This window comes from Pempheris klunzingeri, chromosome 8 (assembly GCF_042242105.1).
Source record: "Pempheris klunzingeri isolate RE-2024b chromosome 8, fPemKlu1.hap1, whole genome shotgun sequence".
NCBI classification, from domain to species: domain Eukaryota; kingdom Metazoa; phylum Chordata; class Actinopteri; order Acropomatiformes; family Pempheridae; genus Pempheris; species Pempheris klunzingeri.
The window spans coordinates 7539829-7611917 of NC_092019.1; the positions used below are offsets into that span (position 1 = coordinate 7539829).

At 40.5% G+C, this 72089-nt stretch overlaps 1 protein-coding gene across 1 annotated transcript; it reads right to left on the reverse strand.

Moving 5' to 3' along the window:
* Positions 1-27524: 27524 nt before the first annotated feature.
* On the reverse strand, positions 27525-41633 carry sall3a (spalt-like transcription factor 3a). The gene is made up of 4 exons (XM_070835422.1): positions 41542-41633; positions 29774-32929; positions 29021-29358; positions 27525-28440 (listed from the first exon to the last, which is right to left on the reverse strand). The coding sequence occupies exons 1-4, from the start codon at positions 41621-41623 to the stop codon at positions 28009-28011; spliced, it is 4008 nt and encodes a 1335-aa protein (XP_070691523.1). The 5' UTR covers positions 41624-41633; the 3' UTR covers positions 27525-28008.
* Between the last annotated feature and the right edge of the window lie 30456 nt (positions 41634-72089).

A 72089-nucleotide genomic window follows, 5' to 3' on the forward strand; every position in this document is an offset into this window, starting at 1 on the left:
CAGATCAACCAGTGCTCTTATGTTGAAATAATGCTACCCAAGTTTTCAGTGTCCATTCTGTGTGGCAATTTAATTAAGTACAGCTAGATTTAGTCATACATACTATGTGAGCACAACGTAAACTAAGATAAGATAATAAAGCTCTTAAAATAGCATTTTGACACAGGGCCTCAAGATTAACTAATATGCAGGAACTGGATTAGTCGACACTGTTAATACTGTATATATTAGATAAGTGTAAATTCTCTGTATAGCTTGAGTTTTGTATTATTGGTAAGTCAAAAGAACTGGGAGCATTACGCATAGAAACACTGGGAGCAGGGCGGTTTGGTTTTGGACAGGTAACAGTGGGACAGGTAACAGTACGGCGTTTCACTCAGCTGAGGTTTTATTTTTTGTTTTTTTTGACCGAGGTAGAAGAAGAGTTGGAGTTTCTGGTACAACATCATCTACTTCCAAGGTGCATAGAGAAGTGAAAAAGGTCTAAAGAGGTAAAAACTCCAGCAACACTTGTGGTATATAGAACAACTTTACTGTCAGACCAACGCAGTTCAGCTTGTGGCCTTCGTTTAAACAGGGTAAGTGTGAAACAACATATGAAAGCCAGTTAATCATATATATCCACACACTAATCAGCCATTGGGATACCCACAGAGATGGGCTGGGTATATGGTCATCAGGCCAATTACATCCCCCGACTGGCAGTGTCCAATAAAGGAAATCAATGAGACCATTTTTAATCGTCATATATATTATTCATGCTATTCATGGACCAAATGTGGTGTGATGGTCACCAGTGACTTCTATTAGGCATTTCTTCTCTTGTATACCTACCCCTTTTAACTTTTCTTGATGTAATTCAGGGCCCCTGGGGGTCTAGAGTCCCAGGTCTGTTTTACAGGTTGGTAGTCCAAGCTTTCTGATCAACCTCTATAATTAGTATTGCTCTTTAGTTGCATGATATGTCCTTTGCCCTTAACTTTATGTGGTATTGCCCTGGTGAGTCATACAGTAACTAGTGAGATTAAAAAGGATATCACACTAATCTTGCAATGTGAGAATGTCAGTGAAAAATAATGCATGCATGCAGCCACAGGCACATTTGATTCCTTTTGTTAACAGAGATGTGAGTTACGCAAATGATGTAGTGGAGAATGAATCAGTACAGGAAATGCTCTCTTGCTAAGCCCTGCGTGTGGCCAAGAGAGACGGCCATAAACAAAGCTCCTCTTTGTGACTCCGCTTCACTCTCTAGTGCTCTCTCTTTCCCTCTCTCGTGCTCTCCCTGTCCCTCTCTCTCTCTCTCTCTCTCTCTTTCTCACTCTCTCTAGTGCTATCTTTCCTCTCTCTCATGTAGTACCCAAATGTTGGTCTGATTCTAAGTCCCTCACTCATCTTAAAAGTCTCACCAGACTACAATTAAATTTAATTAAAATCACTTTTCACACATTTCCCAAGTCCAGGGTCATCAAGCAGTTACACTGAGGGGGAATATGTGGGACATTTGAGGGAACAAAGAGAAAATAAATACCGTCTGCATCAGAATTATGTAAATAATAAATACACCACGGAGCACGAACTCCAAACCTCTGAGTAACTGCAAACACCAAAATAGTCTTAGGGAGCTCTGATCTTGGGAGCAGATGTTCAGGAAGTTACTCTTTTAGTCTTTTGGAGGTCCACAGATGACTGTGAAGATGAATACTTTTTGGAAGGTTGCCATGCATACAGTAAGCTTGTGATTACTGTATGAAAAGACATCTAAAGTCATTTAAGGGTAAGATGAGCTAATGTACTGTGCAACTGTCTGGAAAAAGCTGACACAAACCTCTAAAATAACAGGGAAAATTAAATGTGGATCAGATTTCCATTAGTTGTTTAATCCAGTTGACAGCAACTCATTAAATAACTGAAAGCAACACATGGACATTTTTTAATGTTCACAACTTTGTGGTTTCAGCTTAGGAGCGAAGCAGCAAATACACTAAATCTCACATAAAACAGTTGGCAGTAAAATATTTGAGACATCATTGAGACACAAAAAAGAAGTTCCTGAAGTTAAATATCCAGCATTCGTGTGGTGTAAGTGTGCACTAAAATCAGAGGCAGGAAGAAGACAAAGGGATCACATCGCCTTGATCCTCTTCCCACCGCCTTGGCCTAATGCATTCTCCCTCTCACTCACTGTAATTGCAATGCAATGATGTCAGCATGACAGGTGAGACTGAACGCGAGACAGCGTTGAATAAGCTGCCGCCACAGTATCAAGAGCACAAAAACGTATCTGAGACACTCTATGGGGTGTCAATTTAATCATGCTTAAACCAGGTATCACCTTCCTCCATGATTCCACCATTGACAAAGAATCCTGCATACTGCGTTGCACTGAGCAGAGCTACGGCCTCCTGCTTGATAAGGTATCTGTGACTGACACGCACATACACACACAGCACTTCCCAGCAAGCATTTGATGGATGGTGACATGGAGGATGTGGCCAAGCTCTACATCACCCCCAACCAGCGAACCAGCAATAAAAACTCTCTTTTTGGATCCTGTTTTAAACTGACATGAGAAAGGATCCAGATTTAATTAAACAATAATAGTGAAAGAATGAAATACACAATGTAAAGTAACTGCTGCGACACACAGAAGTAATCTTGGATGAGCTTTGTGCTCCACCCACTCTACCTGAAAAGTCAAACTGAGTCATAGCATTGGCACCCCCACCCCGTGCACACCCTCTCCCACCCATCCCTGGCCCCCAGCCCCCATAGACAGTCTGCGGGCAAACAAGAAATAATTCATACGGCTTCCCACACAGGAGTGGGTGTCCTGTATCAGCCTGTGCGCTCCGCTGCCTGTCTGTTATCACCTGCAATTGAGGTAATCCACAGGACTATTATACTGCAGCTTATTGTACAGGAGAATATAGCTGCCTGCTGCACCAGCACCAGCGCCTCCTCCTCCTCAGCACCCCCCACCTCCTCACTCCGCCACAGCCCAGTCATACCTCTGGAAAGATGACGCCTGCCAGAGCAACAAACTCTCAGCACGAATACAGTAAATATGTGTATAAGCTGTATAACACAGCTGTATGTAGCTGAACAAAGAGTTTTGCTATATTGTCACACAATGTGATTGTGTGACCCAGAAAATAGTTCTCTTGGAGTATTAAGTCATAAAGGACGGTTATGAAAGAATACTGACATCTTTCGCTCAGGCAAAAGTACCACGCAATAAAAAAAGTCCATTCCGACTATATTTAGTATATAAGTCGCATAAAACATAGAAAAACTGAAGAAAAATACAAGCAACTGTACTTAGATACTGTACTTGAGCGAATCCACTCAGAGGCTTTCCACCACTGTTAAAATGATCATTAACATCTACTATATATGTACTGTATGTACACATACAGTATGTACGTAATTTTGACCAAATTCAAGCATATTGTCTTGACAAAGGTTCACACCAAACTGTTGATGTTGTGTTTGAAAACAAAAATTGTTCAAATCTAAATTTGTGGTTCATTTTGTTCCCTTTATTCTGGCTTTTATTGTTGCTATAAAATAATACATGCATACATGTAGACAGTTCTTGTGGGGGAAGAAGTATTGCGATTGAGACTTTTTGATTTAAGTGTAATTTAATAATCTGTCTTGCTTGTGACTCCTTACCTAATACACAGACATCTGACTGTGACCCTTTATAACAGGCTGCATGTCTAACCAGCATTTTAATTTTGCTGCTACCTTACATAGTGTTGGGTGGTTTATGACATATGTCAGTCATATGTTATAAGATGATAGTGTGTCTGAAATATTAAACTTAATATGGTTTATATTAAACCATCTAACAATAGTCAAATAAGCAATGTGGTGGAGTAAAAAGTACAATATGTGCTATATACATATAATGTAATCGTATGAAATACGTACAGTACAAGCATCTCAAACTTTTTTCTTCTCTACTTGAATTAATGTGCTAAGTTACCATATTCAGCTGCATGGTCAGTTGGATTCAGTTAAATCAGTTAAATATATCAGTCAGTTAAGTATGTTTAGTTATATTTATGGACAATTTCTACATTTGTAATTGCCTGAGCAATGAGGCAAAGACTGGCCAGTTTTCAATAGATTTTCTTCTGAGGTCATGATGTTTCCTGCACAACCAATCTACTTTGAATCAAACAAGTCTTTACTGTATATCCACTTTTTACTTGAAAATGATACAATATGGTCAGTTTCAGAAAAACAGTAAATTTCCTCTGAGCCTGGAGAGGAAAACAAATGCACATGCTCCTACTCTACAATAAAACAGCATTTGGTGGGTTTAATAATTCAACATACAAAGTTGCAAACTCACACAAAAAATCCATGCTCCCACAGCCTCTCATGTTGCCACGAGGCCAGAGAGTGCATTGTACAGGGAATTGTCAACATTCCCATGATGAGCCTGCAGGCCCTGTTGTCCAAGGAGGTGTCGAGATGAGGTGGGGACCAAAATTGATTGTAAATGCTGAATTATTCAACCGAGCCCTCCGCCATTTGAGTGACTTTCTTCGGTTACGTTGAGAAGAGCTTTCATAGCAAAACAGGAGAAGATTATCTTCCACAGGACCCCGTGGAGGCCCTGAACGCCTCTCATTAACGAGACAAAGCATCTACAGCCCAGACACACAGATACAGACACATTGACACAAATTTACACACACACACACGCACAGAGAGAGAGAGAGAGAGAGAGAGCGAGAGAGAGAGAGAAATTCTGACACACACACATGCAGACATGCATGCCAAAAGTGCAGCTGACATCGATATCTCATAGCTGTACACATACACTGGCCAACTTCCAAAGCATGCAGACTCACTGCACTGCTTTTCTTGTCTTTTTTCTTTTTTTTAAGAAAGGGAGTTAGGGGTAAATGAGCATGAAACTGCTAAATTATCCAATTTTTTGAGTTGTTTTTGAGCATTATGAATCTCTCAACACTAATCCCCTGAAATACATAAAAAACTCATCAAAGTGTTGCTACTTTGATATGCTCCATTCATTCAAGTGTAACTGAGAAGCCTCTCGCTCACTTGAACAGCAGATACATTTTCAAAGAACAAAAAAGAAAAAAAAAAAGAAAGGAAAAAAGCGAGTGAGAGATGCCAGCTAATCCTTGGCCTTAAGCTGTTAAAATATCCTCGACAAATGTCCTTGTGATGTCTGTACTTACATATTTACAAGATTCCTGGAGCGCTCTCTGCATCTTTATTGACAAAAAGACGTAAAAATGATATCATGAACCCAACCTGTGAGTTCAAGGGCAACATTTGTTCTTCTTATTTAAATATGATTTCAATCTGTTCTCAATCACAGCACGTGCTTCATTACAAATAAAAAGAGCAGGGGCTTCATAAAAAGTAATTAAATGTAAATGCTTCTGCTTTACAGTGTTGTGGACCTGTTAATACAATTCAGCCTGACTCCAATTACAGAAAATCCCAATGACCTCATAGACCTTAATAAATCTATCTGATCACATTAAACAGGGAGCAAGTGAGGCGTTCAGGAGGGCTGTAATGTACTCAGGATGAACAAAATGAGAAGGCTCGGGATGCCAGAGATATGACTGCAGAACGGCAGGAAACTCTAGCTTGGCATTGCAGGCCCTTTGGCCCTGGCTATCATTAAATGACTCGCTGAAATTTTAATTCTCTGATCACATTAAGTGCTTCGGGAAGGCAACAAACTCTGCAGCACAGATCTTGGCGGTGTCACCTCTTTGTGAAGAGGGATATAAAGGCCTCGCGGTATAAGGATGCTCGCTCTTTTCTCAGTGCTGGTGTCTTCTGAAGGCTTAGGTTACACCTTTGCATAAGATGACGGGTGTGTGTGACAGCTCATTTCACCACCCGGACATCCTCACTGTCCCGCACAACTCGTAGCAGCATGAAATCAAACAGGTGACAGGTCACCACAGGGAGATGCACATACAAGTGTACTATTCTACTTCTGAGGACCGTCATTCATTTTCTTCTCTAACTTAGACCGGCATGCCAAATGCTTATCCTAATTTAATATAATTCTTAAATTAACACTAAACCCAAATATTTTACTTTAAGTCTTTTCAGACATCTATTCAGTTTCCTCAAGATAAGGTGGTTTAACTATTTATGAATTATGTTTAAAGTTATGTGGGAAAAGAAACAGAAAAAGTGTTTTTTAATGATTTAATTATTATCATTGAAAAACACTTTTTCTGTTGTTGAATTTGTCTATTTTAGCAGTTGTTGAGACATGCCTGGCAGGGTTAGACAAGGCAACCTTGGACTTGCTACAAGTCCTATTTTTTTCACTTTTACGACAATAAAAAAAAATTCATCGTCCACTTTTATGCACTGTATACTGTAGAAGCACCAAGCACACCTGAGACAGATATACAACAGACACACATGATTTTGGAGTCACCTTTCTCATTACATAGTAGGTGATGTGATCAATAGACAAACTACATACTATAAAGTTTCACTAATGACAACTTTTATTTTTACATGTAATTAATTAAGTGTAAAATGTGAAACAGAAAAATATCCTAAGTGTCCTTCTTTAATCCTTTTATTAGACAACATGTGATCCTACCAAACATAACTATTCAAGAACATACACACACATTTACTTAGAACGTATGAAAATAAAAATGATTTAACACCAAGAACATGTAAAATAGCAAGAATCACAGTTGGAGGCAGTCATAGATGTATTTTAAGAGCAACAAATTTAGAGCCTTTTGTCAACACATTTGTGTTAAAGCAATTATTTGCAACTGATCAAGCAACATATTTCATACAAGAAATAAAATGCCTCTTTTTATTCACACTAATTTGCAATACATTGAATTACTAGTCCAGGTCATGCAGATACACGGCCCTTTTAACATCTACTCCGACCTCATCAGTAATTACAGGTCATGCATTATGGAAATTGGTTCTGTGTGTGTTTGACAGGGTCAGATTTCTGTCAATATTGCTGATGTTTCATCATTCAAGGTCTTGCTGTAGTTCTCTATATGCGTATCATGAGAGGAAGCCAAACTCACTGCTGTGAAGTAGTTTGATAAAAAACGAAGGTAAACTCCTCATTGTCCCCATATTCTGCTGACAACAAATGATGCTTGGCAACGGCTGCCAAATCAAACATAAACAAAGGAGAGGCCTCTTCACCCTCTGGCAACCTGATGAAAGCGAAACCCAGTGAGGTCTGAAGTTTTGGATACTTAGTTTGTAGGAAGAGTTTTTCTGGGCCTAATTGATACTAGTTTTATCCTGTTTCAACCCTCTGGGAAGCCAGAGGTGATGTTTTTATAAGAGGATCATGTAAATAAAGGCTACGCAAGGAGAGGACCCCTACCAGCAGAGCATCATGGGAAGGGGCGACAGACAGAGCCCACACAAGTCGCTGATCATGACACCAAAAGGTTAAACATGGACATCATGCTTGTGCTAGATTCCCCTCTGACCCTCTCACTACAGTTTGATTAGAAAAAGTATGCTTTGGAAATGTGCTGGTTCCTTAACACAGTGACCCTAAACCCTGGCATCTCTTTTGAAGGAAATGAAATGATCTGGAACACTGCTTATGAGTCAGTGACATCAAGAAATAATGTTTCTTTCATTAAAAAAGAGATGGTGTGATGAATTAGTAGTGGGGGGCATTACTGCAAAAGCTGCAGCACCACAAATGTATTGAAATTGCTGAACAACTACTGGACAAAATATCGAATTCAACGCCTGGTACTGTCTATCACCAGCTTGATGCTTCTTTTACTGTGTATGGTGTACAAGTGCACACTTTATCTTCTTTCTGCAGGACTTAACTCTCATACAGGACAACAAGAACCTTATTATACTATTATATTACATTATTATAACCAGTCTTATTATTTATCTTCTAAAGGACATTAAGGACTTTGTGTCTAGTGCTAATTAGCTCTTGCTAACAGACCATTAGCTCTTGCTAATTAGCACTAAACACAAAGACCAGCTGAGGCTAACAGCTCGATGATGGCAGCTAAGTGAAGACATCACCAAAGTTATTATAATTCATCCTGAAGGTGACATGAATGAGTGCACTAATGTATTCATGAAAAACAGTTATTGAGACGTCAAAAGCGGTACCTCATGATGGTAAAGTGAGGGGATCACCAGAGTCACTAGTAGACTTCATCCTCTGGGGACTGTACAAAAATTGTTACCATTCATGGAGCCATGCTGTTGTACAAAAAAGATGCATGATCCAAGAATTGGTTACCATGATAAATCATACACTAACTGTGTGGTTAATATGCAATGAAAAATATTTTCAAAGTTAGAAGACAATTTCAAAGTTCACTTATTTGTACCTACATTAGGGTGCACAGACTGAAACAGTTCTTTTGGTTGTTTTTGTAAAAGGTGACAGAAATCTGAAGCTAAAGCTTGCAGTGCTTTTGACCTCTCAGTGGTATTATCTGATTACACTGCTGGCAGCCAAACAATACTACACCACAGAGGAGCCAGGACAGGAGCTAGACATACTGTACACGCATTCACTAAGCTCAGCTGCTGAATACCTTTCTTCTCAGTGAAATGCAGCATGTGCAGTGGAACACACAAACTGAGAACGTCTGTCCTGTGTGGAAATAGGCATGAAAATATTAGATGAAAAAAAAGACAAACATTTACAAGTGGAAGCATTTTTCGGTGATGGTAGAACATACTGACTTTTATCGGGAGGGTTATTTTATTTGTTTCCATATATTCATACTTTAATGAGATACATTACATAAAATATCAAAATAGTTAAATCAGTAGTTTTTATGTGCCTATGATATAAAGTAGCTGTAGCCTATACAGTTTGGAACATTACTGATCAGCTCTGTAGGTGTTTTCAGTCTATGTATGTTCAATTTAAACAAACTTAAACATTCATTCTTCCACAGTTTACAAAACTGCAACCAAGTCACTGAAAGGTTTCTTTATATATTTCACTTTGTACTCAAAACCAAATTCAAACGGTTACTGGTAGATTGTGGCTGGAATGTTTGGTAAATGTCATTCATCATTAGTTGGCAGCTGGTAGTTTAATTTTCTAATGTGCATTTTGTTATTTTGTTTTTATTGTTTTACCAACTCATTATCATATTATTATTGTTATAACTATGTTCAATCATCATATGATACTGGCAGGAGGGTTTTGGAGTTTTTACCCAAGTTAAAGAGAGGATCTTGCGTTGGCACATAACTCCAATAACTTTCATACAATCCCTTAATTGTGCCTGTTCATAACTAAAACTAGTGGCCTTCAAATTGTTTAATTAACTCACTGGCTATAAGATATATGAAGATGTTTTAAGCAAACAGAGCTGAAATTATTGCTTTTCTTAAAAGATAGTTATTTGTGTCCTATGGTATTTTTAATGTAGAAAATCAGCTGAAGGTTTAACCACAATATGCTTTCCCTCCACATCCCCTGTCATAACTGTAATGAAGAGATGGCTTCCCCCTATGGAAAAAAAAAAGTGGTTTCTGTCTTTTTGCATTTGGAGAATGAGCTAATCGTCACAAAGCTGGCAGCTGAATAGAGCCAGTGAGTTTAATCTGACCACAATGACATGTTTGATTGGTCAGAGCTGGGGTGGGTGGGTGCGGGTGGTTGGTGTGTGGGGAGGGTAGCCCTCTCTTGTGGCAGTGGAGAACAAACATAAATCTTCTTCAACAATCTATTTTCCATCATACTTATTCACAGGGGACATCTCGAAGTGGTCTTTACCCTTTCTGTCAATGGCTGCCCTCATCCATCAATTTCATAGAGAATTATACCCCAGATCGATGTAGTTCACGACCGCTGAGCATTTGTCGAGGGGTGGTGGAGGTGGAGGAGACGCGGCGGAGGGGCTGGATGGTTTGGATGCACGCGTCCCTGCTTGTACTCAAAGGTCTGATCTGAGCTATTTTTGGTTGGCCACCCGCTCATGCCCAGATAATTCACACCATGTAGTGCAAACAAAACAGTGGTTTTCCTCACCATTAACCCCCCTTTTTATCTTGCAGTTGTGAATGAGAAGCGAGAGGTCAAGCAAACACGGGACAACTCACAAATTAATGGAAATGATTGAATGAATGAATAACTAAATGGAGCCATTCTCACAAAATGTTTCAATTTTACTCTGATCCCATGTGTTCAGGAATTAATCTATTTCTAATTAGATTTAAACACTTTGGTTGCCATTATTCCACTATGAGCAAATTAAAACAAAGTGTGAAATGGATCACTGAAATTATGCACACTCACTGCAGCCCATCACCATCAGCAGGCAGAGGCCACATCAGACAAGGCTTTTAGTTTGGCAAATGGTTTATTTGTTCTTAAGATAAAAAAAAAAAAAAACATCAGAAAACACATACACGTCGGAGTCTTTGAGTGCATACCATAGCTCTGCACTCCTAAACTTCAGTCATGTCCTCGTTATCTGCTGTTGTCAAAGGCAATTATTCAAAAAAAGAAGTTCAATTTAAAGAGAAGGGCACACTAATAATGGATGTAAGGGACAAGGCCCTGTCTAGCCATTATGGAATATGTAGCAATACCATTACACACCCTTTGACAAAGATATTCAGGCTGAATAATGAAGCTATGAAGAGCTCTAGCACAATGCATAATTGCTCCCTCTGAAACATTGATGAATTAAATTAGGGGGTGGTGGGATCAAATTCATAAATCAAATTACAGTACCTCTGCCTCTGCATGCTTAAACCGTTGAGGACTCTTTAGAAGTCACTTTTAAATTGCAGGGGGGCTAAAGTAAATGAAGTAGGCATAATTATGTGTATCTTCTCACTCCAGCATTGTCTTCAATGAATTTTTTACAAAGGCGACCATTAGCTACAAACTAATACCAGTTAAGCCTCAGCAAAACTGAATTATTAAATCTGTCAGCCAATATCCTATTACAGCCTACTTATGAATAGTTGATTTTATTTTGTATAATTGACAAGGCTTATCGTACAGTGAGGCTTTCCGTGGCAGCTTGGGTTTTGAGATGCAGCGATATGTATAGGCGTGTGGTACAAAAGGCCGGCTCACGTCAGGTTCATTTCATGCGGTTGGTTGGTTTCCTTACAGGTGGGATCTTATGACCTGTCATAACCGCCTTATGCAGTGGTGGCATATCAGGCAGCAGGAGTGTATAACGTGTTCCTGCTGACAAAGCAGAGTGCACCATTTTCCCATGATCTGCATACATCGGAGGGAAAACTAAAGACACTGCATATGTAAAGCTTAAATGTTAAAAAATGTCAGTTAAGTCTTGCATTGTAGACTCACAAACTAACTTTCTGCAGAAAGTAAGTAAAATAATTAAAGTATTAAGTATGCACAAATATGTAGCCCTATTTTTCTTCCTGACATCCCCTCTAATATGCAAATCCCTCTCCTTCACACACATACACACACTTAAGACATTAAGTCCTCAACCTGGTCCGGGCTTGTGAGGGATATTGGCATGTACACGAGATTGATGAAAATTACTTCCAGAGCATTTATTTCTTCTAATACCACTGAAAGAAGAGTGTGCACTCAGGAGATATTTGATCTGAATTAGGGAAACTGATGAAGCAATTGATTAATTGGAATTTAAGCCATCAGTCACCGGAGCCATCAGCAGCATCATTTACATTCCAAACAATCAGCTGATGGCCCAATAGGACACTGAGTATTAATACGCAGGAGTCAATGCGATACTGCCACGTCGCCACCAACCCTTATTGACAAGCACAATGACACTTTTAATCCCCTCTTGATCAAATTGCATATATTTTGGGATTTTCACACCAATTCAATATGTCTTATGAATTTTTAATCTGGTAGGAGGAGCAGGGGGTTTAAGCAATAGAGATTTATCATAATCTTTCTTTAAGGTGAAGCACGCTGAAGACAGGAGGGGAAGACAAGATCCATTATTAATTACCATTCCCCATCTTTTGTTTTGTTGTTGGCAGATATATTGTGACATGAATTGCTTTTATTCACATGTTCAATACCTTGCATGTCATGCCATGTTGTTTTTAAATGCACCACAGCTCTGCAAGATGAATTCAAGTACCCCTTCATCGACACTGCACATTATGTTACAAATATCTTTCCTTGAATTGAACTGTATGTTATTTGACACACTTTTTTTTTACAAAGCAATATGTATATACCAACAAACAAAACATTATCCATCCATCCATCCATTTTCTATACCGCTTATCCGTCAGGGTCGCGGGGGGAGCTGGAGCCTATCCCAGCTGACTTTGGGGGAGGTACACCCTGGACTGGTCGCCAGCCAATCGCAGGGCCACATACAGAGACAGACAACCACTCACACCTATGGGCAATTTTAGAGTTACCAATTAACCTAATGTGCATGTCTTTGGATTGTGGGAGGAAGCCGGAGTACCCGGAGAGAACCCACGCTAGCATACAAAACATTATGACTATTACTAACTATAATGAAATAATTAAATTCTTAATTCCAAGTTCACACCTTACACAAAAGAAAAATAATGAATTGTAGCACGCTTCTAAAAGATGTAAAGTCTACTGTGACTTGCATCCTGGTGATCACAATTGTGTGCATGCCTATGATGTCATCAGTTAAAGACCTTTCCCAGCAAGCATTTGATGCATAGGCAGTGACATACAGGTGGGGATTAATTTCAGCATCCACCCTAACAAGCTCAAAATGTTCCCAATATAGCATTATGATACTGTAAATACACACACACAGCTTTGGAAACTGATAGTTCCCAGGGTGGGCCTGCAACAAAATATCTGACAATAAAACAACAAAGTCATGTAACAGGAAATTCTTTGCATAAAAATAGAGACTCTATAAAGGAAACAAGCAAAGAAAAAATAAAAGAAAAAAAATACATCGCCAAAACACGTCAGGATGTATGAGTCAGAGTATGAGCCACAATGCTTTGACTCATAAAAAAAACAAAAACATGCATAACCTTTAGCTTAGTCGCTCCTGACTGCAAATAGTTTTTGTTCTCATGCTCTGGCACAAATTCACAGACGCAAACATGAATTACATGCCGGCCTATATGATTCACAGAAGGCACTGATTGTTCTTTCAAAGTGCCCATTACAGAGACCTATCATTGCAACATCAAGCCCTCCTTCCCATTGACAGTGCTGACGTTTTCCCACTTGGCCTGAGCCCCCTACTGACAGCAACGCCAGTAATGCTCCCTCCCTCCCTCCCTCCCTCCCTCCCTCCTTCCCTCTCTCTCTCTCACTGCTGCACTTCTCACAATGTTAGATTTTGCTGAAGAAGTTAGTCATTAGTTGAAACAGCAGAGTGTTGTAATGAAATCTGCTGGCCACATCAATAGTGTTTACTGTTGCCAGTTTGCTTTGCTCCATGCTTTTTTAATTTATTTGTTTGGTGTGCAGCAGTACAGCATCACTGTAATGATGTTTGCCCCTGCTGACGTTTGAGGGCGAGCGACTCAACCCCATGTAATATCTGCCTGCACGTGGATCACATATCTGTAACATTTAAGAAGCTGCTTATCATGTACCCTGTAGGTTAATCATTTATCAACACCTCATCAGATCACACTGATGGATTATTCTCAATAAAAGCACCTTCCTCTAGTTGTTTAACTACATGGCTGGCCGACTGGGAGAAGTGCTTTGCTCCAACTGGGTTCTTTCCCCCCAACTTATAGCTCTAATTAAGTAGCCAGGGCGCTAAGTTACAGAGAAACAGCCAGCGGGAACCACAGGAGACAGGCTGCACTGCTACAGCAGCGGCAGCAGCAGGCCCACTCACAGCGATCGTTTCCTCAGACGGGTGTCAAAACACCCCGGTCTGCCTCCCATCAAGTCCCCTGCGCAGAAATAGGAACTGAGCCTCTGAAAGGAAAGATTAAAGTTTTCTGGAAGTACTGTTGGCAGCTGCACATGCCCTAAAGATAAACTTTATCCGGCCGCATGTGCAAAACTTTGCTGGAGCCATTTGTCATCTTCGAAAGTAATATATTTCCAAGTGGCTTGGATTTTAGACAAGAACAGAAGACTGGCCACTGCAATGTGGCCTGCTACTGGTCCACTGTTTTGATGCAAAAGGAGAAAGAAAAAATGACACTAACACACATTTGCTATATGTATGTTATATGTATGTTCAGCCTGATAAATGGCACCTGTACATGAGTAGGTGCATGTTCATGAGATTTGATCACATGCCTAATCAATTCATTCAGTTCAACAGTTCCATGCACAAAAAAGTTTTCTTTTTTTTATTATTATTTCTGTGTCATTAATATTAAGTCATTGTAATTCTCAAGTCAAACAAGTGTTTTTCCCCTTGTGGAAACAGACTATCTGTACATGACTTGTAGAACAGCTCTGGACCCCTCGTGAATTTAATTTGTACTTTACAGAACACTCTGAGGAAACTCACTGAACGTCACAACTACTCTTAAATCACTGGTATGTGGTACCAGCGGTTCCTACTTGTGGCCCATAGTCTCTGTGTAGAGTTTGCATGGAATTTCAATATATGTTTCTAAATGAACAGTCACAATAAATTGCTATTCATACCCACTTAACCCTCCTCAGCACACACACACACATGCACACATGTGAACATACACATACACCCTGCCAATTCTAGCCCTTGTGCCAGCTAGCCATCTGGTCAGAACATGATCATCATATGCAATCTGCCCACCCAGGCTGGCACTGATTCACCAGACCAACACTCCAATTACCCTCATCATGCCAACAGTACAGCAGAAAACCAAACAGCACACACACACTCACACACACACACACACACACACACACACGCACGCACACAACACAATGGGACCCACCTGTGCAGGGGTGGAGTGATTACCAGATACACTTGTAAAGAGAGGTCAGTGTGTCATAGAAATTGAAATACTCAGCTCTACAATTAGATGCATTTACAAATATAGTGCAAGACTCGATTGGCCTTTATATTGTGGAAACTCTGATTATATGTTGCAAGGTTGGCTTCATCTCACTCCAAATCATGTGTCTACATCATCACAATGGATTAGGGCTATAAGGTCGTGACCTTTGAGTGATCAATGAGTAAACATAGTCAATGCCCACCCAGGATGCATATGTGGTTGCTGATACAAACATAAATGAAGAGAAAGAAAATTCATTGAAATACATCTTGATGAAGCTTTCTGTGAAGTTTGCTGTGAAGTTAAGAGCAGAAGTATCCAAAAGATGGATTTTGACTCATCAGTAAAACCTGACCGCTACGTCTGTGGCCCCCATCAGCTGATAAGCCCACTGGCTCAACATTGATCTATCTCTCAGCCCATCTCCCTTTTCTTAATTTTCATTTTCCCGTTCCTAACCTATGTTAATTCATTCCCTCTGCTGTATGATCCATGGACCAGAGGCCTCGGCAGCGCAGAGTGCCAGGAAGGGTCACTGTTAATTATATCCATTTAATACCCACTTATGTCTGCAGCGACGTCTTCCTCCTGGGGTCACGCAGACTTCGCCCCGCACTTTATCCAATAATCTCACAGAATATAGGCTCGGATATTTCAAAAGATCAATGTCATTAACAAGGAGGCACAGAACGCATTTGATTATGGATGTAATTAGTACAGGCTTGAGGGGACTTGCTCCTATACACAAAGAGGCAAAATCCATTTAGTATCAAAATTGCCTTAAAAATGGACACCACTTTGAGATCATTTTTGCAACTGATGACCACCATAATGCAATTAGTATCACTAATGACAGGGAATTAGGGCTCATATACCTAATACTTATGTCTAAGTTTGACAGATAGAGAAGAGCATTAAGTGTGGCTGAAAGCAAGTCATGTTCCGAGTTGTGGTGAGAGGGTTCAATTTACCAGTCGCAGTCGGTAATGTTGGATTGGGTGCTCGTCTGTTCTACGCCAATATACCTGTGGAAAAAAAGGCAGTCCTATTGGGCAAGTGTCTCTGTGGACTGGTGAAAGGTGACACTGAGGATGCTGCATTAAGAGGATGAGCTTTTAATAATTCTGTCACAGGGCCGGGGAATATCAGGCTGGGATCACTTTACAGCCCAGCTGAACTAAACATCCAGCCATCTCTCCAATGAGAGGCCAGCCTCATTAAAACGCTGTCCCCCGCTGACTTTATCTCTGCGTCATCAGATCGCTCTTCCCTCCTCCATTTCTTTCTCTTTTTTTGTCTCCAGCATGGTCTCAGTCAGCTTTTTGACATCACAGACACACCTCAAGGCGTTGCTGTCCATCAGCGATGCACATGTGTCAAGCAACTAGGTCAGCCACATCTCCAGTGAACAATAACGTTAGTGGTGATATACAATTTAGAAAACCTCCAAATTCAGTTTGAATTGCCCATCATGCACTAATGAGCCCGCTGTAGACATCAAGTTAAAGATTTAACTTTAATTTCAGTCACAATAGGAGCTGCAGTTTTCTGCTAATCTAGGTAGAGCAGCAACACATACCTCTTTACTGAGAACAATCTTGGCCTCCAGTGGAAACCTGTTGCAAGGGATGTGAAAGAGAACAGACAAAATGACAGGAGTGAGCAGAGTTTCTGTGGCTTGTATTGGATTGCATTGCCCTGAAACTCAAGCCTGTGTGGTAACAGGGTACAGCCACTTAAGATGGCAAGATAGCCACGATGATGGACAGTTTAATTTTTTATATAATATCATCAGCGGCTTATACTTTGCAGCAGGGACAGAGGGGAGACAAAGTTTAAGGTTCCAAGTGTAACTTTCAATAAAATCATTTAATGGAGGATCAGTATTCACTTGGAATAATATTAGATTTTTTCCCCTACTTTAATTCAATGCCACAGACTGAGGTAACTAATAATCACTGGCACACAAGGCTCAAATGTCTGATCTCGTATAAATTTATAGGCACCAACAACTGATAACACGTAGCCAGAGTACATGTGTACTTTGCATGTTAACAAAACCTCTCATACGTCGTCAAACATCTCATGATACTCAATTATAGGTCTGTATACGTCTTGTAGATTAAAGGACCTAAGCAAATGATGGAAAAAAGGGGGGGAGGGGGAAGCCTGCTGCATAACATCTAGCTGATTTTACTTTATAGTAGACTACTAAACCGCTGTAAATGCACACATGCTAAAATCCTCCTCTGTTTTCCATCAAGCTGCTGTGTAGTGGCTATGTTAAATGTAGGTGGTAAGCTCATATATCTAATTATACAATAGCCAAACATTTTTTGTTAATGAAATGGAAGGAGTGTAATTGAAAACTTCAGCATAATTATTGCTTGGTGAGTGGCTGGCCTCGGAAAATTGCACGTGTAGGAAGAGGTCTCAGTAGGGGTACGCATGACTTATGAATCAAGCCATTTCAAAAATCCTTACACAGTGTGTACGTGCACGCTCACATGCACATGCCCTCACACTTTATTATCATTATTATCGTCGTAAAAAATGCAGCCAAAAACAGCATCATTACTTACAGTATGAAAGAGCGAGGAGATTATATAAGATGTGTGCTTTCCATTCTGCATAAACTGCCTTTGTTTGTGTAACTGCATTTAAAATCCTCCTTGAAGGTCAACCTGGTGGGTCTTTTTTCTATATGCAGAGTGTGTAATGGGTTAAAAAAGGTAAGGATATGGATAACTTGGGACATCACCTCATAGGTCGGTGCGCAGAGAAACCAGAGGAGCCAAGACACATAAAGCCAGGTCAGAACGTCTTGGCAGCCGCACTAACAATGTTTGTCACAACTGCCCTCTTTCCATCCCAAGCTCAAATGAGAGAAGTCAGAGAAATATGGGATTACCATGAGTTATTTATGACGCTGAAACCCAAGAGCCCTCTTTATGAAATCATCTCTGTTGATTGGGTGTTCTTTCGCCGTGCAGCATCTGATATGATTTCAAATGGTTTAACATCAAAGTCGCTTGTGTAAAGTATGAGTAGTTTTGCACACGTTCAATCAAAATACAGATCTTTATCAGCATCATCCTGATTGACATGAGCGGACTGTTGTGAAACAGATACTGCGGCTGTCATAGTCATTATGGAATCATGAACACTGAAATGTTCTTTAGCCAGCGAAAGCACAGTGGATTCAGAAACCTGGCTCAAATTGACTTGGGGGGGAAAAGGACAATCTTTTGAACTGTTACCTTTAATACTTCTTTGAAAATATTCTGTAATCAAAGTGTAAGAGATAAAACTGATTTTTCTCCGAAAAAATGTGTTTACAGTAGATTTCCCTACACTGACACTATGTGCACGACTAAAACATATGTTAACTTTCATAGCTGTAGCAATAGAATGGTGGCCTTGATGTTGCAGTTGTATATACTCAATAACTACGTTTGAAAACCTACACCAGCCAGAGAACTATACAGGGATGCAATCAATGGCAGTCCATAGTTAATGAACTTTCTGACCTTTAGGAAAATGTACACTGCTTAACCAGATTCTCTGTATTTAATAATTCAGTTAGAGAGTGAGAGAGCTTAATAGAAGGGTTCCTCTCACCCAATATAGCCAAGGATATCATTTTGTCCAGAGACAACGGTTGGCATGATATTGCTGTGGCCAGCAGAAGAAAGAACTCATTACAGAGACATCCATTTGTGTGAGTTTTGATGGGAAAAAAAAAAAAAAAAAGATGCTGAGGCACTGGACTAACAGGAAAATCTATGCAAAACAGTCAACTTCCAAATTAGGGTCCTGGACATTTGAAGTCATGGACATTGTGCTGAGCACAGTGATTTACATGTATGGACATCGCTTTGAATAAAGTGTGTTGAAGAAGTCGAGGTGGAGAGTGGAGAGGAGATACTACACTAGCTTGATCTGCCATTGGGATCTTCTGAATGGGAGATCATAGGTGCATTATTGATGAGTCTCAGTTTGAGTTTCAGCTCCAGAGGAAATGATAAGGTGTAATGCAATGGTCTACTGTGATCATGGACAGCTTTGTCCTACATACTGTATTGCATGCTGCTAAGGTGACAGCCTGCTGCCACACCTTATCTCTTTTTATCACCTTTTATGTACGTATGTAGACTATGGTGGGAATAGTCATTATCTGGTTAGCTATATTGTGCCAAATAGCCACAGTCATGTTCAGGTCCTCAACCTGTTGCACTTCTACATTTACTGCAGGACTTTACTAATCTGGAATATATGAAAAGCCAATTCAAATCACAAAGTATGTGGCCCACTGGTCCTCTTCTCTGCACTTCTGGAAGACAGCATGTGCAACTATTTAGCATTCAGTTGTGCTATTTTTAAAACTTTTCTTTACAACAACACACCTACCAAGTTTGTGTAACTGTTTAATCTTGTTGTGCAACCTTTCTATTCTAAGCCTTTAATTGAGGTAATATTCGTTTCCCACAATGCTTGGCAATGTTAATATATTCCTCATCCAGCTTGTTCCAGGTATGCAGTTTTACTTACAATTTCAATAGTACTTTTATCTCAAAAGGAACCATGTCTGATTTAATGCATGTTTCATTGTAGTTTAGCGTGACTTATTTTTTGTGTTCCTCAACTGAAATGTCTTACATAGTCCTGTGTGGTGGAACATTGCTTGACTTTAATTTTGCTTGCTGATGCATTGTTGATTTTAATTGGAATGTTGTAAGTGGCTACTACAAACATAGCTGCACCTTTACGTCAATGGTTTGTCTTCATAGTGTTGAAACAGTTAGTTACAGAAAGTTTTGGCATAGACATGCTTAACTTTTCCTAGCTCTCTCATAAACTGAGCAATGCAACTGACTGACTCTAGCTAGCCATGTGAAAAGCTTTTGATGTGCAGTGTGTATGAAAGGAAGAGAATGAGCAATGCCAAAGAGGAAAGGGGAAGACAATCTGCCTCCTTAGCCAACTTGATTGTTATTGCACAGTGCTTACGGTGTTTTCTGATGTAATCAATACACCCAGGCAATTTTAAGCGTGATCAGTTTGGATGGATTATTGCTTGGCAGGAAGGCTTTTACATTGATCCGCTCATCATGTCAATCACTGACAGTGACAACTCTGAACTCTTCAAATTCCATACATCAGCAAGTAGTGTTCAAATGTGGCTGCATCAAAAACAGTATGCGTCAAGAGGGTGCTGCAAGACCTGCTGAGTCTGGGCTTCTTATGTTTTAATGCATACTGTTATGTATTTCTAGAGTCAGTGCAATATGACTGCTCTGCATAATACACTGTATATATAAATACATACACACACACACACACACACACACACATATATATATATATACATATTATATGAATTAATAGAATTTGAAACCAGAGCTCACCATTTAATTGCATTGTTAAAATCATAACTGTATGTTAAGCTACACATGTTTCAGGAGCAACAGAACAAGAGCCCAATCTGCCATATTTGTCAAGCGCTACTGCAGGAGTAGTTCTGCAAGCCTTTCCTTTATTCATTCCTGCAGCTACTAGCAGGACTGAAATCTCATCTAATGAAGAGCAGATAGCAGAGACTGGTTCAAATCAGTGTTGGGAAACTGGGGCTGGCTGGTGAAACACAGAGTGAGTTGTAATATCCTCAATTTCTCCCAGCTGGAGCGGGCTAGAAGCATGTAACTGATAGTGTCCGCATGCATATTTTACACTACAGCCCAGGTGTAGCGTTTCAGCACTTGCAAGGAGCTGAACAGATTTGACAAAGTTAGATTGTAGGACATGAAGGAAATTAGCATACATTGACTGGAACTGCAAATAGTTTATGGTCAAAAACCTCCCTCTTTGCTACTGGCATGTTCACATTAATTGGACGTTATTTTATTTAATAGTTGTTCTCTTTATTCCACAGTAGCCCTGCTCATAACCCTAACCCATCCATCCATCCATCCATTTTCTATACCGCTTATCCGTCAGGGTCACGGGGGGAGCTGGAGCCTATCCCAGCTGACGTCGGGCGAGAGGCGGGGTACACCCTGGACTGGTCGCCAGCCAATCGCAGGGCCATAACCCTAACCTTCACCTTAAAGCACACTATGTTGTGCACAGCACATGAGATGTATGGCATGGGATAAAAGTTTCTTCATTACCTATCTGCATGTTTTTGTGGCTTCTCTTGACATTTTCAATGTGATTGGTTATTGGTTTCATTGGTGATTGGTTGGAAATTTGCCAAGAAAACAACCGCTGATTTCAGCCGGCGCTTTTCTAGTGATCCACTGCGCCAAAAACCAGCAGTTTCAGTTGTGCACCTTGCAGTCACTTTCCAGTTCTCTTACATGGAAGATTATGGATGTGGGAAATTTTGAACAAACCACTACACATAGACTCAAAATCAAGATACTTTGTATATTAAAATCTCGCTGAACATTATATTCCAAGCTATTTATTTCAGAAATTAGACCGTACATCAAAGTTGATGTCTGTCCGACATGGCTTCAGCAAACAAGGAGGGTTAAAAAAAAAAAAAAAGTCAAAAGAGTGGATGCACATAACAACACTGCAATTACTGGCAACTCTATAGGCCCATACACCAATAACACACTTAAACCAGCCGATTAAAGCTGAAATAAGTCAATATTTATCATTGCATAACTCAATTACAAAACTCCATTTTCTCATAATGGCCTCTGATAATGAGGAAGCTCTCCATGGTCATGTGACTGAAGTGGAGCGTAATCATTGGACTGTTACAGTAAGTCAAGACAGTTTATTGGCATGGAATTCCATAATGGCACAGATCAATAGCAACCCAGGAGGCTTTCCTCTCAGCCGGATTTGACACATTTGAATAAGTGCCGCTGAGGGGTAGCAGGCTTGTGTTGAGAGGAGTCAATCCCTCAGCGAGCAACGACATGTTAACCAGAGTGATATTCATCTGACGAGGAATAATCCCAAGACGACACAAACTGCAACAGCAGGTGCCAAACCCAATAAGAACCCACAAAACCATCCCGCTTCAAGACAGGGTTGATCATCAAAAGCCATGAAAACAGTCTGAACAAAAGATGCTCATATGTTCTGAGAATAAAAGATACAATCAGGCTCATGCCCTTCTCACCCCTCCTCCTCCTGTGAGATCTCTGTGTTGGGAATAGAATAATATAAGGCTTGAGGGAGCCGGTTGTGAGATAAAAGGCCACATCACAATGATGATCTCTATCGATCGGCAACCTTGGGCACACAGAGGAGGTCCGGCATTTGTCACGTCGAAGCTGAACCCAATAGCTGATCCACGCTGCTGTCTGATGAATTGGCCCTGTTCACCAAGTTTGTTTAATTGATGACGTGTTCCCTTTCAGGTGGACCACCACTATGTTCCACACATACATTGATTTTCCAAAACACCCCCACCTTTCCACAAGCTTTTTTTTCCCTGCTTTCTTTAAGCACCTAACTGCAAAAGATAAACCCACCCCTACCTTGACGAGACTTCCGCAACATGGCAAGAGCAGTGTCCTTCAACCTGCTTCTGACCAGCCAGCCAGACTTTCTTAGATGGATATACAGTACCTCTTTGTTAGTATAGAGGCCTACTAGGCGTATCAACTTAAAAGTATTATGAGAAGTGACCAAAAGTCGCTGGGGTTTTCTCTGCTCAAATTCCTCAAACAAGAGATGGAGCAGTTAGCTGAAAGTTGTACTAATATACACACACAGGCGAACAGTTTTGTTTTCATACCAAAAGAACATGAATGTTAAAACTGACTTGGCGCTAATGACAATTTAAACTTGGGTTTTGTGACTTAAATAAATAGTGATGTTTTCCACTTTTTGAATCCTTCTCACTGTTAAAATCTAGGTTATAATGATCACTCACTACTGGTGGATGAACGCAGCTGAGTGAATTAAAATGAATTCTGATGTGAATTAGTAACCACAGGCGTCATTTCTGGTGAGCAATACCAAAACTGTTGATCCCTCACTTTACCAAACTGTTAATGTTTCAAAATTCTCACCGGGCTAAAGTGCACCACGCTTCAGCAACTCTCAACAATCCATACAGGAAAGAATTTGAATTTGTAAACCACACAATCCAATTCCAGGGGATCTGGAGTGCGTAACTTTGTCATCTAGAGAGCCTGCATGAAAACTAACACTTGCTGGAGCAGCCAAGCAACCAGTCAAGCGCTAGGTAGGCAGCTTTTGGCCATCAAAGGGAAATTCCAGCCTAATGGGGTTTCAGAGTTTCCAGTGTATCCCTCTACCATCCACAGAGAACACTGATTACCCGAGGAGTGTTATCACACAAACGCACATGCACGCACGCACACACTCACACACACACACACACACACACACACACTTTTCACCTTTCACACTCTCTTAACTTTGGAGTTTGTACTTCAGGTGGGTGCACATGCTTAAGACAGGCAAAAGGTAAGTGTGGGAGTGAGTTTGACGGAGGAATGAGCATGAGGCTGAGTTTGCAGCATCATTATGGGTCTTTGATTTGAAACAAATATAAAGCATAGCTGGCGAAGCACCTCAGCAAGCTATAGATTGACTCAAGAGCTGAGACATGGAAGTAAAAAAAAACCAAGAGAAGCAGCACCAACAAAGGCAGAGAAATTGTGCAAAAAGGTACACTTTTGGATTTAAAGCACCTATCTCAGATCCCAGAGCCTTGAGAATGGGATTGGATTACTGTCGGTTAGATTTACTCCTGTGGCTCTTCGCCACTACATCATCGTAGGGCCCCCTGCCTCTGGATCAATGGGGATATTTACTGCGCCTGTTTCAGGGAGACTTTCACAGTAGGCAGGGCATTAAACAAACAGCCGACAGCCCCGTCCCAATGATGGCCTGTCTGTTCACACTGTGCCATGCTCAAATGTCACACATATTCACTTCAAACACGTGACACACAAACACGAGTGAAGTGTGGATAAAAGAAAAAAAGGCAGAGCAATTTTCTCCGTGTGCTAAACTAAGAGGAAAGCCACTTTTCAAGAAAAGAAAAATGTCCAAGAGAAATGGAAAGGCATGTATGTTTACTTTTAGACAATTAGCCTTGTAACCCACTCTGAAATTACACTTGTTAAAATCCTCTTAAATGGACACACCTCAAATAATTCCTCGTCTGCAGTCCCCTGGTCGCTCATAAACATTCTGTTTTTAACAGTAAATTTAAATTGCACTTCACATATTAGACATTCCATTGTAATGTATTGCTTAATGGAAAAATAAAGTCTTGTTAAGGAAATAACATCCAACAGTGTCATATTTATAACCTCATTTAACCCCACATTGAGCTGGAAACGCATCATAATTGAAATCACTGGAGGTAAAGCAGCCATCCTTCATAGAGTATTTCCATGAGCAGCAACAGCCTATTGAATTATATTATAAATTTGAGAAGAATTGCCATTTAGAGCGTCAAACAACAGTCTTTACATGCATGTATACTGGCTGTCTGCAAAATCATTTGCTAAATGCGAGCGCATGAGTCGAGGAATGACTGGAACGTATTTTGTTGCCACTCAAATATGAGCAAAATAAGTGCCTTTATGGAGAAAAACAGTCAGTATGTAATTTCTTCATTACTTGACAATTCCACTGACTAAGCCTGGGCGATCAGCTGACAGTGCAGTGTCAAACAATGGGCTTACAAACGGCAGCGCACATTACCGAATCAGCCCGGAGGGCTCCCGAGGGCAGACTTAACTCTGATTCATCAACATGAAAAGTAATATGTGCGTGAGAGTCAAGAGAAAAATAACACAAAAATAAACACTTATCGCTCAGTAGTGAAAGCTGATGTAAGCTGGACTTTGACAGACCAATCATCACTTAAGCTGCAGTGGATAACGTGCTGATTGGCACTAGAACTCATGCTGCACACTGTTGCCCTCATAACGCATCTTTTTCCTAATACATAATGTGACATTTTTTGCTGTTTTGGAGTTTCCAGAGTGGCTCAGATAATTATCATGCCTATTAGCTGTAGCTCGAACACGCCTGCTTCTCAGAAACACCTGATGGAAACCATGCAGCCATTAATTGACAGGATGAATGAACACAGGGGAAATATTTAAAACAGATCTTCACATTTGTTGATTTAGAGTGGTTTCAACTATTTTATTTTTGCCTCCGGATGATTTATCGCCATGTTCCATAGACTGACATGAAAATGACTTTAAAGTCACGATAGTCTTACTTAATACAGTGAGGAATTTAAGATCAAGGCTTTAGTCAATTGAATCACATCTGCCAGGCCAGTTGCTACAGATAAGCATTGATAAACTCTTTTGTTCTCTGTGATTAAAGTTAACATTAACTTTCATCTTGCACCTGATGTGGCTGCGAGTTCTTCCCAGCAGTGATCATTGTTCCCCTCCATCTCTAAGGATATTTGCTATGGTTCTGTTTTGTCTTTTTTGTGTTCAAGAAAGTGAGAACATGGGTATTTGTGTGGGAGTGTGAGATTGTGTGTGTGTTCGCACACATGTGGACCATGTGTCAAGTGTGCTGCACCAGGAGGGCTGAACTCTGGGAGGAGCCCACCATCGCTTTACCCTCCACACACACACACACACACACGCACCCAAATGCGATGATTTCACTGAATCCCACACAGCACACACCCCTAGCCAGACACAGTACTGTCGCACAAATCCTCGCGGCCACAGCAGCACAGGAGGGCATCTTAGTTATGACGTGAAATATCTTGGCACTGCAGGACAAACACTTTTTTTCATCTTGTTTATTTTTTTATTGTGCTATTACACAACAGCCCTTGCAAGTTTAAGGTTATTATGGTTTTGTCATTTTTTATCATGGATTTTACATGAGCTCAATTTAACACACATTCTTGCCATGTAGTGATTCATTATTTCTAGTACTGTGAAAACAAATATGGAAAAATATATGGAAGTTAGATTTGTGATTGATATATATTTAATAAACAAAATATAGTTATGAGTCTCATGTTTAATTACAATACAGTTCAGTAGATCAGTGGGTTTCCAAGATGTAAATTAAGGCCAACATATCATCAGCTGCAAATGTGTGACTATGTTTTTACAGTATAGACTGATCTGTACAGGAGAACACACACACACACACACACACACACACACACACAGACATACGCAGTAATAATCCAAAGTAAATATGAGTTGCTCAACAATCTTTTTTTTTCACAAATAAAAAAGCTGTGTTAAGCAAGCTCAATAAAATATTAAACAAAGGTCGGTAGTGAAATCATCTGTCTTTTTGAGGGAAATCTGAGCCAAACCACAATATCTATTAGAAAAAATAAAAATATCTCCCATAAGAGAAGGCATCTTTTCTGAAAATAAGCAGGTCATAATTTTTGGAAGATCCAGAAAGCAAAACCATTTTGAAAGATAACTGCAAATTTCTTACAAATTCATCTATTGTATTAACAGTGAAATGTTGAAAACAAAAGTTGTTGTTTAAATAAGAATGATTTTGAAATCATTTACATGAAAATGCCAATAATTCTACTAGGCCCAAACTACAAAACAAGGCCCTTTTCATCCACCATCTTTTCAGTCAGGTTTTTCATATTATGCATACATGAAAAAAGGATACATTTTAATTAAAAGTAATAATGATAATGACAATAATAATGATAACAATAAAGGGGGCTTGTCATTGATTTGATCAGATGTATCTGGTATTTCATTTTTAATTTTTGGAAATAAAAGGATGATAGAGAAAGAGAAAATATGATGCAGATAAAGAAACCACTGAAACACACAACTGTTCTCTTTTTTTTTTATTTAAGAAGGTTTTGATTGAGTGATGAGTTTGCACTCTGACAAGTAGCACAGATGCAATAACAGAGAACCGACTCTGCAAATTGTAGGAGTGGTACGCTGAAAACAATGAAAACAGCATGTGATAGATAGCTCAGTCAAAAGGTTAACGGTACTCACAGACAAAACGTCTTGTTTTTAAAAAGTGCATTCACAAACATGACAAATACTCTCAACTCATGATGTCTATTTTTATGTGATACAAAATATGCATACCTGTTTTAGATTTGTCTGTATTTCTATACATAGATATTTCTTCAAAAGGATCACTTCTTTTTTCTTTTTACAAAGGTTAAAAGCAGGGTTGTGGTCATAGCAGCTTCGGATATCTCTTGCCTCTTTACAGTGTAATGAGATACACATAGTCTCAACAGATATCCAAATAGAACCTACCATTTTCTCTGTTGTTCAACTCAAACGACATATTGTCTTTATTGAAAGAGATATTCATCAGTGAAGCCTGCAGTTTAGAAAAAAAATGGATCAATAAAATGCTTGGGCCATTAAATATATTTTTGTATACCCGCTTTTTTGTCAATATCATAAATACTAAAGACACAGGACAATATTATAAGACAATGCTGGGAGACTAAATGTAAAGATTAAAATAGTTCAAACATTATTTTTTTCAAGTTTTCTAGTTCATGAGAAAAAAAAAAAAAGTCAGGCGAGCACAGAAACACTATACTTCAGTCTTTTCTTCAGTCTATCCACGGCCCTTTTATATTTAAAAGAGCAATCATAAACAAGGTTGCCAGACAAAGGTCAAACCGTCCTTAAACAAATCTGCTGTTCTCTGTTTTAGTCCTGTCCAGACAAGATGCTTGCCCATCGTAAATGAGGCAGGATCCTGGTTTTCAAAGGAATTCATAAAAGCAGTCAAACATACTGATAAAAACCAATAAGTACCATGCAAATCTTGCAAGACGACATATTCTCAAACAAGAGACAAAGTATTCTTCGTATAGGCGAAATATCAAGTGAGGAGGGAATGGGTGAAAGGCAAAGACCTCTAATCAATACTAAATACTATATTTCCAAAACCAAACAAAAAATATTTAATCTGTACATAATATAGTATGCATGAGTTCAGACTGGATCAGCAGTTTCTTTCCTTGTTGTTAGACTATTAGTCTTTGCCAAATGCCTACCTCGGGAATAATACAGAAAAGTCTTTTTAATTGATCCCAATCTCTTTGTTCTCCTCCATAAATCTGGAGAAAGGGCGGCTGGCCCCGACATCCAGACCAGCCTTCTCCAAACCCGTCATGGGAGGGCTGCTGCCGGTGTGAACACGGTCCATTCCTCCTGGCATGGCTCCCAATGAAGTGATTCCTGTACCACCGAGGCTGACAGGCAGCTGGGTGATGCCTCCGTTCTGGATCACAGAGATCTCATTGTTTTTCATGGCCAGCCCATTGGTGATGGCTGCTGCGTACTGGTTCCAGAAGCCCGGGTCTACGTTCATGGCCCGAGCCGCCAGATCCTTCTGGAACATCTCGCTGAACTTCATGGCATCCCCGCCCAGCAGGGCCATGGGATTCTCCACAGACAGTCGCCGACCCCTTCGGGCTGGAGCATTGTTCCACATGTGTGTTCCCATGTGAACCTAAAATTGGCAAGAAAAAAAAAAGAAACATCATGAGTGTGTTATCATAAGTCACAAATCCTACATCCAAGGCAAATACTACATACAAAGATACATTTTATGAGAATGGAAAGAAAAACTAGCATATATTTTTACATTACATTTCACAGTACAACACATTTGGAAACTGTTAGAAATTGATATAAAGAACTTGACTGAATAGAATTTGATAAAACCTTTAACGTTACAGCGACACGTCAGCCTCTGCCGAAACATTAAAATCATAGGCATCATACTAGAAACAAAATGTTTTAATCTAGAGGCCTTTATTCTGAATATATAAATATCTTATATCTGAAATATTAATAAATAAATGTCTGTTTGTTAAATGCATGCTGGTGGTATAAATCTAAAATGTCTGCTTTATTGAGCAGAAATCAGGAGAGACAAGAAATGTGATAGTAAGGGAAGGGCACTACAAAGGCCTTCAGCTACAATCTATCTCAGAGGCATTACACAACACGCTACATAGTATACATCTCTGCAGAATGACTCCATTTATGTAAAATTCTAACTGATGCTATATTAAACTGGCTCATACCTTCAGATTGCCCTTAGTGGTAAAAGCCCTTCCACAAATAGAGCAGGCAAAAGGTTTTTCTCCAGTGTGGGTGCGCTCATGGATTTGTAGAGCACTGGCTGAAGAAAAATTCTTCCCACACGAGTGGCAGTTGTGCTGCTTAGGAGTGCGTCTTGGAGGTGGGGGAGCCAACATGGGGTTGATGCTGGTGCTCATGGTGGTCTGGGGTGCTGCAGCAGGAACGTGGATGCCCATAGGCAGGTGAGAGTTGTCGCTCAGAGATGCTGACTTGCCATGTCCATTCATTTCCATTTTGATCATGTTTGATGCAGTGCTGGCCAAATTAGGAGTGCTTAGCCCTAAAAAAGAAGAGGTCAAACTGACATTAAAATACTGAAACATTAAAACTGCACAGTGTAATTTTGCAAGCCCATACAGCTGCAAGGTATCTGTGTGATTTTTTCAGGCTTGAAAACATACAAATTACATTTCCCTGCTTAAGCTCTACTGTGTTAATTAGGCTAATTAGACTATTTGTTGATTTATTAATTCATAAAATATGTGAGTAATACTTTCAATTATTAGCTTCGTTAATATATCTTATCATATTATATTTTTCCTCATATACTGTATATCATTATATAACATAATATTAAGTAGAAATTATCATTCTAAGTATGTTATTTGTAGCAATAACTATGCATTAAATCTGAATAGATATTTAATTCACTTTATATAATACATTACATTTAAATTCTTTTTGCATATACACACCTCGATCTCTATTTAGAAACAGCATGTTGAAGTGGCTCTCCTCCTTGATAAAGTGCCTGCCAGGTTGAGTGGCAGTTAGGTCAAGGGCCCCGGTGCCTTCAGTTGCAGAAAGAGGAGATGGGGTCTCTGATTTTTCCGACTTCACTGTTGCCAAGCCAGCTGTATTGTTCTCCTGGCCCTCCTCTGCTGTCATGGCACTGCTGTTGTTATTATTGTTGAGTGTAGCTGGGGACTTGGATCGCTGGCTCTCAGAATGGCTGTGAGCTGGGGACAAATGCTGCATAGAGCCAGAGGACTCAGACAAAGCAGGGCTCCCCAAGCTTTGACCTTCAGCATCCCCCATTGCAGACAGGGAATCAGTGGCAAAGCAATCAGTCTCTCCTCCAAAGCTGCTGCCATTCTGTGTAAGCTTTTGACCAAATGAACGGGTCATGTTGGCAGTGGAGTCGATCATCTTCATCTGGTTCTCCATCGCAGCAATGCTGGACATGATGGAAGTTGGTGGGGAGCTCCCAGGTGAATAAGGTTTAGATGGATCCAGTTCTCCCTCTTTTAAGTCAGCTTCATCTTCCATAGCCTGTTCCATTTCATCCAGAATGTCATCATCATAATTGCTCATTGCATCTAAGCTCTTCTCATCAAAGGAGAGGTCAGTGTCCATCTCCTGTAGACTTTCAGGGAGCGGGGTGTTGGGGATCTGCCCTCCCATGTGCATACGGATGTGCTGCTGCAGGACAACGGCATTGGTGAACTTCTTCTGACATATAGGGCAAGAGTGCTGAACCCGAAGTGGAGGTTTGGATCTATGCACACCAAAGTGTGTTTTCAGGTTTCCCTTGGTGGTAAATGCCCTCCCACATATCTTGCATTTGAAAGGCCTCTCACCAGTATGGATTCGGTAGTGCATCTTGAGAGCACTCTGGCAGCTCAGAACGCGATGACAGATGACACACTGGTTTGGGTCAGTCATTTTCTTGTCAATATTTTCAACAAGCTGCTGTAACTTTGATGTCTCTGAGGTTTGCATAGAGTCTAGGAGGCCGCCAAAAGGAAACTTGGCCTTAAACTGGTCTGAGAGCATGGGAAGGACAGGGTGGGAGACGGGGTTAGAAACAGAGTTGGGACTAGTAATGGGCTCAGTGACCTGCCCGCTGCCGGACGACGTGGTGGAAGTGGCAGTAGAGGAAAGGACCATTTGAGTTACTGTAGTTGTGGTGGTGGTGTTCTCTCCTGGCCTAGTAGAGCAGCTTGGGGGCAGGAGAACGCCTTCAGGTTTCAAGAGAGGAGGTGCATCACTCCCTAGGCTGGGTTTTGGGGAGGGTGAAGTAGTTGTCATGCCACAGTCAGTGGCGATGTTAGGGGACAAAGATGCACACTCACTTGATGGTGGAGATGGCCTCTGAGGAGACCTGTTGAGTGGAGTGAGGCTTGGAGACTCACCAAAACCTCCCATCATACTCGGCAGCGTGGGAGGCAGCTGGAGTCCAACTGAGGTGGGAACCGTGGGGAGGACAGGTTTGCTGTCTAGCCATGTGGTTACAGGTTTTTCTGGTGGCAAAGACATTCCATATGGGATGCCGGAGCTTGTGGGCACATTGTCCAGGTACTCTGGCACAGGGTAAGGGTTCATCTGAATATGTGGGTATTTCTCTTTGTGCCTCTGGAAATGGACTTTCAGATTTCCCTTAGTGGAGAAACGGTTGCCACATATGTTGCATTTGAACGGCCTCTCTCCAGTGTGGGAACGCAGGTGGATCTGTAGGGCGCTGTCACTGCCAAACACCTTGGCACAGAATCGACACTTATGCTTGAAGAATGGGTCCTCGGAGCTGGGCTTAGTGTCAAACACAGACACATTTGGGGGCTTCCCCTTGCGGTGCTTCATCAGAGCAGATAGGGGGTCAAGAGCATTGGCTGTGGCTGCTATGCTGGCCAATGGGTTGGGGAAGATAACGCTGCTGGATGAGCTGTGAGGTATCAGTGGTAGACTGGAGGCGGAGCTCAGGAGGCTGCTGTGGCTGAGTGAGGGAGGGGTGGTTGAGTTCCTGGGAAGAGCTGAGCTACTGCTGATGCCAGCACCTCCTGTTACACTACTACTAGTGCTAATGTTGTTGTTTGTGACTGAGGATGAGCAGGAGGGAAGCAGAGAAGACAATCCAGTACCACTGGGTGGGGGAAACACCAAGCTACTCGAGGACGTGTTGGGGATTGAAGAGTTAGACTGCTGACTGCCACTTTGTGGCGTTTGAGATAGAGGCCCTTCTATTGCTGAGGTCAGGGGTGAAGGGCCTTGACCATTGAGAGTGGCCGGTAACCTTACAGGCAGCTGATGGACAGGGGGAGTGATGAAGTTGTGTAGTTGAAGCTGACTTGCGACAGGGGGGACACAGGAGGATACAGGCCCCTGGTTTCCAGCAGCATTGCCGTGATGGTGGTTGAGGGCAGGCTGTGAGGCGGACTGTCTGTTCATCATAGCCACCTGACTGCGTATTTGTTCTATCAGCTGCAGCTGGTGTATCTGCTGCTGCTGGAGGGCCATCAGCTGGTCCAGTATCATGGGAATAGCCATGGTGGAAACCCCACTGCCCGCTGCTGCCCTTACACTCTGTGAAAATTGGGCAACCGCAACCCGGGTGCCATGCAGGGTCTCCAAGGTAACATTGGTGCTTGGCATGGCGTAGCTTGTAACAGTGGAGGGAACGACATCATTGAGCTGAGGTAGAGAGGTGTCTGGCTCAGGGGATGTCACATCTCTCTCTTCAGGATCCATAGTTTTTTCAGGAGAAAGCTCTAGCTCCATCTGCTCGTCCTCCTTTTCTAGGACATTGACCCCATTTAAGGTTGCTGTCTCTGGGATGTCATCCCCCTCACCAGCAGGACTGTGGTTGCCCTCCCTTGGGTCCTCGCTGTCAGCCTGTTCGCTGGGGCAGCTGGGGACAGGGGAGGGCTCTGTAGGGTACTCTTGGGAGGGGATAGGTGTGTCCTCATTGTCATTTACTATGAGCACCAGGGGGTTTTTGGTGCAGTTCTTTAAATGCTCACAGAAGTCTGACCACTTGAAGAACTCAGCGCAACACTTCTCACATACATGCGTCTCCTCACTGCCACTGCGGCTCTCATTCCCGCTGTCGGCATCATCCAGCACTTCACCTCGGGCTAAAGGGAGGGGGTCAGGGGAGGGGAGAAAAGGAAAGGAGGGAGGAGGGAGCAAAAAAAAGAAGAATTAATGAATAAATAATCAATAAAGAATCCACACATATTGTGCAGCGCAGTGCTGCAAAGATTTAACCTTTGATTTTTTTCTCTCTCTTTTAACATAACCAAAATCAATATTCTTTTTATTTTTTTACTCTGAACAAATTGCCCTAGTTCACCAATTCTCAAGACCCAGGTTTGTGCATTCACACCCTCTCCATAGAGCCAGCTAATAATTTTCTTTGTGCAATCCATCAAATTATGAGGGCCTATCAATTGTGGATACTGCCGCTTAATGAAATTCCATAGAACCTATTGATTTCCAATATTTCATACAATTCACAGCTGCCTCATCTGTTGGGTACAAATCAGGACTTTGATGGCCCCATTAGGATTCCCCTCTGCTATCAAGCCCAGTCATTTCCACCTGAATTTCAAATGCTTGGACTTTTCATTTAGCATTGTAAAGGTAATACTTTAGCCCTGAATCCAAGCAAGACACTTTATACTGGAATACTCTTTTGTTATAATGTCAGGGTGTTTTTAAAAGTTAAACACAGAGATCTTTGGAGTCTATTGCCTTTGTGCATTTTGTGCACTGTTCATTGTCAAATTGCAGCATTTACAATAATGCATATATAAATATACATATCTATAATTTAAAATTGTGACCACTTTGAAATGTTTTTTTTTAACGTTTTGAAATACTAAACATTTCCTTATTCCCTCTTTCCCTCTCTCTCACTCTCTCTCTCTCGGCCATGCTCTTTGAAATAAGACTCAACAAATTACATGCTAGTGCCATGGCAGCAAAGTCTCTGATTAGTTACACATGTTTAATCACAGTTGTAGGAAGCCACTTCCCCTTCCACATGCAACCATCAAGAGTCAAACAAGCCGACGCAAGCTCCGAACATGGACCTAATTCACACCTGATCAAAACCATGTAAAAATGGCCTCTCTTGTATGTTTATTTTTTGTGTTCAGCATAGTTATACTCTGTGTGTGTGCGTGTGTGTATGTGTAACTGTGTGTGTGTGTGTGTGTGTGTGTGTGTGTGTGTGTGTGTGTGTGTATTGCTCATGGCGGTATACATATTTCCCTCTCATTAGAGGTAGGAAGTGTGCACAATCACCACCACAGCATCCTGCACATACTTTACTCACAGTCTCCTGTTCAGCTTACATTAAACCATCCGGCGTATCTTTGGTAATGTAATTATTTGTCTACAAATTTTACCTTACGAAAATGTTAGGACGCTTTCATAGGCATTATTGCTAAAAAAGTGATTTGTTACACAATTACAATTCTAAAAAAGGTGCTATATAACAACTTAAGTCAATAGTTCTTAGGTGAATTATTAATTATTTACAAAACTAAAAGAGCAAAAAAAAAGAGTTTAGAATAATTTGGGTAGTATGTAAATGACTGTATGTCTAAACACAATAAAGTAATTGATTACATTTATACAAATTTGCTTCCACTAACCACAGGCGTATAACTTCCCCAATAGACTTGTAGAGATAAGAAAAAGACATGTCGAAAGCACATTAGCTCCAAAAACGACATACTATAAACTCTACTATAAAAAATACTGGACATTACAGACTGCAGATGAAATGTTTTAATAAGCTTTGTAAGTGAGTAGTCATGAGATTCATACAGTGCTCACCCAAGGTGGTGACGAACACATGAAGCATTTGGGCCAATTACAGTGACTCATTAGTAAAGAAATTCATCACTCCTCCTGTAATTTCTGTCCAAGGGGGTCATGAGCTATCAAGGTCTGGTGTCTGTAACTTCATTAATTATCAACTGAAAAGCGTTGGACAGGCTCCGTGTTCTCATCTTCACTGGGGGCAGGGCTGACAAAACACGATATTATTTTACTAAATCTTGCATGTTGCCTGGATAAATAAGAAAAAAAAATGTTTAGGCAACTCAGTGAAAGTAAAATGCAAACTTAGGGCCGTGCATTATTTCTACTTAGCAATATCAATGTCACCTCCCTCCTTGATTTTCCAGTCACACATTAGGAAGCACAGCATAAAAAATCCATGAAAACAAAAAGAAATTACTAATTTCCTTAATTCGTATGGCATACCAGTACTGAAAAGCTCAAATTCAAAACAGAAATTGACAAGTGAAAAGGAGCAAGTGACTGCAAACGTCAGCGACACGTGACAGCAGGCTAAAAATCTCCTTAGCCCAGCAGCGGACAGCAGACCTCATTTCCATAATTGAGGGTTGAAAGGTCAACGCAAATGAGTAGGCATTGTGTTGAGCTGATTAGTTATTAGAATGGTATTACTGTCAATCTCTTTTATTCATTCATACAATTACAAGTGGGGGCCTTTGTACGCCTCTGACCTCACACACACTGACATGTTGTTTCACACACACATGCAGACAGAGAACACACACAAATTGCGTGCACATATATACTGTGTATAGAGATAAACACCTAAAAAATATACACAAATACGCAGGCTTTTTGCTGCCACTGACAAATAACTCAGTAGACTGTATAGGTGTGCCTGCACAGGCCTGCTTTATCAAATTTGCCCAGTGAAGAGCTATATTTTTCAGAAATCGGTATTTTTCAATACTTTGAATTGATTTTGAAAATCATGTTTTTTTAATGAAAACGCATTGTAAGCACGATCAAAGGAATAATGTAAACGATTTTTCATAATTCAATGTTACGCCCTTCATAGCTCCGAAATGTGCACAGTGCCACATAAAAAAGATGTAAGAAACCATTTAGTGACTCAGATGTGGGATTCTGCTGTGATGTCGGACAGATTGAACATCGTTTCAGTTACTCAGTATTATAATACAGGCCACACAAGTGTGCCACTTGATTACTTTGATGCTTTTATTGTAAATATTTTAACACTGTACATGCTCTCGATCCCAAAATAATTCCATTTGCATTCACAATCACCCTCAAACAGCAGGGGGCCGCTGTGTTGTGCAGCTGTGTGAAGGCGACATTTTGTGGTTCTTATGTGTTTGCAAGACAGTGAAAAAGTGTGTGTGAGTGTGTGTCTGTGGGTGTGTGTGTGTGTGTGTGTGTGTGTGTGTGTAGGGGGGGGGGGGGGGGGGGGGGGGGGGGTATTGATTTTCCTATAGCATGAGAAAGAAAAGGCAAAAAAAAAAAAATCCAATCCCTTTTTCATTCCTTTAAGAGTCTTCATTTACTCAGATGCAAATATTAAGCTGAACGCAGTCAATAGAGGGATTGTAGACATTGAATCTGTGTGTCCACTATCTTGCTCAGCAATCTTTGGCATGCTAACTGAAACCGCTAATCTGACATATTATATCAGATGAGGTATTCATGCTTTCCACTGATTCCGTGAAAGCCACAGAGCCGAGCATTGAACGAAGCATTGACCAATTACAAAATCTCCCATTCTTAACAATTTCCAGATTCACTTAATGAATACACAGGCCATGACACTGGGAACATTTACTCTATGTTAAGGTTAAGTCACCGGTATCTCGTTATATTGTACCTTGCATTTTAACTATTTTCACCGTAACCCTTTTTGTCAAACTGTGATATTTTTAATTTCATAACATTATTACAGACAGTGAGAAAATCATCTCCAAAAAGTGCCTGCCCTTGCAGCCTGACTAGAACCGCCCCTCCATCTGCCCCTTTAAAGTGCATTCTTCTCAAGCATCTGAGGACAGCTTAGGACCCTTAAAGGGAGATGCATCACTGTAGGTCCTGCACAAGTCAGGCCAAAAAAAAAGAGGCCTGCTGTGCTGAACAATGCTGGAATTCTTGTGCCAATTATATTTTTTCATTGTGTTCTTTGATCACGTATCCACCACTTTATTCTCTAAGAAGCAGATTATTTAAGTCATGCATTTTTAAGTTATTCCATATTTAAGTTGATTTGACAGACAACTATTTGGGCTGGTGTATTGTCTCCATGTCGCTGCATTTTAATTCGGTGATTTATCTGGATCATTTGGGGAAAATCTGCTTTTACTTTGATCGTCCACTTTTGTGACATGTTAATTCTCATTTTTAAAATACTGAATCGGAGTCCCATTGTTGAAGCATTTCATTAATTTCACTAATTTTATCTACCATTATTTTCCACATGTTTTTTTAAAACCAGCAGATGCTTTGAAAATGAGTGTTTTCTGCTATTGTGCAGTTCCTGGACGGTAATGTCTCTGTGGCCATAAACACATAAAGCATCTCCTCAAATGATCCCATGCATCCTGAGACCTGCAGAGGCTCGAGCGTCCTTGGCACAGCTGTGTGTGTGTATGTGTGTGTGTGTGTGTGTGTGTGTGTGTGTGTGTGTGTGTGTGTGTGTGTGTGTGTGTGTGTGTCATCGGCCTGACAAGCCCCACTGCAGAGTGGTACAGTCATATCTGCACTAACAGAGAGGCCTTTGTCATTGCCTGCAGATGTGGAGCAGCCAAAACATTAACGATTTGTTTGTGTAAGCATTTGCAATACAGTATTCAATGACGGCACTCTGTCCAGATGACTGTGTCACACGTCAAGATGGCTCTCTGTCCCGGGTGTGGATTTACAAAAGAGCAGGAGGTGAGGAGAAGATCTAATGGACGCTCATCCTCAGCAGGCCAAAGACAAATTCAATAGACTGCTTCAGCTCCTTTTACATTTACATGGTCAGATTTTCAAATAAGAAAACTTGTTTTCCTCTTTTCACACGCAAAATTCAAAGCACAATCAGCAACAAACCGAGACACTTCAGCTATCAAACTGTTCCTCCATGACTCTACTTTCAGAAAAAAATCAGTACCAGAATCACCAAAACAAACATAAACAAAAGCACATAAAGTGAAACCACTAATGTACCTTTAGTGTAAAATGTACCTTTTCAGTTGCTGGCTTGTTAGCTTTGTCTTAGGTCCTCCGAAATCTGCTGTTTTGTCTGATGTTAAATACTCTCTCCTGTCTAGTCCTTCCTCTCAATCAGGATCTTACTTGTTCATGTGTGTTTTCAGTGCTGAGTAGTAATTAAGACACAGCCATATTTGAGTGCCTTCTTGTAGACATCTTTGGCACAACTATGTGGGTGGTCCAGAGGCCTGCACCCAATGGTGAGAGGGGATTAAAACAAAAGCCAAACAAAGCCCCACTGCAGGGGAACCATGTTGTCACTGTCAGCAAGGATTTCCTCACAACATTATATTTTTTGCCCCTCATGACTACGTACATTCCTGTGTAAAACATTATGTTGCAGAGAAAGGAAAGAGTTCTACATAAACATTACGACTCTTTTCTGAGAATTCAATGAACATTTTGACGTTGAATTATTGTGAACTTCATCCACCTGCTGAATGAAAGCATGACTGACATGAGATGTTCTGAGCTGTTTCCTAAAATGTAGAAAATATATTTTTTTACATCCACTGATGTTGGGAAAATGTACTTTTCTTGGATAAACAAACAGGAGCAAGCACAGGTGTGTTCCTGTGTTCCTGTGTGTACGCTACAGCCCTCCCACATATTCCACATGCACACCTTCAAAGACACTGGATGCAGAGGAAGCGGTGGCCAGATGATAAACCCGTCGCTGTTCACACTTTCTAGGACACGAGTAAGCTGTGCTGCCAAGGTCAACGGCACACATGTTCTAATTGTACAAGGAGCTTGACATCTAGCGGCAGGACCTGGCTGGCCAGAGCTAGACAAAGGTTAAGTCAGCAAGCTTTATAAAAGCACTCCTAAGCAGCCCCCCCGCCCTCCTCTCCTCTACCCATCCTAACACACACAACCCCCCATACCCCCAGGGGGCAAGTGTCCGGAAGGCCTGAGGGGGAGACGATATGCCAGACAAGGGCTTGTTGGCACCTGATTTTAGTATTTCATCTTTTCAGGGATGCAGCAAATTAAAAAGGGTCCTCGCTGAGCAGCAATGGGAGGCAGAGTAAGAGAGATTTACACAACAAATGGTTGGATCAAATTAAAGATTTGAAAAAAACAAACCCGCAAGGTGAAGTTTATACAAAAGCTCCTTAATCTTGTGACTGTTTTCTTGTTTGAAGGCTATTTCCATTAAATGCGACAGAGTGTGTGTCCTTCAGCACAATTTGAACACCACTCGAATGCTTGACTTTCCTTTTCCCACTAGCCCAACATGTATGGATTTTAAGTCTAAATCAAGCAGCGACTGACAATTGGAACTTTTGAATTCCTTCGACATTATATGCAATGATTTGTCAGGGCCAGCGATCAATAGTGTCGTCAGGAGCTGCACCACGGCAATAGGCAGCGGGGAATCTGATCATGCTGCAGTGATACACTGACAGTCTGACATTTGTAGCTCGTCTGTAAGGTAGCTTTGGATGAGACATGGTATTATTAGGTTTATTTAAGTGTGTATGGGCTCACTGTGCTCTGCCAAAGGCTTGGGATTGTTTCACTGCAACGTCTCTCCTGAAAACAAGCGAGCCAGTATAGCAGTCCAACAAGGATAGGCAAGAACATTCCACGGCCACTTCCAGTCTGAAGCACAATGGTGTACATGCTATAGGTTACCCATAACACACTCTGAGCGTGTGTGTGTTTTTATTTTAAAGATACACACCCATGTAGGACGATGTGGCTTAAAATGGACAAGAAATATGAGAGTGTGTGGATTGTTTCTAATTCTATACTTATTTCCTCTCTTAGTGGATCCATCGTCAGACTGATTTCTGCTCCACAAATTGCAGAAATATTTTTTAAATGAAATTCTACCTGCGTGTACATTTTTACGACAGGAAAAGGAAGTTCACTCTTCATTCCACGATCCTACAGGAGAGCAACCTGATGGACGTTTAGTATGTGTGGCCAAAACCTGAGACAGGTTAACTCAGCATTTAAGCAGGAACAATATTAAAATGTGTCTCGCCTTGAAATTATAATTAATCCACAGAGTAAACCGGACAAAAGAGCAAAGAGTCATCAGTGTGATTTTCCCCCCACCCTACCCAACACACACACACACACACACACACACACACACACACACACACACATTTCCCCATGCAAAGAGAGCTGCTCCCCAGAGATTACATCACGCATTTCTATTGTAAAGAAGCCCTGCAAAGTGTGTGTGTGTGTGTGTGCGTGCGAGTGTGTGTGTGTGCCAGTGTGTGTTGGCTAACATGATCCTATAGTGAGGTAGAAATGATAGCAGTGATTTGTATGGAGCTTTATGGATACACAAAAAGAAAAACATCTTTCACAGTGAACACCGTGAGAAGTGATAATTTTAACAGGAAAAACTGCACTGTTATTGATAAACGCTGTAGTTATATAGAATGTTGAAATTAATTTATCTTATTCCTTACATATAAAATAGGATTTTAATCAACATTTACTGCAAAATTTCTTTATGAAATAGAGCAATTAAAAATTCTATAATTCATAAGAACTGTAAAATTAAAACCAACGATGGAGAAAAGGATTTTTCCACTATAAACTAAGAAGAATAATGTTCCTACAGTTGTCACGGTGTTCCTATAATTCCTGCAGCATTATGCCTTGCTTGAGATGTGACTTTAACTCTATAATGGTCGCCTTATTGCGCAAAAGGCTGAGTAGAGAATAAAACACGAATGAGCCTTTTTTTTTCTCCTACATGGCGAGGACGAGCTCTGTCAGCCGATCTTGTCGACATTGTGAGCAAAAGGGAACAAATCAAGTGTGCTAAATTTATGTGAGGGGGGTAAACAAAAACATTTCCATAACAAAACAAGGCTTCGACCTGCAACAGAATCCGCATTTTGCTCCTCGGAGAGCCAGACAGGCGCTGAGGGACAAAAGGACTAATGCAAAAATAATAAATAAAAATAAAATAGAATTTTTTTTTTTTTTTTTTTAAACATATAAAGAAAAATACACATTAGCTGCGTGATTTCTTTCTCTATCCGCGGGATTAACAATGTTACAGCTCTAAGACAGAATGTCAGATATTTTTCAACTTATCTAAATGTGTGTGTGGTTAGTGTGCGCGTCTACACATGCAAAGTCAACTGTAGGAGATTATCAAGACGTATTTAAAAAAAGAAAAAAAGAAAAAACAGCTCGGATGTTTGACATAAAGTATTAAATCAGTTCTATTTTGAAACAGGTCTTTCGAAAAGGCCTCCACTCCAGCACGTCACGTAAACTCTGAGAGTGTAAAATGTTGTAAAAGAGCCTGATGCGTTAGTTACACTCATGTGTCCAGTGATCCAGGAGCGGAGGGATGCAGGCTGGACTGATGTTTGGTCATAAAACAAACGCACAACTTCTCCAACGAGAACCGCACACTTCCCTGTCGACTGAGGGGAGACTTCAGAACTGCACCGTATTGGATTCATTGCAAATTATTACTGCATCTACATCCCAGACATTAATCATCCCAATCAATCCAAACCACTTTTTTTTTTTTTTAATTTAGGGTCAAACTTAAAGAAACGAGTTTTTTAAAAAAAAAAAAAAGCTCCCAAAGCGGAGTGAAGTGCGCGGTGCTGCGGAGCCTGGCTCTGAGGGTGGAAGTTGCCTGTCTGAAAGCAGACCTCAGCTGATCAAATCCACTCACCGTGCTCGGAAACCACCCCGGCTAGTGCGGGATCCTCGTCCGACTTGAGGTGCTGCGGCTTGGCTTGCTTGCGTCGGGACATGCTGCTGGCGTCGGTGCTGGCGATGCTTCTGCTTTTGCGCTCCGAGATGTCTCTGCGTTTTGCAGATACATCAGCGAGGAGCGGATGAATCAACACGCACAAAAAGTTCGCAAACAGTCTGTTAGCGGAGAGAGGGGAGGAAGGAAGAAAAAAAAAAAGAAAAAAAAAAATCTGAAATTAGCCGGTGCCGCTGCTGTTGCTGTGCGTTGGATTGCGCATGTCGGTATAATAATTATGATAGTGAATAATGCCTCGCGATTAATGGCACCGTGTGAAGGTGGGGAGGATTGGCTGGAGTCCAGCGGACGCGCATTGGATATGGTAATGAGGGACGGACTAAGCAATTAGCCGCTTCACTCTCAGACTTTATCCGTCTCTTTTCTCTTTACTATCCAGCCTCCCCCAACAACACAACACAACACACCAAATCTCTTGTTATGCCCAGCTCACGGGAGAGAGAGGGGGGGTCTTCAACACGGAACGTCAGGCTCTTTTTCCCCCCTCCTTTCACGAAGCGCACTGACTCACTCAGAGCCGAGGATTCACCGCCGCGTTTCTTCTCCAAGTGTCTCTCATCTTCATCACTCTGACCTTTTTATGATCCCACTTTTACCCCAGAACTTCAGAAAAGCGTCTCCTCATACAGTCTATCTCGAGAGCTTGGCTCACTTCTCGCACTTTCTCTCTCTGTCGGTAACTTTTGTGTGTGTGTGTGTGTGCGTTTGTGCGTGTGTGTGTGTGTTTGCCGAGGCTGAACACGCACCTCCTTCTGAATTGGACTCAAATGAAGCGATGTTTATAGTCTCTGAGATGTTTCTTTAAAGCTTTAAACTTTTCTCTTGGTGGGCACGTTTCCGGCAAAGTAGCTGCCGGTTGACTTGCTTCACGCACACCGATAACCGGAAAAGTGGACGGGACGAGTAAAGTTCTCAACAACAGCGACAAATTGTTACCAGTTTTGGTTTTTCTTTCTTATGGCGCAGCTCCGCTCTCCAAAGTTTGACGCGCGTCTCCCGAGAAAGCGGCGCCACGATTAACAGCAGTCCTCCTCTCAGTCACAACACCGATGTCAACGTGATCAAAAACTCATTTGTCCCGCAAAAGTGGCGTCGCTTCAATGTCTCTGATCCCTTCGTCCTCTTCTTCCTCTCGCCGTGTTTTAGCTCCCGGTTGCGCCTTCGACTTGGTGCGCTCTCCAAAAGTGTTTTTCTTTTTGTGTGTGTGTGTGTGGATATTTGGTGGCCAAACGCTCAAACACAGCTTGTTTTCCAAATTAAAGCGCCAGTCAGTGTCTTCCCCTTTTGGTCGGCTTGCGGGCTCATGTCGAAGCCAACTTTGAAGTTATCTTCTGGCAGCCCACTGGCGCTGTCGGTCTCTCGGCGTTGGGCATGGCTCCGTATGTGTGGGGGACTGCGCTGTGTGTGAGAGTTAACCCCCAAGCAGAGGTTCAGCCCATTGCTTTCAGCCACCACTAGGATGTACCACCACGTTACTGTTCAATGGCTCGTCCTCAGACTCCAGTGTGAACACCCAGATTTGACCTCCCATCATATAATATTTCACAGCCGCCGCCTTGAGAGGGTTAGACTGTCATATTAATCTCGCAGAGTATTTATTTTTTTATGTGGGCGACAATTCCGCAGGTCCTACGGTAGGCTCTGCGTCACAACTTCACACCTTTATGCTAACTTCATTTCTTGGTAGGAACGTTTTACGCACGGTGGAAATGTAGATTGCCCTTCGCTTGACAGTAATCACATCCTGATTTACTGTAAAACACAAGTATTGTTTTATAGCTCTACGTAAGACTGTAGGGCCCACTTAGAAAAAAAAAAAAATCATGCAAACATGATATCATTTTTAATGCGTTGCAAGGATGTTTTTTTCACGTGCTTCAAATTAAAAGAGATGAAAAGAGAAACGATGTTGTGCGTGGATGCCAGCTCATTGTGTTACTGACACATTAACCCTCGACTCTGCGGATTTCTATTTGCATTAAAATCATGGGGTCACATTAATGGGAGAAAGATTGAAAGGATTAAGATGTGCGAGCCTAAATACGGAGGGGAAAACGTGCAGAAATGTTAGTGATGAACGTGATTCAGTTTATTCTAATCAGGTATTTTTTTCCTATTACAAACATCATAATTTCTCATAAGACAGGTTTCTTTAAATTACGTAATTGTGTGGTTTATTGTTATTAAAAATAATACTGGAAATGTCCTGTGGTTTGTGTAGTTGTTCCAAGGCATACAACATTTTCTAAATAAATAAGAAACCTTTTTTTTTTTACTGTAACGATGGATCCTGGGTTTTTCCAGTCTGGAGGGGGGATCAGTTAGAGCCTCCCCCTCCCTCTCCCTCCCCCCCTCCCTCCCTCCTGTCGGTTTGACTTGTCTATTCCCCTGTGTCCACCTCATATGAGAGACAATCTTTTGACAACAAGGTCGTCCTGTGCACAAACTTTCTTTTTTCTTCTACTTCTTCTCCCTCTCCCTCTCCTTCTCCTTCTATCATCCCCTGGAAGTTATGTCCAAAAGGCTGTTATTATCTAGTATTAATAGATGCAGCCCCAGGAAGACAAAATCAGCTATTGATAATTGCAAGGAGTATACGGCAGCTACTGTATCGATCGGCGTGTCCTCCACTCCCCTGGTACTGAGAGATAAGGAGACACACTCTTTAGAGCAATATAATTTCTTTTGACCTATCTGCTTGCTACAGACTTATGATGAATAGCCAGAGTGGCTGAAGTCCTTTATCACCAAAGTTACCCCCTTGATATAATATTGATTCTTTATAACTAGCTCGCCACACAAAAATCAAACTGTCCACTTGGCCATCATCATCATCAATATCATCACAAAGGCGGAGGAATGAAGATCCCTTTGCCTCTAAAGGCGAGCCTTTACAATCTCCTCTGTAGGCCTAATCTTTATTTTGCTGATGATGAAAGGAGAGAGGAAACGAGGCAAGGTGCCATTTAAGACGAGGTGCCATTTAATCCGGTATAGACTACACACACACGCGCGCGCACAGAGGGAGGAAGAGAGGGAGGAGGGAGGAGGGAGAGGGGGGGGGGGGGAGGAAGATCCAGTGTGATCAGGAACAGCTTGGACTTCTGGGAGAGTAATTCATTTGGTGTGAAATTTTTGATTGACAGAAAGAAAAAGAAAAAAAGCCTTTCTGTCTGATTTTAGTTGATGCATCACCTGCACTCCTGCCTCCACAGTACTCCCATTATTTGCTGTAACAGATATGACAGTGGATGGAAGGGGGGAAAAAAGGTCCACCCCCCCCTATGGAACTATTAAAATGGCTATGAATTCGGAAACGCTGAATGCCATATAACACCAAATAAATAGCTCTTTAATTGACTGCAGTGGAAGCTAAAAAAAAAAAAAAATGCACGTTAGTTTTATGATGCAGCTGACGCCGGATGCGCCTCAGAGGTATATTTTAACCTTAAAGGACGGGCTGTTTTTCTGCATAGCCGGAGCCCCATAGAGGCTATTATAACGGGGCCACTCTCCCTGTTCACCGAGAGAGGGGAGAGCGCTGCTGGTGGAGTGGAAGAGAGGTGGAGGGGAGGGAGGTGAGGGGATGGAGGAAGGAGGGAGGGAGGGAGGGTGGGAGAGGAGGAACGTGTAGCCACCCAAACAACCATTTTTTACCCATTTCACCCCCTCTGGATCTGTGTCGCAAGGTAAGAAAAAAAGGCTACTTGGCTTCTATACCGGCCCTCTCTGCATCATGAAGTGCAGCGGCTGACTTCTGTAAGAACTCCTCTGCTTTTCTCTCACTCTCTGCAGTCCGCCGTGAGGTTATCTGTCTGTCACTGCGGATACCGTGGAGGGAGGCCGGACCGTGAGGGAGACGCCAAGAGGTAAATGACGCTTGCAGTTTGAATTTATTTATTTATTTATTTATTTATTTATTTATTTGTGCTGGCTGTGCGTCATTGTAAAATAAGAGGAGGGTGTGAGCTATCGTTTCACTCACGCATATTTAAATACGAGGATCTGAGAGCATGATGTTTTATGTACAGTGTGCAGACTGTAAAACGTGCTGATTATGCTGCTAAAGTGGCGCAGTCTGAAAAACCGCGTCCCTTGCGTCAGTGTCCAATCAGGCGTCTTTGCGCCGCCGCAACTGGTGCCAAGACGCATTTCCACACAGCGCAGACTACTGAAGCAGCCTATGGCACACTGCTGAGGCATCTATCTGCACCAATCAGAGACGAGATGTAACTTTTTTTCTGCCATTGGACGATCGTAATAACAGTGCCCCAGAGGACATTAGATATTCCCAAAATATTCCTGTAGCTCATTATTGGCTCTATAGTGACCTCATCAGTTCTCACTGGCATTTCTTTATCTCTTGTGACTCTACAGTGCTTACATACCGTGTCTCTGACCATTAACACTCCTCAGTGAACTTGATACTTTATATGGTTTCATTGTAAAATGCCTTAAATGCTTCAACTGAGATGAAAAGGCCAAATAAATCAGTTTTAATGGCTGCATTATAAATAGTTTATTTTATTAATCTTAGAATATTCCAACATAGAATTACATTGTAAAAATGGTACCCAAAAGTGAATTTGACAGGATCACATATATTTTATTCTGTGCTAATATATCATATTTAATATGCTTTTATTGAACTTGAAGTTCTGTCCTATGTCCTTTGTTAGTGTAGTGTCTAATTAATTAGCGTGTGATTACTTGGGTTATTTCGAATAAAGATTACGTTGGTTTCTTCTTAGTAGTCTTATATTGAGGGTCTTTTCAGTGAACGGCACTCTAAGTGTGTGTAGTGTTATTAGACACTGAGCTAAACTATAGCAGTTGTCTGTATGACATGATCGAGGAGTGTTTTTTCTTTCCTGGCATGTTTTCTGGCTTTCCTCTGAGCTGCACATCCATTAGCTGGATATGTAAAACACACACACGCACACATGCGCACACAATTTGATACATAATTGTGGACATCATGCATAAGTAATGACTATTGTAGCTGGGACTCTACTAAGTGGCAACTGGCTGTGATCCTGCACGGAAAGTGGAGTGTTTTACTCTCACATTTATCACAGAGTCAGAGATTAGGAGGCATTTGAATCTGTGTGATCCGTGAACTCTTTTTACATCAGTGAACTCAACCATACATTTTCAGTTATCATATCATGACCTGCTTATCTTGCTTCAAATGAGGCGAGCTGGGATAAAATGTGACAGGCAGCCCGTACCTGAGATGAGTAAAATTTGATCTGACTGGTCCAATCAGGCCTAATTGAAATGAATTGAATCAACCCATTTCTTCTGCTACTGTAATTAAATTAGTAGCTGGGGTGTAATTGGACATCGAGTTGGCACTCGAGAGGAGATGACAAAATGCTCATTGCTGCCACCAAAGGACTATGTGTCAAATTCGGTGTGAAAGGCAGCGCACCAAATGCTAGCTGACACATTGACAAGGCTGGTGCTTCACTAGAAGAGTCTACAAACAAAACAGCCTCCGATTATCTGCCAGGCTGAAACGCTCATTTAGAGGGAATATGTGGAGATATACCTATATGTGATTGAAGCAAACTTAATACAAAGTCAAAGTGGAAATAGGCATATTCACTTTATATGCAGCATTAAAATTTATTCATTTCCCAATTATTGCTTTTATAATACAGAATACTGATTTCCTGGGACCCTAAAACTCCTAAGTGAGCGTCAAAACATTGCAATTGTTATAGAATCAGCAGCTTTTAAATAAAGACTGACCCTCTGAAACATGGCAGGGAAGCTGGGACTCAATCAACTGATAAAAAGTATTTTAAACAATTGAAACAAATTAAATAAAACTCTGTCACTTTCAGAGGTGAGTAACACTGTTGGCTGCTATCAGATATTTAATAAAAGCCAAACACTTGGAGACTAATATATCGGTGTAAACCTCCTAGATATAGATATATGTGAGAACATCATTACATTTTTATGTGTGAATTGGAGGCCCTGTATCAGATATCTCACACATCAACTTAGCCCACACAGGAAGGGAAGAGGTTTTAGTGCTCAGAGGCCTTGGTCATCTGTAGCTCTAATGCCATTTCCAAGAACAATGAGCAGAAAAGGGCTAAAGTCTCACTGATGACACTTAATCTCATTGGAATTCCTTGTCAGGTTTGACCTTGGAAAGATATTAGCCGCTCGACAAGTGACTGTGGGTGTGCGTGTGTGTGTGCGGGAGGGGAGAGGCGCTTACGTGTATCTGTCTGCAGTAATGTGATTACAAGTGTGTGTCACTTTGTGTGTTTTATGAAATGTCGTACAGCTGAAATATGCTTTAGAGTAATAATTGCAGATGATCCCTTCTGTCAGTGTAGCGCTGGGTCAGGGAACTGTCCCCCCACCCCCTGCGCTGTGCATGTGCCTGAGAGCAACCAGTAGCCAGACCAATGGGCTGCAGGGATCTGTGGCCCAGTGATATGTGTGCCACATTGTCTGTTCAATAGAGGCCTTTGAATTTTTAAACAGCATCAGTTACTTCATACTGTCATTGTTTTGGCACCATTTGCCTTGCTTAATCCTGGTAAGTGCATATCTACACTGTCACAGTGTAGAGGTGTGTGTGTATGTTTACGTGTGTGTGTATGTGTGTGTGTGTGAGAGAGAGAGAGAGAGAGAGGCATAGGTAGATTGCATATATAGTCTGAAAGCTAGTGAAGGTTAGCATGCTAATAAATATAAGGTAAGTAGCTAGTGTTGCATGTCCTTTGTAGTGATTACCTTGCCATTAGAAGTGTGAGTGTGTGTGCAAGCAGGGGGGCATAAGTGCATGCCTGTATGAGCATGTGAGTGTGCTTGACACCACCTATAATGAGAAAAAAGGCAGAAAGGATTAAGACAATAACGTTCAGTATTCACAAGGTTTGTCAGATATTTAAAGCCAGCCAAACCTTAACAAATGCTACATCTCACTTAGGTCAGAAATGTGCATTCCTGCACTTGCTCCTAAACGACTAACTCCTTTCAGTCAGCACTACCTTCTAGAGCATCAGTTTGATCTCGCTGTTACAGCTACAGAGATGCAACAATACAAACAAGGTGAGGTAGATTGCAAAAGGCCTGTGAGCTTTAAGTGCAGCAATTAGTGTTAAACTAATACCTTTAGTCAGGTTACCGAGGCTGAGGTGGTGTAAAAAAACACATTGTTTTGCCCTTAAATGAACCAAAAAAGGCCATTTCTGACTTTTGCTGTAGAATCAAAAGTAAAATAGGTGCATGTTCATGTTTTGTAGGTCAGAATTTGCTGTTTTTGTCTCAATAAGCAACACAAAATGGAAGAAAATGTGCTGAAATGTTTCAGTTATAACAAACTACCATAATAATAGCATATGAAATGTAATAATATAATATGAAATGTTGAGAAAAGAAAACAGATTTTAAAGCAAAGAAAATGGGCTATTTTGCCTCAGATACCTTCATCTAATGTGACTCAAAATGACAGAAAAAACTCTCCAAATAGAAGCGTGTGTGAAGGATAAAGGAAAAAGTTATTCTTCCAACTGAGGGGGGTGGGGGGGGTTGGCTTTAGCTACACACAGATTTCACATTTCTCCCTGTACAGTACTGGATGCACCGGTATGTCTACAGTCCTTCAACCTTTTTCTTTCTCTCTCTGTTTCCGTCTCCAGGGAGAAATATTTGCACAGTGAACCCTTCTCTGTATAGTTTCTATGCTCTTCCCTCTTTGTCCCTACACTGACTTATTTATGGTAACCCGCTAATGAGCTACACGGTCTTTTGTAGTGAGAGACAGCATGTGTAAACATTTAGATTTTTTCCCTCAAGTACACGGCTAGATCCACCAAATTAAAAGGCACAAAGTGAAATGAAATCACGGAGCAACCTAACACCTGATCAAATACAAGGTTACCCATGCAGTGTTTTGTGTTTTGCCATGTTAATGCCCTATGTTGCTATCACTCTGGCGTGTGTTTTGGAGGACTGCCAGCCAGTGGAGGAAGAGCACCTATTTTGTGGAGAGGTAATTGCTACACAGTAGCCTCTGATTGCCAGGATCTTTCACTGGGAACAGCCCCGGCTCCCTTTTCACTTGCACCGACAGCCTGATTACAAATCATCTTATTGATTTGATGAGTGCAAGATGTTTGCTAATAACTGTTCTCATACCATCTGTTAATCTTTGTTGTGATTAAAGAGGTAATCCCAATACCCATTATTCCCAATGACAAGAGCGGGGATCGTTCTCTTACACAAGCTTTAGCCCCTCACAGGCCACGCCGGGCTGCAGTGGGAGGGTGGGGGGCTCAAGGGGGTGCAGCAGGATATCAGTGATCTCCGAATGCAATTGAGAAATGTGCTCCACCTTCCACATAACAAACGCGATCCAAAAAAAAAAAAAGAATTACACCCCCTGCTAAAAATCCATTACCTCGTATAATCACGCAAAATGATTTTTCTTAAATATGATAATAAATCACAAGCTGGATCAATAGCCTGCAGACCAACTGCTATGCCCTGATAACGTATCAATCAATATTTAGTATTTAGATTTTAATTAATACCTTGGCGGGGCTTGGAGCCTGTTAACACTGAGAGAAATATAATCTGTGATAAAAAAAGGGGCCAAACTAAAGAAACTGATAAACGTGAATGTAGTCCTGTTAGCATTCCACAGTTGTTCCTCATATCTGTCATTGATCAGTCAATTGCTTAGTTGTGATTAAGGACCCTTCAAAATCAAGCTTGGTGCGTGTGTGTGTGTGCGTGCGAGTCTGTGTGTGCGCATGCGCCTGTTTTTGTGTGTGTGTAATGCATGGGGAGGTATGGATGTGTGTGTTTACATGGCAACTCCTCATCGATCATGCTTTGTAGGGATGAGCTAAGCTTCAGAAGCACCTGCTGCAAACTGTGCATACAGAAGATCACAGACTAACATCGTGTTGATGTTCATGTTGGATTACAAGTCAGATATTTAACATCGGTCAGATATATCTATCCATTATATCAAAGATCATATTGATCTTTAAGAGGCTTTAGGAATATGCCTGTGATCTTAGTAATGTTTTAGGTTATTTAACAGTGTAAAACAATATACTGTGCAGGCTATTTTTCCTAACCCTAACTGCAGTAATCCTAATCTTAACACTCCACCGTGTTCATCAGAGGTTTCTTGAATACTCTGTTGCTTGGCTTCAGGGGGCTTTTATGGCTGATTCTCTGAACTACTCTGCGGCATACAGTACGGACCTGCAATTAATTGGCTGTTGCGGAACTCTGACAGAAACACTTAAGCAAGTAATTTCAGAGTGATGCATTAAAGTCATTGCTCAAATATGCACGCGATGGCCCCTCAGTAATCTTTTCTTAAGGTTTTACGTGTTAAACACTGGACAGCCAACTGTTTTTCAATTGGATTGACTCTTGTGGCATTTGTAATTGGCATCCTTCTGCTTTATAAAGAGATTAAAATAGATAAATATAGAAACAGACAGGCAGAGTTTGACCATCAGGATCTGCATGGCTAATACAAGATTAATAAGACACATAGATAAACAGGATTCTGTGTTAATCCTCCTTTGAACTAGTGCATTTGACTTGTAATCTGTTGACTTCCATCTCTCCGCGGTTCCTGTTCTGCTTAAATAAACAAATTCATTCATAAAAATTCAAAAAGAAAGATGTTTTTCTTTATATTCAATACCAGCAAGGAACATAATTGATATATTAATACTATGTAGGACACATTAGGCAGCTCCAATCAAGAGTCTGAGCACTAAAGGAATGTGCAAGGTATGTTAAACTTTCCTATAATAAACGTAAGTATACATGATGTGAAGTGGAGCTTCCAAGTTGTTTTTGCTTCTCAGGAAACCTCCTCCAGTATTATTAGTATAATGTACTGCAGACAGTATTTGGAGTGGAGAATCTAGGGAGCAGCTCTTAGCTGAAGGCCACGGTGGCTCCCTGGTCCCTGGAAAGTCAAGCTGTGATGTGAGCTAACAGAACATGTGCGTGTTACTCAGGGTTACGGCTGGATTTAAGTGTCCCAAGGCTGTCTGCTGTCTAACCCGGGTCAACAGGATATAAGGCCATGGCAAGTGCTGGCCTGAGTGGTTGGTGTTTCTTTTGAGCTGATCCCTGACACACACACGCACTGTAACATTGGCACGGACAGGAAGACACACACATAAACACAAGGCGGAGGTCAGTTGGAGCAGCTCAGGTGTCAGTTGGGGGTGGTATGTGCATGCTGTTTGCCACATCTTAGCCTCAGTGAGTTGTTTTGATGACCTATGCCTAATAATTTATCACATTAACCAAACAAAAATATGATGCTAGTAAACTGCCGTGAAAATCCTTAGAAATCCCTGAGATAATGTTATAATCTTGATATAAAAAGAAGCTGGTGATATAAGGAATGGAACATTTTCCCACTCGCTTCAGACCAGCCATCAAATTGCAGTTATCAGTGTTGAGCTGGCATATCAGCTTAGCTCTGTCGTAAAGCTCACACACCATGAGACCAGACTGGATTGGCCAATCCCTATTAATCCCCTCTTACTGTTAGGTGTACAAGGTGCCAAAGGGGCCCGGTGCAGGTCTGGCATGGGGTGTGTGCTGGCAGAGTGAGTCAGCTGCTACCGGCATTACTGTAATTGAATTAGTGTATGTGTGGTCGGACAAACAGGTGAAGGCACATTTTGCGGTGCATTCGCTGTCGTCATTTTCAAACGTGTTTTCTTGGCAGCAGGTAAAAACACTGAAGCTCTCTCAAACCACTGACTGTTTATCAGGAAATCACACTCACACAGTGAGCATGGTTAATACAAACAAATGAGGATTTTGACTGCACAGATTATGCTACAGAATCAGGTTTTGATGGCAAATCAGCTATATTTCTTCTTCTACAAAAGAAGACAATATACTTAAAGGGCTCTGGCAATAGCGGATGACAAAGAAGCAAAAGGTAGAATGAGAAAAAACTCTCATATATTACTTTCAGTAATTTAGGAAAGGCAGTAACACCCAAATTTTCATGAGAAGCAAGAGGATTTATGGTCTTGATTTTGAGGAACACTAGTGTGAGCAATACCTCTGGTGTGAAAGTGGGGCTACCAGTTGTCTTGGCTACCAGGGTGTAATGTGCCTCCATTATTTCTACTTGAAGCCGCACCAATTCATACATTAGAATTATGACCTGATGGCAGTTCTTTAGCTGTAGCTTCTTTCAGCTTGTTGTTTTTTCTGGCCCGCAACTTTACTGTTTGCTTGAGTCTCACTTGTCTGACCAACCTCATTCCCAGAAGCAGCCTGCTGTTGTTTTAAGTGAAAAGACTAGGACAAACCCACTGCAGCACCAAACATCAGGCAGACATGTTAGCAGCTAGCTGGTGAGGATAATGAGACATCAAACAGCTAAAGAGCCAGATATTTTTCTCAGGGATTTGTGGAGAGCAAAATAGAACTAAAAGGAAAGTTACTAATGTATTTACATGTGCTAGGTTGACAATAACACAATCCCAACAAAAGGCCAATGTTTCTCAGCATCTTCTGGATGTGTAATTAGGCTTCTGTTTGCTAATGCAGATAATATGTTGGGCTTCCCAAAAATAGGTAAGCTTATGTTTTAAATGTTTGAAATTCCACTTTAATCTCAGTGACAAGTAAAGCACAAAACTCTTCAGTGCAGTAGTAGCACGACGGGCTACTGCAGCTACAGGCTTGTCATGCTACCTCTTACGCCTCCACATGGAGAAGTCTGTTGAGTTGGTGTCTTACGCGTGTGCAAACATGTTGTCAAACTCATTATATTGTTACATGAATTGATATAGTCACATTTTACATCAATATTATGTTATTGAAAAATACAGACAAGAAAAAAGCACAGTGGCGAAAAACAGTGAAATGGAGAGATTGAAATCAAGTTGAAGGAGAGAATGAAGATGGTGGGTGGAGGAGGATGACGGACAGTTGTGGAGACAGGGTTGTTAGTTTATGTAGGCCTGTGGGCTGAGTCGACTGGAAAATTTTGATCACTTTAATTTACTATATCCAGCATTGCTTCTCTCCCTGTCCAGCACTTTTATCAAGCCCTGTGAGCCCGTATTGATTTTTTTATTTTCTGCCCAGGATAAGAAGACAGAGAGTTAGGGAGCTCTGGTGAATGGAGAACTTTCCTCAGATTGCTGCTATTCTCCAGCTTATTGCATCCTGTCGTTTGTAGTTTCAGATGATGTCCAGTACGCCACGGCTGCTCCAGCCAATAAACAAGGTGACTAACAATGGAAGAGGGCCGGGAATGAAGAGAGGGAGACAGGCTAACCGCAGCACCACACAGAGATAGAAACAAGGGGTGGAGTGGTGGGGGGGCAGTTTATAGCAAGGAGTTGGCTTTGTTTTACGACTACATTGACGCTTTTTTGTAAAAAAGAAAAAGAAAGCATGTGCTGTAGTGAGGGTTAAGAGGAGTTATTATTTGCTTGTATTTATTATAGCATTTCGAATTGTTCCAACAATATCAAGGAATGTATTACTGGATAAACTTTACTAAATGTTATCAATATTATTGTTTGACAAAGTTGATCAATTTAATCGCTACATCAAATTACTTCATGTGAGAAAAGGATCATCTGAGTGACATTATGATGCATACAAATGCTTTTCTGAAAATATTAGATTTATTGGTAGTGTGACAATAATGAGGTAACGGTTAAGTACTACCTTGTACCGAATTACCAAAGCAATAACCAGGTACTAGCTTGTTATTAACATTGGTGTTAATGCTGTACACCTGGGTGATTTAAGACAATACAACGCAGTGTTTGGATTAAATTGGAAAATGTTAATTCACCTTTTTCCTAATAATTTATTGGTAATATTAGACTAAATCAAACATCAGGCATAGGGATTACCTGACAGGATTGATTTTAAAATAATGTTAATCCACATATCCGAGTTAACTGCTGTTTCCTATTGTTTTATATTTACTTTTATTTAATGCACTTTGTTATTAATAACAGCTACATATACTTTTTCTTGTCAAACTACAAGTATCTCAGTAGAGTGTACAGATTCAGTAGTCTGCAGAACTGGACTAAATTTATCAGGTGAATTTTAGCTCTGGTAGAAGTTTGGTAAAATGTGGACACTGATGTAAAATTTCTATAATAGTACTTTTATCTCTGAACTGTACTCAGCTGAAGAACTTTATTTACATACAATGTATGTAAAAACTGTAGACCTGTTGTGTGTTCAGCTTCATGCTGTTAGCTTTGTTAGCTCTGTTAGCTACGTTTACATTAGCTTTTAGCGCTGTTAGGTGTTAGCTCTTTTAGCTCCGTTCCCTGTTAACGCAGGCTGTGTTAGCTCCGTTAGCCGTAAGCTCGTAGATTGCTGTAGCCACTGGACGTGTCACCCATTGGTTTGTTGACTGCCGTTTTTAAGTCTCAAGTTTGGCTTGATGGGTGTCGCCATCTCGGTGTTTTGAAACAAAAACTAACGTTCATTCCACGAAGACCGCCTCTGATTGGTTAGTCACAAGGTGGTCCCACCCTAAAGTAAGTAGTAGTAGTGAAGTAAGAAATCAAGTGAGATGTAGGGTCCTTTTATCATAGACTTCCATACAATTTATTGTTTTTGGAGCCAGTGGAGTCGCCCCCTGCTGGCCATTAGAAAGAATGCTGGTTTAAGGAACTTCTGCATCGGCTTCACTTTTCAGACCCCGAAGCTTCGTCCACTTCTTCTATACAGTCTATGTGTAACGTCCGTTAGCTGTTAGCTAACCAGACTCTGCTGCTCACTACCTGCTCACAGGTAAGAGCTGCCGATTTCAACATGGCTCTGATGTTCACCGTGTAGCTAACAGGTAGCTAACAGCTAATGTAAGGTCTCGTGTTGAGTAGCCAGACAGTGAAGGTAACCATAATGACAGCACAAAACAACCCTGTATCACAGAAGGTCACAAAATAGTCACAAATTTTAATAAACTGATAAATCAGAGCGCTACTTTCTCTGTGTTCCCGATGATTTGGAGGTAATACTGTAATCATCCAACTTTTAATTTAAGACAAAATCCACCAGGAATTAGTTATTTTCTTTCCCTTTTCTCAGTCTTTCAATTAAAATCATGATGTCATTTAAGAATAAGAATAAGCAGTTATCTTCTGTGAACAGTGCAGCAGATTATCATCTGTTATTTGCTTTTATCCTGTCCCACAATAAGCTTAGAGTTACCAGGTTAGAATTTAAATAGTTATTCTGGGACTGAAGGCAAGAATACTATTTAACATTTTTTATATTATTGTTGCTGGTTCATGTGTGTCTCCCTGAGCAAAATTAATTATCACCTTTGCCCCAAAGAAAATGCAATTAAAAAGTAGAGGTAATGGTTTTTTTCTCCAAAATGAAATGGGACGATGGTTTTGTCCCCAATTCATTGTTTTTTTGATAATGTGTGTATCAGACAAATTGTTGTACTTTTCCATAAAATCTTTTTTTTTTGTGGTCTTGTTTTTTCTTGTGGCTGTGCATTTGCATTTTGGAATGTAGGGGTAAGGTGATGAAGGTGTGTGTTTTTGAGCGGGGGGTGGGGGGGTGGGACCGAGAGAGAGAAAGATTAGTGACAGTCTGATAAAAGATGTCTCCAAAACCCTAATTAAAATTGAATACCCTTGCAAATGCAAAGCAACATGCAATCTCCAGGTATTTCATTTAGAGCAACTATCTCAGTGCGAGTCTGTTTTTTATGTCTTTCTTCATTGCACACAAATAGCTATCCCCCTTTCGTTTTATTTTTCACACTTCCACATCTCCCACTGTCTTTGTCAAACCTCACGTTTGCTCTTCTCTCCCTCCCTTGATGTCAGACACACTGACAAAATAAAATCAAACTGAATAAACCGTAGTGCGTACCTTTTTTATCCAAAAACGCTTCCAAGGTTCAGCTCATTAAACCTCCAGAAAAAAATAAGAACCTCTAACACAACACCGCTTCAAGCTCTTGTATTTTTATAACACAAACATGCTCAACACATAAGACCAGACTTAACTTTATTTATTTTACAAATGCTGGCACTGGTAATACTTACATACACACACATAATGGATTATTTTGTTACAGAGATATGTTGATATTTTCATGTCTGCATTGGCATTTATAAAGCTTAGTCATCATAAAATGATATCTGATTGAAAATAAAGTAGTGATTGAAACATTTAAAATAGGAAGATCACCACTCTTGTGTGATTTTACTACTTTTACCACTACTACTCATGTATTCCTAACCTACCTGTTCTAATCACAGCTTGTGGTTGTGCTAGGAAACTCCTCTTTACTGTTGTCATTCCTCATGCGTGAACGTGAACTAAAAGTGCATGTTCACAGTTTCTAATTCCTTCCGTCGTCTTCTTGTTACATCATTAAAACCAGGGCTCATGCTCTGTTCTTGGTCTTCGAATATCTCATGCAGTTTTGTGAGCAAAACGAGAAGAGTGATTGCACTGTACAGCGGAAAACCATGTTTGAGATCCGACCTGTGTTGTGGCTGCAGTTGCACTTTCACTTCCTTCTGTCTGGACTTTGACTGCCGACCATGTGATCTCACTTTAGAGGAATCCACACACACACACACACACACACACACACACACACACTTGTCAGTGTCATCAGCAACTGGTGGCCTATGATTTAAGCGCCAGTTTACATCAATCATTCAAACTCTGATACTTACAGTGATAGTCTGATATCATTGGAACTATCTGATATCAGCTAGTCATTTCAGCCACATATAAGCCTGCCTTAGATTTGATATTTACAGATTTTTCATTTAACAGTTTAACTTCTCTCAACCTGGTTTCAGTTTTAGTGTGTTTGTTAGTTTGATTGAGGCTTTGTCTTCCCCTGAATGGCAAAATATGTCAGTGTTTTTGTTTGTTACACTTTGCCATCCTCTGTGTTGCGTAATACACTCCTAGCAGTTCAAAGGAAGATTAAATCATGTGAGAGAAAAAAAGGTTGAATTCCCGCACACAGTCACCACTGAGTGTATCACAGATACTGTTCGTGGGCCTTTGCAAGGCATCATATCCAATAAATGGAGATAAAATTAGGCATCTTTTATCAACAAGAGACGTTCGAATGGGACAGAAGAGCAGGTCTAACAATTACCAGTCCAGGTTTCATTCCATACTTTATTTTGTCATGAAAAACATAGTGAGTAATAACTCAAAAACTGCAAAGACAGCTGCTGGCAGCCAGTATCCCATAGCTTTGGCTTTCAAAAACCCACAATGGCTGAACCTTACTCAAAGCTCACACCTATAATCATTTTTACATGGCTGCCTGCAGAAAATGAAGAGGAAATTGCTCCGCTGTACCATTTAGTCATAAGGATATGGTCAATTTGGTACACGGCCAAAGCCATGGCCCTGAGTCAGTTTACTGTATGCATTTTATGTCATCCATTCCCAGAACACCAGATGAATCATACAGCAAACAAATAATCCCCAGCGCTGACAGTTTAAGGTGGTGAGCTATAAACATGTGTCTCAAACATGTGTTTGCTCTCCTTTAAGCACACAGAGCTGCCTTTCTTTTTTAACCTCCTCACTTTCCATCGAGACAGTTATTAACTTTGCAGATGATATCTTGTCATGTTAACTATTGATCCCTGTCATCATTAGAGTGTGTGATAACGAGCACCGTGGCTTGACAGTTTTGTTATATCTGCCAGGAGTGACAGGCCCATGTGTTAAAGACGTGTTTACTTCAATCTGGGATCAATATGTGCTGTGAGCCAGCATGACAAAGCATAGGGCCTTACCAGTGTTATTGATGCACAATGTATCACATTATGAAATATACGTAGGAAGAAGCTGCCCACAAGATTAAGGAGTCCTCATAGATCAATGAAGAGCATGAGCATTAATATAGTGCTGCTACTTCCCTCCCCTGGACACCCCAGGTTATTTTTGCACCGAGGCTGAACACTGATGCACATAGACGTGCTTTCGTGTGAACTGGGACAATTAGATTTGCCTGTTGGTGTCACAATCCAATATCTATCATTGAAAGGATTCTTTTCACTCCTATAGCCAAAGGTCTCTCATTTTAGGCTCGGGCAGAGGCCGCCATGGCAGTGAAAATTGCATTTCTTTTTTAGATTTTGAACTTATTAACATGTTAAGAAAAATCTACTTTTCAGTCATGGTGGTGTGTGTTCGTGTGTGTGAGAAACAGCAATCTTGAGCTTAAGATTGAGGGTGGAAAAGACTATGTAACTGCTTCATGTTGTCAGGAAATGTTCCCACTTACAGTGATTTCAGTGTTTAATCTCATGCTGAAATTTAGCTGTCTCCACTTAACGCCTTATGTTAACCCTTCCCTGAGCTTGTATCAGACCCAAAAGAGATGATAAACCTCATTGTTTTACCTTTCCAACTTAAAACTGCCCTTTTTTTCCTCTGTATCATAAACATGACATTTGTTTGACTGGTAATCATTTTAACCACATCCAGTTGAACTCACGTATAAACGGAACTCATAAACCTCATTTCCCACGTAGCACGTCAGGCCTATATGAGCTTCTCGTCTGAATATAACCCAACTGTGGAGGACAACAGAGGCGTGTTGTCATCCAGCTGACCCTTGAAGTGGCCAGATGAAGGGCATGGAGGAGGAGGGGTGAAGGGTGGAAGGGAAACTTGGGCCAAGGTCAAGAAAGCTAATTTGTTTCCTGCGTCCCCTGCCGTCCCTGAGAGGCAGACCACACACTGCCCATACAAGAGGGGCTTTAATGTGGTTAAGGGTGCATAGCATGAGGTTGAACTCATTGGCTACTGGGTTCTATATCATGTAGGAAGCAAAAATCTGTGTGTTATTGTTTCCGACTAGCTTCTTGCAGTGCATATTAACAAAAAAAGTTATCATATTATAGCTGTTTCTGACACTTTTTAAGGAAAACAGAACCACATTCAAAGTTTTTCAAAAGCCAAAAGAATACACTGATATTTTGTCATACAAGCTAACTAAAATTATTGTCAGAGTAAGCAGCTGACTGAGAAAATGTGTTTTCAGGGCCTAAAAGTACATACAGAAGTAAGTAAAATGCAATTAAAGTATCAAAAGTAAACGTACTCATCATGCAAGATGGACCCTGTTATTGTTTTATCAATGCACATCATAATATTGGATTATTATTACTGATACATTAACATGTTAGCAGAATTTCAATGTTGTTGGTTAAGGCCGAGCTATTTCTATTTCTGTTATTCTTATTTTAATGTAATTAACTAACAGGCACTATATCTTATAAGATCATTAAGGTATTGAAGGCTGTTAAAAATCCTAATCTGCACATAAACTAGTCACCATATCTGTCTATAAATGTAGAGAGGAGCAGAAAGTACAAGATTTGACTATAAGAATTTAATAGCGTAAAACATAAGTAAGCTGTAAACTCGAATAAATGTGCTAAGTTATATTACAGAACTGTATTTATGTTGTTATTATGGTATCTGTACTGAGAAAGTGGCATTTAAATACCCTTCAGAATTAGATTTGAAACTGTCCACAGCACAGTTTGAGTCCCTAAACCTGTAGCAGCGATTGGGAAAAGCAGAGACTTGTGGGTAGTCTTTTATCAACAGGCATATTCTCACATGTGTGTGTGTGTGTGTGTGTGTGTGCATATACATTCAAGACTTTCCTTTAAAACTACAGAAATCAGTTCTAGAATTACTAACATCAACACAGTTATTATGACTTCTACGTGTAACATTATATAAGTTTATGCCGTTTTCATGACTTAATATCAAACGTGACCACCTCCTGCCATCAAACACTTACTGGATTATATGACATGAAATACTATTTTGGCAGCTCAGTGCCGGCTCCTTTTAACAGTCAAAGTCAAAGAGGAAATGAATGTATTTGCCACCTCAAGGGCACACATGGTACCTATGTTGAACCTGTAAAGCAGTGGTTAATCACTGTCTGCATAAAGCTGTAGCCTTCAGTGGGGAAAAGCCATCAGTCACGGAGAGAAAAAGTTTAAATTACTGAGCTCTCAGGTTTGACAAAGGCCAGACCCTGTAATTCATGGTACATAGGTATGTATATTTCAGGGGAATAATCCTTTATTTATTTAGGAGTACTTTAACATCGGAAAACATGAGATCTCATAATATTTGGGTTATTAGTTGGCTTAAAAGCAGCGTACATATAATCAGAGATAAGTTTGCTAACTTTGTGATGGATGAATATATAGATTAATGGACTCAAAGTTACCAAAGAGATCATGTTTTTTTTCTTCTTTTTAATTAGCACCTGTGAGCTGTTTCCCATTAACACTGTGCACATTAAAAATCCCTCTGCTTTTTCTAATTAAGTAAAGTGGAAACAGATTAGATGGCTTCTTTGAACAAAGGTCAGTGATTGCACTGTGTCTCACTCCTCTGTTTGTTTGTTTGTCCGGCACCAGGAGAGAGCCTGCCACTTCTTCCCAGAATGTCACTTCACAATCACTGTTTGTTTTACGGAGCAGCCTTTTCTTACCCTTCATCTTCATCTCCTCTCAATTGTTTTTTTCTTTTCTTCCTTTTTTTTCGTAGAATGTGATCAGAAGATAAAGACGTGCCTCTCACTACTGTCAGCTTTGTCAGTTTTTTTTTTTTTTTTATAAAAGCAAAAGTATATTTGACTCCACAGGTGGCGAGCAGAGAAAGAGAGGCTGATGTGATATAGATTTTTTTTACTGATATGATTATAAAGCATGTGGAATGTCAGATTAAAGCTGGGCTGATGAAAGATAGGCATCAATCAGCGATGTCTCTGGAGAGGCTGCAAGGCATGACATGGTTGTCAAGAAGGAGGAATATGGTGACTCATCCCTCCCTAATCTCCCTTTCCTGGCCAATTGATTGGACTTTCATATCCATTAGCCCGGCTTTCATAGCTGCTGTAATGAACAGACCGACTACCGACATACTTTAAGACCGAGCTTGTCTCTTAGACAGGTGAAAAAAATAAAATAGACGGCACAGCAGCTGTGATTCACACAGGTATAGGCCTGACCCTCCAAGGCAACACTTTAATGTCATTGTAATTTAATTCACCACAGATAATCCCATACATACAGTGTTGGGACCTCGAAGGTCTGTGATCTAATGCGTGGCTACTTTAGGTCCACAAAATTAAAATGTTTGAGATTCTGTCTCTTTTCCTAAAAGTAAGCTCATATTCCACTAAACTGTTTTAATGGAAATATAATTTCTGTCTGGATTTTCTGTAAAAATATGTTGAAAAGAATTAAATATGTTGTCAAGCATGAAACATGAAACGTATCTGGGTTGCCATTACGTTTCTCCTGTTGCAAATTAGAATATAAACATTTATAGTATACAGACTTGTACATGTACAGTAACACAATGTCACCTTTTTCACAATCTGTTCTTCTGTTTCCTGGTGTATATTAATTCATTTTGCATTAGTTCCAATTTGCATGTCTACATTTATTTTCCTACATGTTCCTACATGAGTTTATTTTCACAATTTACCTCAAAGTGCCTTCATTTTCTATATTGACTTTTTTCTTGTGTGAAATGTGGCCAGCAAGTGGCTGCGTTGTTTTTGCCAGTGGTGCATTGACTTTTGTGTGCGTGTGTGTGTGTGTGTGTGAGTTTGCTTGCAGTCATTCACAAAAAAAACTGGCATCATGGCATTACTGTTAACATGGAAGAAATGCAACATAGCTGATATTATTCTGATAAAGTCTCACTTTAGTCAAAACTTGATGCCTTCTCAACGCTGCTGTGAATTCATATTGGCATCATTTGCAGAATGAACAGATGCTCCAAAAACTCAAAAATGAGTAGCTATCCACTTGGACCTGCAGTATGAACACAGCCCAGAGCACATTTCAGGAAATTGTCACTAACTCAGACATTTTCTGAGCGACAAGGAGTCAACTTTTGACACCACAGCGCAGATTTTTGACACTTGTTCACCTCAGTGGGATTCTTAGTGGTACACTGTTGTATGATTATCACCAACACATTCTTTCAGTCTTTCAGCCTGAATGCCCTCCACAACACCTTTGTAAAAAAAAAAAAAAAAAAAAAAAAATCAGAGTTACGCATGAGAAGAAGCTGACAAAGAGGGCCAGACGGGAAGGAGAAAACGACAGAATTTAATAAAGTTCAACAAGGCAGAAAGGATTGCACAAGCAGTGAATAGCGATTCTGCTTTTTTCTCCTTTACAACTTCTGCCTACTTAAACACTTTTACACCCCCTCCTTTTATCTGCATCTGCATTCACTGAGAGAGGAATAGCTGGACACAGGGAGACGCTCATTCCGTTTTTTTTTATTTGAATGTTGACCAAGGATGGCCACCATCTGTGCAAACTGACTCCCCTGCATCGCCAGCCATAAATATCAGACAGACCTTCACTTCTCGGATAATTCACACATCGCTGTTCATCATCTCTGCTCTGTTTTGCCACTATTTAGGCTTTTATCTCTGTTCTCTTGAGTCGATGCAAACAGGAGCAGTATGTCATTTTCAGCAAACAGTGTTTTCTGTCTAATATCATCTCACACCCTCTTGTCCCATTTACTGTGGCATCTGGTGCTTTTGTTTTTCCTATTCCTCGTCATAAAGAAAACCTCTTCAGTCTTTCCAGAAACCCAGCCTACACTTATCTCTTGCTGGGTACTTCTTTTTTCCACGGTCACTGAAAAGCCTTTAAGCTCAAACACACAAGGGGAGTGGTGAAAATGGGGTAGATGACATTGTTTCAGTGATATGGATGTACGGCTTAAAGACAAAAGTGTTGCTTGAATGTTGTCATGTCAATAAGCCATCAGTCCCGCCGCTAACAATAAGTTAATGATTCCCCAGCAGTAATACATTTATGAATAGGGAAGTGTCTTCTTCAGCTCAGCGGGTGTGCCCATTAAAACAGAGCATGAACAAAATAATTGTGATTTGCAGATAAAATCCACTTTAGAATGGGATTCCGACTGAGGAATTGTTGAAAGAGCTGTAATTTTCCACTAAAACGTGACACACACTCACTGGAGCCCTGCTAATCAACTTGAGTGTGTGTGTGTGTGTGTGTGTGTGTGTGCGCCTGTTTTGAAGCCTGCATCGTGGTACTATATACAAATGAAATTATAGGAAATACATTAGTGAGGTACAGCTTTTGCTGTTTAAAGCACAATTATGTGACTTTTTCAAGTCCTTAAAATGTAAAACACAATATTGATTCGACTTACTGTAAGTATGAATACTTTTGCTCTGTTTTCTTGCAGAAAACTCCATAAGAAGTTTTTTGTTTTAAAACAAGAACAGCAAATTGTATGAAATTAATTTGGTCTCTGTCTGGACTTAATATCTGCTGTACTGCACTATGTTAATCCAAGAGGTACACCAATATAACGCAATACAGTAATTACAACTTTTGAATACCTTTTGGATAAGTAAATAAAAGACAGTGTGTCCTAAATGTTTCTCAGAAACATTTATTTTTACATTTAACTGGACGCTACATATTTATTATCACTAACTTGACCACGGAACGGAAACATACGCAGTTTTGACACATAAAGATACACAGAGTGCAGGACTACGACACCACTGTCACCAAAATCCAGGGTTCATCTCCAGACTCCTGTCTACGCGCAGGTTTAGGTAACAAAAGCACTTTGGTTAAGGAAAGGTTGTGATTTCAGGTAAAAATGTATTAAAAAATCTCATGTCTCTATGCCCTGCTGACTTTTTCCTTATCAAAACAGATCATGATCTTTCCTTAAGCTTGACCAAGTTCTGCAAGTGCATAGATATAACCACAAAACATCTGAATAATGCTGTTGTCACTACAAGTGGATGGTGTACTGCGAGATCAGATATTCTGGCAGAAAACAAAATAAATATGTTGTCAGTGAGCATTTTACTGATACTTGCCAAATACGTTCATTAACAACATCTCTTCATTATGTTCCTAAAAGACGACATTATGCTTTAATCAAAACATGAAAATGTATTTGCTGTTACAAATGACCTGCGTATAAAAATAATTTATAGGAGACGACATTATGCATATTTTCTTTTGCCAGTTTTTGGGAAATTTTGTTAAAATTTGCATTATATTTGGTAACCTGACGAGTATCACCCTTTTCGTGTGAGGTGTTTTTTTTTCTTTTTTCCTGTTCTTTCTTGGCCTGGTGGATCTCTGCTTCTTCTTCTGTTGTGACCAGATGCAAAGTTGAACTGGTTGAAACTTGTTACCCCAACAAGTTGTTAATGGATACCCCTGATTATCAATTAGCAAGTAAGCCAAAGGGATCTAATCCCTCCAGCAACAAGACTGATGTGATGGAAAGATGTCAATTTACTAAAACTTTTTATGCCTCTAAGTAAACAACCAAGTCTTCTAAATGGGGAGATGACCATTCCTCTTCTCTCCATTCTGCTTTGGCCAGGTAATAAAATGTCTAGACACCAACTAACATGAATTTCCCTGAAGAATTAGTGTCATCAGTGTGAGAGCCCTGCTCTGTACTCTAGGGTGCAGTTTGAAATACTGTCTTTTAAATCAATGCTCACCTCTCCACTCTTCCTTTAATTGAACTTTGTGGTCTCCTGTCAAGACCTTTTGTTTAAGAAAACACACAGTCCTTAGCTGTAATAGAGGTTAATGCAAACTTTTCAAAGTGCTTTGTCTGATGGTACATTTTTAGTCTGTTTAATCATTACTGGGTATTTTGGCATCTACGAAAATTGGCTTTGGATTTTAAGCAGTTGTTGGCTGAAAAACATTTTGTCACTAATGAACGCATGCTTTTCTTTTGTAGCTTTCCTGTCTAATTTATTATCAGCAAAAAAACTTATAGATTTACTTTACTGCTACAGTTTTAAGACTGACCTTCAATTTGACTACAGAATTATGTTGGTATAGCACAAAACAAGCAGCATTTACATCCAGCCGTGACTGTGGTGACTAATTACTTGAAGAGAATGTTGATGCCTCATAAATGGAAAAGGCTCAAAGTGAACACCAGCTCCCAAAAGAATGGAAAAGCAGTTGCTACACGTACCAGCCAAGACATGTAAGGTGATTTAGAAATGGTACTTTTTTATTAACTTTACTTTTTCCCCCTTTTACTTTTAAGAATTGGCACTTTGGAGGGAAGTCCATGCAAAACGTCTCCATCTATCATGCTGGCTGGGTTTCCACAGCAGTGTTATTGACATAGTAAATTAGAGGAGGCACACATCAGGTAGCTGACGGATCGGATGCATCAACAGCAAACTTATAATCGCACCTCTGCCACAATGGGTGAGTTTCTTGCTCCCTCTCTCTCTTTTTTTTACAGCCATACTTCTCATTTACTTCTGCCTCTACATTGTTATTCCCTTCTCCATTCTGTTTTATGTACATCTAAAAAAAAGTATGTCCTGTTATTGGGCGTATACGTCCTATTTACCTGAAAGCATGCATTCGTTGGACATAAATCTTCAGTTTTATCGGGTGCACAAAAGGAAATAAAGATACTACGGCTCTTTTTTTTCTGATTTCATCAATAGGTATTTTATTTATGTATTTATGCTTTTATTTTGTTAAGCATGAGAATTGTTATTTTTAAGGAAGCTAATTACCAGCAGACATTATAGATGTTGTAGAGTTGTTACTTACTACATACCTGAAAAACAAGTAATTAAAAATGTGACATTTCATTGTAAGTTTTACAGGAAAAGATGAAGCTCATGAGCCCCATGGGAAAATTAGGTAAAGAACTAGGGGAATTCTGCCCCTCCGCATGTCAATACTTGACCTTCCTGTGTCTCACAATAGCATTTTCGTGCAGTGAAAAGCCTCTTAGTCTCTCCACTTTTATAAATTTCCCCCTTAAACCTCAGCTCAGGAATGCCATGTGAAGACATCTGTTTCAGCCCTCTCTTTCTTTATGCAATTATTAGGAGAAAGTACCAATGTCAAATCCAACACTGTTGTCCTTCTTTTACAACAGATTCTGATTTATATCGTGCCTCCACTTCAATTTGATCTCACTCCAAAATGTTTTCAAAAAGTTTCTGATGACTATTCATCCTTATCCCTATCTGTCCTTATAAGGACAGAAAGATGAAGGTAAGAGTAGTTAATGGACAAGAAAAATAGAATAGTAAAGATGTTTTCTGTTTGTTATATTATCATGTTGTGCAACAGCATTTGGCTTAAGGAGAATGTTGTGTTGTTTCCTGTTTGAGATAAAAGGGGAGGCTGAAAACTCCTCAATACCTTAACTGTTTTGAAGATGCATCAGTGAGAGACTTGGAAAAATGCTACTTTTATGTCACAGCCTGGATCCTCTAAATGGCATGGCAAACTGCCCCGGTTACCATGGCTATGAGAGGGATTGAGAGCACATTAATCATGGAGGATTTAGGTTTCTTTCTCTTTTATTTTATTTTTTTTCTTCAAAAAGACCCAGAATGGCTTAGACGTCCTTTATGAAGCTGATTTATGATGTTCAATATTTGCCTGTGTAGATCATGAGAAATGACTGAAAGGTAATGGTTTTTGAGCGAGGAAGGATAGCAGCGTTTGCTGTCTGTTAGCAGACTGTTGTTGTTGAACCTCACGTTAATGTTTTAGTAGAAAATAACAAACTTAGCAGTGTAAAGGATTTGATCTGCACTAGAGAGACAGGAATTTATGTCATTTAAATGTGCCTACTTGTACAGTATTTTCATTATAGTACCATTCTTTTTTATTTATGCTATAAATGGCTTCTAGCATGTGAAAGATGCAGGTTTTATAGCTTAATGAAGATTAAATGTCTTGGAAAAACTTTGGCATCAAAAGGTGTATTAATTTGCTACAATGGCCACATTTGGCACTCAACCAGCTCCTTGTTAATTGTGCAATCTGGAACTAGTAGATGATGTCTGATGTGGCTTCACCCAGACTGTTGAGTAAATGGAGCTCTTTGTGTCCACACATTTTACCTACGACAGACAGGCAGCTGATAAAAATGAGATCATGCATAAAGAAGTATCACTCTTGCTGTTGTGCTACTTTTCAGCGGCGATTTTTTTCACTCTACGTCTTTGGTCAGAGACAGCAGATTGATGGTGGTGTGACAGAGTGACATTGCATTCTGGGAACCCAGGACTATGGCCATAAATCCATGGCGATTCAGCTTTACAATGGCCTACTGTCTAGCCATCAGAGGGTAGGAGGTTGTTACTGCATCACCCTAGTGAGCTGCTAGGGTACAACCATTATGCTTTCTTGAAGGGGAAAATTAAGACACCAGGGGAAATAGTCAGGATGATAATGAATTATGGAAAACTAATAGAATGAAAAAGAGGAAAGGGAGAGAGAAAATCTTCTTTGGTGAGTGGAAATTTCCCACGCTCTTCAGACATTAAAGCGCTATAATTCTTTTCAAGCAGATCTGTCAAATCAGAGCCTCGGCTGTATCAGAAAGCAAATAAAACACATGAACAAATAAACACTCCAAGTTTCTTATTGACCTTGGAGAACCAGCTGTGTTGTGAGTGCAGCTAACTTGGCTGTCCGCACCCTCCCTCAATTCTGCTGAGTGTGTGTGTGTGTGTGTGTGTGCAGAATAGAGCTCTTGAGTATAAGAGTGTGTGTTTTTGTTCAAACTGCATGCATTTGTGTGTTCCTTTGTGTGTGTGCACAATGAATGGCTGCAACTATGTAATTTGATTGGTTAAAAACAAACTTATTGATAATGTCCATAAATCCCAGCTGGCCATTTCCAGTCCTGGGACACAAACTTGAGAGGTCAAATGTTTTGTTGCTGTTCTCTCACTGGGCTATATGTAAAAAAGATAGTCGCAATGTTCTATCATAATAAACTAATGTTTAGATAGTGATTTAAGTGCAAATGTACTGGTGATATTTCTACTAAGACAGACTAAAATGATGGTGCTGTTTTACATCTACTCCTACTTATAATGGCAATGAGTCACAAAAATGGGTTAATGTGTGAGTGGTGGGAGTATATGTACAACATATACAGTAAAAACTTACATGTGGCAATGAAGGAATACTATATACAATGTGGATATTACATTGTAATACAAAAGTTGTTGAAAGAGTTGTTTTCAGCCCTCACAAGTGTTCATGAGAGTGATGGCATGTGGAAAGAAGCTCTTCTCCTGTCTGATAAGTTTAACACTAATTTAATATTAATGTGACATTCTGAAAAAGCGATAACGGTGTTAAAAGGTCAGTTACCCCAAAGTTAAAAAAAAAGAGCGATTTCTCACTTACCTCAAACACTGTGGTTCTCAAGGTCACACAATGAATTTCAGGGGTTGGGAAGCAATTAACGGTACAGGAAAGCAGACCAAAATAAAAGCAGCACGTTTTTTCCTTTGCTTGTTTTTTTGCGTTTACTAATCATCTAAAATTTACTCAATACTTGCTTTTACGTTTTGGTCAACTTGTTCATAGACTACCGACATATGGGACTATGTTGGGAGTGACTGGTGTAATGTTGTCTAGCCATGGAGATCATATTAGTTTGATTTGCCCCAATACAATAAAGATGAAGGGAATTTTATTTATGGCGCAAACAGTATTGAAAATTTCCAGCATTACAACATTTAAAATAATCAGGAGGAACCAAGTGGTGCGAAAAAACTGTTGACAGTGTGCCGGATTATCCAGAGTAACAAGGACACAATTTAGGGAATGTAGCTGTTATTTTTCTAGAGTAGTTGTTTAATACTTTGAGCAGCACAAAAAATTCCATTCACCTCCATTGTATTTTGAATGCTGTCAGAAATATCCTCTGCAAATAAAATTTAAAAGGTCTGTGTGGCTCAATACCACAAGTGAGTAAGTGAGAAATTATGTTTGTGTGTGTGTGTGTGTGTGTGAATGTGTGTGTAATGTGGGTGAGCCAACCCTTTAAAACACACACGTGAAACTGACATAGTACTGTAAAAGCAATAAATTCCACCTACGCTGATCGCTAACCAACATTTTCTCCCTCATGAATAATTTGGCACAATCATTGAATGGAAAATATTTTACTGTTGCATTTGATCACCACAGACTCTTGGTGATTTTGGCCCAGTAATAGGTGCCATACCTCTACTACCAGCATTCCTAAAGCCTCTCCCTCTCCGCTCGCCGAGTGAGCTGGAGCTGGAAGCAGCTCTACAGTATGTCCTCCTGTGTGATCAGGCCTGCAGCACTTGTCATCTCCCTGGTGGCAGCTTAGATTCTCCAATTTTTAGGTTAATTAATCAAAAATGATTTCTTTTCTCATTAGCCATGCAGTTGGTTTGCAATCTGCAAAATCGATGTTTTACAGATGTTTCCCTGGGTTTTGTTTTTCGAGACGGAGCTGATTTTTATTGGGTATAGATTTAAGAGGGTGCTGAGGAATTGTGAGTTAACTCAGCTGCACACACTCACGCACACGCAGCCACAGACACACTAAATGCATATTATACAGTCACATGCTCAAATAAACAGCAACATAAATACAGTACATACAAACACAACCACCCAAACTTGGCTCAGTCTAACTTACTTTCAATAGCCGGACTGTTAGTGAGAATGCTGTGTTCAACGTAATCTGTTCATCTAACCGATACAGACAACAGTTCTGCTCTTTCTCTCAATGTTGGTTCGCCTATATCAAGTCGATCATTGCCAAACCCAGGGGGTTGAGCCACACACACACTCTCTCTGGGTAGCACTCTTTAATCACGTAACAGCTTCTGGTTCTAGTTCCTGTTGGTTGTAAACAAATGTAATGTTGCATTTCCTGCAGTCTAGACATAACAACAAACCTGGCAGAACCAGAGAGGGGAGCGATTGTGGTTGCTAAGGAGTGGCTGGCACAAGTCGGCACCAAAACCAAGGTCTGAGGTATAGAGGAAGGAATATTCAAACAGATACAGCTGAGGCGCTGAGCATCTTCCTAGGTCTTATTTTGAGCTTTGAATCGCTGAGGAGGGTCACAAATCTTTGGTAAAAGTTCGGTAAGTGTGTTATTTTGTTGAAAATAATTTGTCCTGGGTGTCCTTATTCGTCAAATTATGATAAAGATGCATTTCTGGCATTCCTTCATAGTGTTTAAAACTCTTAAAACATTTAGATTTTCAGCATTTTTCCTATTCCATGTATCCTTCTCTATTGATGAATTCCTTCATGTAAACTTTTTGGACCCTGGAATGTGCCCTTAATGCCATCTGCTGCACAGTTGTTCTGCTGTGTGTGTATATGTGTGTGCTTGTTTGTGTACACCAGTCCCCACCCACCGTTCCACTCAACTACACAGGAAAAAGAAGATGAAGCAGAGGAGCAAAGGAGCCCAAACAGAAATTATTATTGATTTAATCACATAATCAGCCGCAAACACTTCAGGCCAAGATAGCAAATCCATAATAGCCTCCCCACATAACCACCCTTACAAATTTACCATCAAAGCCCTCAGCGCACACACTGCAAACACAGGAACCAGGGGTCACCTTCAGTCGCCGGCACAATATTGACGTTCCTAATGCTTCTATATGTTTTTGAGTTAAGCGTTATCAATCACCGATAAGGGCCTGATGTCTCTAAAACATAACTCCTATGGCAGAGGGATTACAGCATCGCTTTTCTTGTCATAATCTAAGCATATCTTTTCAGACAAAGGGAGAGGATGGTAAAATCAATGTTGTCAGAGGCAGACATTTCCCACTGTGGCTGCTCCAGTCTGTCTTAAGACGAGACACGGGAGCACTGTTCTAACCTTTCAGACATCAAGATTGGTCTTAGTGGGAGTGCTCCTGGTCCCGTTTCAAGGAAAATGATTTTAATTAATAATAAAAAAAAATCCTCATTATCTTAAACCTTTACACTTACAAAAGTTCTAAACTTTAAAACAATTTGCCCTTGTGTTCACCGCCATTATTACATTATTGTAACAAACAATGAAGCATGTAATTATTTCAATAAAGCATAAAATTAAATTGGTCCTCGCTGAATGAATGAATTTCATTACTAAAGTCAAAAGCAAAAGTAGAAAAACAAAAGCCTTTGTGTCTTTTTCTGTTTTGCTAAAATTTTGTGTTACTTTTTTAAATGCGAGTGTTGTTTGAATCAATGAAGACACACAATGAATGATAATTTGACATCAATGGACTGAGCTCTATTTTCATGAAATAAAGATAAAATCAGTTCAAACAATCAATCTTTTTCACTTTTATTTCTAAAAAGTCATTTAAAGCACCTGGAGAGTGTGAGTTTTGTTACCTTGAGAGCAGCTGCAAGGCCTCCGTGCCTGAAAACGTGGGACTGGGGGGGGGGGTAGGGAATCACTGCTTGAATCAAAGCGGCAGTCTGACATGATCCTCATGTTTGCCAACATTCTGCTCCCTTTGAGAGGATTGTTTCAATGGTTGTGCG

Excerpts from the sequence above, each read along its gene's own strand:
- sall3a (XM_070835422.1), bottom strand. The coding sequence starts at position 41,623 with ATGTCCCGACGCAAGCAAGCCAAGCCGCAGCACCTCAAGTCGGACGAG. Across the intron at positions 32,930-41,541 it reads CGGGGTGGTTTCCGAGCACG|CCCGAGGTGAAGTGCTGGAT; the intron begins GTGAGTGGATTT and ends CCCTCCCTTTAG. Across the intron at positions 29,359-29,773 it reads GTTTCTAAATAGAGATCGAG|GGCTAAGCACTCCTAATTTG; the intron begins GTGTGTATATGC and ends CTTCTTTTTTAG.